Here is a 72,089-nt window from a genome sequence, read left to right on the forward strand (position 1 = left end):
TTATTTTTCCTTTATTACTTTGAATACATGGAATTTTCTCTAGGGTTGTTACAATCAGAGCCACAAACCAATTCCAAACCTGCTGAAATCCGAACAACAACCTTAATGTTGCATAACCCATTTAAATAACCACCTTAATACAGGTGCCATGGATCCCTGTAATCCTTCTCGTGTAGGCGAGGAATGAAAGTTCACACGAGCATAAGCAAAAGCATTAAGCATTGTGTTATGGGAAGGCAACATGCATGCTCTCCACCACCATTGGCTTATGCCAGGAATCATACGTCAACTGCTAGTGAGTGACAATTGTTCACCACCCCCATCGGGGAGATAAATCTCAACCTTTGATTTGTGCATACTACTAAAAATATTCTAGAACATTCCATATAAGTTAAATCCCTACCATACACCTAATAATTATTGATAATTAAATTAAAATTTTAAAAGTCATATTCCAACATAAACATGTCTATCAACATAACAATTAATATTATATTTTTAATATAACCAATTATACATAATTAACTTTACAAAATTTATATAATTATTAAATTAAATATATAAATAATATTATTCTTTCTTTCTTTTTTAAACATTAATACATAAGACATAGAATTGTAATTATATATTCATACCTCAAAAAGGTATAAATAGCATATAAAAAAAAAGGTTATTTAAGTTATTAAATCATTGTAATAGTAAACTTGATTTGTTCTTCACTTTTACATGAGGTAATTCTCTTATTTTGATAGATTATTAAATTTGGTATGGTTATGGCACTGGTGGGTTAACATAGGTAAGTGTATGTAGTATAATTTATGACTCAATAAGGATATTGGCAATACAAATATGCAATAGAAAATTTAGGCAAACACATGGGTTAAGACTATTAGTAGCTAACAATTAATTTAACCATAATCAAGTTAGTAGTTGAATATCAAAATGTCAGCAAGGAGGGAACGATGATCAAACTGACTCAAATCTCAACTAAGCTAAGGTAACGATGATAACCAAGCGATTAACACATTGTCATGATTTATATTGAAGCCTTCACTGGCCCATCCTTCTCCCGTAATCCCAAGTGTCACTCTCACTAAGGGCCTTAGAACTGCCCTACCATGGAGCACCAATTAATGATATTTCATTTGAGTTCTAATGTGTAATACTCACCCATTTAATTGGATTCATCTAATGAAGAATACCTTCCCTTGTTTTAGCCTCTGTATTTATTAATGAGCCTACTGCTTGGTGGGGCCAGAGTGCCCTTGCATTTTGTTTTAATGGTCAAACCCTTCTCCTTTTCCCTTCAATTTCAGGTCTTTTTCGTTTTTGGGTTTTCTTTCCATTTGCTTCCTTTGAGTTTCAAAGTTGTAGATCATTCTACATTGTTATTCTTAGCCATGAGTTTATGTTTTGTTCTTTCACAATAGTTTGTTAGTTTCTTATGGAAAAGATAGGTTATTTTTGTTTATTTTCTACATAATAGATAATGTCTTTTGCTAAAAACATTCACATTCATCCATTGGCTCATTTTTCTTTCCTTTTTGTAGTAATTTTAGCATGTTTATCTTAGTTTAGGGTTGATCTATTTCTTTGTCATGACCCTTCAAATCCTTTTGGGAGCTGATAGTCCCGCTCGTGGACAGTTTTATCCACTTCTCATTAGATTTTCTACTCTCTTTAAGGTTGTAATCCTCTTGTTTTTTAGATATTTTTGACTTATTTGGACATCTACAACCTTTTTCACACCTTAGATTTAATTTGTATGTATATTAGTGAAGTGGTGGCTTGGGGAATTCATGGATACCCTCATAACACTAGAACACCTCCATTCAATGAGATCTTTGCATAAGTGTCTACATTCACTACCATTTTCTTAGTCCATATACATGATTTGTTGCCATAATAAGAATACCATTTCTTCATGGGGGTTCAATTAGGGTATCATGCCCCATTTGTGGCTTGAAATGTAGCATCCATGCACCATGTCAATGCTCTTTCTTTGGGCTACATCACCTCTTGTTTGCAACTCCACTTCAATATCTTTTTTTTTTTAATTCTTCCTAATCTTTGTCTCATTCTCCATAGCTTAGAGTAACACACGAGGAGAAAACTACATTTGCACCAAGAACCTAGAAAGGAGGACGTACACCGTTGAAGCAGAGAAGTTAGACTCTCGTAGGCCAAACATAAATGGAGCACACCAAAAGGTTGGGATGACATTTTCTAGGAGATGTTATATTGCGAAATATGGAAAAACACAAATAATGTAAAATGAAAAAAAGTCTAATAGATATATTTAAGAGTACATATAGTTATTATGTGTGTGTGTGTGTGTGAATTGTAAATTAATTAAAATTATATAATTAGGAAAATATCTTAAGAAATTTTAGTTAAGAATGTTTACACAATGTCGTGGATGTAATTATATTTAGATAAGGAAGAATAAATACAGTAAATAGTTTTCAACTATGAGATGTAGATGTCATCATGATTGGGCTAATTTTTATCTCTTATAGTTGGCTCCCACCCTAAACCCTTCTCCATGAGATTTGACCATAAAATATGATAAACCCCACACAAATCAATTGATTTATACCTAATAAATATATGTGTGTGTGTTAGTTAATGTTAAATATGTTAATTGAGATTATGAATAATGTATAAAATGTGGATTGAGATTTGAACCTAAAATATAATAAGCCTTAGACAAACCAACTAATTTATACCTAATAAATATATATATGTTAGTTAAGATTATGAATGTTGTATAAAATGTTGATTTTTTTAGTTGTCATTGTATTTAAAATACACAAATGATAGAATAAGCTTTTTATATGAAAATTATTTACTAAATTACATCGAAGTTTATAATTATGTTCTTTAGGTATGAGTTTCCTATTCGTGTTCATAATAGATAAACATAGACACTCTAGTAAGTGTATCTCATGTGAAAGTTGTAACCTTCAAAGGACTTAGAGGTGAATTACTCATCAGTGTTAAAACTTCAAGTTGCACTAGAACACACCAGTAGATTGATGATTCCTTGATTAAAGTCCTAGAGTGCCATGAATGGAGAGTCAACAAAAATAGTGGATAAATAAGGAAAGGGGTAGATATAAAATTTGATTACAAATAGTGACATATAATACTAGACGATTCTTGTTTTATCGAGGAGCTTCCAATCCTTGGCCTCCTTTCCAAGTGTTTCTATTATGTCAATCAAAGGGATGGTTAAGGATGATAAGACAATTGAACACACTCTAGGAGAAAATGTATTTGAAAATTCAAATTTGGATCCTAGTCTTTAAATGGAGGTCAAAGCGGAGAACCCTTAATAGGCATGTTTTCTTCTACCTTTCCACATTTTTCATACAATAAAATGTAGCTACTAGACTACTACATTAAGATATATAGTGGTAACTTATTTAGTTTTGTTGAAAGCTTTATAATAATAACCCAACAAATATGTAATATTTTTGAACTTTTTAGTAGTCTTTGAAACTCTTGAGTCCCAAACTTTCTAAATTTTGATAAATTTGGTTATAACTTTCTTTTAATACAAACATCTTCTTGAGTGTTAAATATCTTACATGAATATATTGTTTTTTTAATTTTATAAAAGATAATTTTTTGAAGATTATATTTATAGTTATAGGTAGCAATATCATATATACACTTACAAAGAGGATAATATCATGTAAACATAAAAATATTAGAATATAAACTTAAAAGATGAACTAAGCATTTTGTTATAGATTTTTTTTACTACATCATTTATATATAAATATATATAGATAATTTATTTATTTTTTAACTGAAACGGTTGTGTTTTATTGATAAATTCGGGTTGGGCGAAGCCTAATCAACCATTACAATTCGTAGATTTTACATGAGCTCCTATCCCGGTTAGGGAATAATTGTCGTTTTCAAAGCACCTGCATTTATGCTTATCATTTCATTCTGTAGAGTGCATCCTATGTTTGCCAATCTGTCCGCTTCCTTGTTTAGATCTCTGAGTATGTGGAATGTTTGCACCGAGGAGAAGTCCTTCAGGATTCTGCTCACTCTTGAGAGTTGTTTGTTTAACGTTGGATCCTTGAGTCGTTTCTTTCTTATTAATGACTTTATCAACAATTCTGAATCTCCAAAAATAAGGATTTCGCTTGGGCTTTCTTTTCTGGCTAATTGGAAAGCTTTTAAAAGACTGAGTGCTTCAGCCTGATTGTTGGTTTTCATTTCGAGTCCCCAACTGAAATCATCTTTTTCCTCGTTCGGATAGAAGATTACCCCTCTTACTTCTGATCTACCTGGATTGCCTTTTGAGGCACCATCGAAGAATATAGTGCACTTGCCCTAGGATTTCCACCACTGCTGAAATCTGTCCACGGATTCTCGAATCTGCCATCTTTCCTTATGGGTTGGCCGAGTGATTGCTGAAGGTCTGGTCTTGCAAGAGAAGTCATCCAGCCATGCCCTTTCCTCTGTTTGAAGGGAGTTATCATCTTTGACTGAAGAGTAGTTCAGAGTTTCTAAAAGGAGTTTCTTTGCCTGTTCTGCCACTTTTTCTGCAGGTATTTCATTTTGGTTGAAGATGATTTCGTTCTGGGCTAGCCATAGCTTCCAGCATACATATTTTGGGGCAGCAATCCATACCTTATACCATAGAGATTTGCCAGCGATATTGTGAGAATAACTGGCTTTCCAAGTGGAGAACATATCTGCAATCGAACAATGAGCTGTGGGTCTCACATTCAGTCCGGTCAAAAAGATAGACCAGGCCTTCTTCGCATACTCACAATCGATAAACATATGATCTGAGGTTTCCAATGTGTTTTTGCATAGAGCATGTTAGCGCTTGAAATTTCACCTCAGGCTGAAAAAGGTAAACCTCAAGGCAACATCAAACCACTTAGCCTCGTAGCTAGCCCTATGGGGCAGGAGAGGGCTCTCTCCGGTCTATCTCGATAAAGATCTTCAATGGGCGAGATAACCAATAGGGTAACACTTATTTTAGGCTAGTAAACTGATCAAAAGGGTTGATTTGGGATTTTTAGGGTTTTTGGTGGCAAATTGAGGAAATGGCAATTTTAGGTGCGGGGATTGGACACAGTTTTCGCAGGGGGTTTTTTGGGGCGAGATAGGAGACAGTATTGATGCCTTAGATTGAGGTGAATGGATGAGAAAGACAGGTGAAGAGCTAAAGAGAGCAAACAATAAATTTGAATTCTCTTTAGACAGTAGAAAACATTGAAATTAAACAAACTTAAAAGCAGAGCATGGCAGGCATGAATTCTTACTTTAACAGTTCATTTGTTTAATGTGCAGAAGTAAAAGAAAGGAAATGAGTCACATAACACACTTACAAGTACATTGAGAAACACACCATCAACACATGAGTCCACAAGAATCCCAAAGAGGATTGCAAAACCCTGGTCTTCCTTAGCCAAAAATTGCAGAGATACAGTGAATAATACAATGATAGCTTCTCCCTCAAGAGTCCAACCATGAAAATGAGCAAGAAAGTACATAATATAGATGATCTAACCTCTTTCCCTGCCTCCATGGGTCGAGCTCACTATCCTAGGAGCTATTTCAACCACTTCTAAACTAAGCACTACAAACTAGGCAGTCAAAACAACTTGCCTCTATAAGCTAGGAAACCAATTCATTCATTTAATTTTCACATTTTTCATGAATGAATCTTCTAGAAGAGGTACATAAGAGTAAAAGTGTCATAAAAGTACATTAATTACATCAAATAGCCTAATAATCCACCCCAAAAAGTCAAACAGGGTCAAACTGCGTTTTTCTGAGCTGTACAGTGAAATTTGGAAAAGTTTGCCTGACGGGTCGCGCACCTCTGCCTGACGGGTCGCGCGCCTTTGGGACCACATTTGGGGCACTTCCAGGTGGCCAAATTGAGCAAGAGTAGGCTTGTTGGAAAGGTATATGAGTCTACTTTCCAACCCAACTGGAATTTCTGAATTTGGTGGTCATTTGCCCCTCCAAAATTGCAATCTCCCAAGACTGCTTTTTGTGTCTCAAAAATGTGGCAGAAAGTCATTTTTTGCTCCTTTTTTGACTTTTTGGAGGCCCAAAACTTCATAAAATCTCAAGTCCATTGATGAGCATATGTAACTTCTCATGAAAAATCTGGAAATGCTGAGTTTTTGCAAAATGGAGTTGCCAGGATGAAGGGTCGCGCGGGGGGTGAGACCCGTTAATGGAGAAAACCTGTAAATGGCACAAAAAATTCACAATTGACAAAATTTTCTCCAAATTTCTTGAAATTTGAGCTGAGAGTCCCCAATAAAGTACCATGCTCATTCAAAGAGGCTTTGGCCAAAATTTGGAGTGGATCGGGCCTTTTCCGTCGTTTTAGTGCCTTGGCCAACCTCCTTGGATCCAGCGATTGTAATTTTGACATTTCTCTAAAACCATGACACCTGTGCAAAAGTGAAGGAGGTTTTTCTTCTTTGGCATATTGTGGAAAAAAACCTCTCTCAATTTTCCAAAATTCATCTTTGATTGCTCTAGAACATCATTTGAGTGCGACTTGTCCTGATGTGTGAAACAAGGAATTTTGTCGAAATGGAGCGAAATGAAGGGGATAAGAGGCTTCTAAATTCTTGGAGAAATTTTTGGGAGTGGGGAGGGATGTTAGGAAGCAGGGGAGAGTGGAATCTCAGAGATTGAGCGAGGGGAAGGGGTCCAAAAGGGAAAAACACAGGCCCAACCTAGAAAATTGCCAGGTTGTAGCTAGAAACTAGGGTTTGTGCAAAAATGAGGAATTTGGGGGATCTAATGGATGGGAAGCATTTGATAGGGTATTTTAAGGATAGGGGAAGGTGTATGAACATCTGGATACAAGTTTTTCCGATGACTTAACCGTCCAAGAGAAATTGGCTTTCAAAACCCTAGGAGAGGGAAATGACCTTGCCAAGGCACAACTGAAGCATGAACAAGGTGTACAATGACTCATTAGACACTGAGATGATAATGACAACCCTATGAATGATGATAGACTCAGCTGAATAATGACACGGACCGACATTTTGACAACTTTAGAAGGAGTTAAAGCAAACCCTAGACCTAATGCCTAGTGACCAAATTTTGCTTGAAAACTCTTTGAAATGACAAAATTTGACCTTGACATTCTGAGATCACTTTGTAAGAGCATATTTGATCACTGGAGGAAGGCTGGAAAGACAGACACTAACAGAGCACATCGATGGGGACCTGCTATCTTCCTTCTACACAGGTTTTCTCCAGTCAAGATTTTGTTATGGAACAGTGTCCAAAAGAAGAAATTGATCTTGGGGATGCTAAAGCTGTCCCAGACCTGCTTCCACACTGATTTCGGATGTGGCGAATCCTTTTTACTTTGCATCTGTAAATATCCTTGTCTTACTGTGTACACCCCCGTCTTTCCCCATCCCCAGGTATCTTCTTCATCTTTATGTACTGGAGCAAAGTCTGAAATTGCCTCTTTAAGGGCATTTAGCTGGGGGATTAGATGCGCTGGTGCTTTAGGGAAATTCCAGCGCTGCCAATCTCCTTTGCTGTCCCAGCCAGAGATGTCTTCAATTTTCCGAATTCCTTTTGATTGTAACCAATTTCTTATCTCTGATATTTCATTGTTTTCTGTCAGAGGGGGATGACCCATGACTCTGTCTTTCCATAGCAGAGTGTTTTTGCCGTTCCTAGGAATTCTATACAGGTGAGATCTGAAAAATTCAATGCCTTTGCTGCATAGCTTCCAAGCCTGCATTTATTTTGGGGCTTTCTCCGGGATGAAGGATTTGATTGATTGGTGTTTGAAGTATTTAAACTTTAAAATCTGGCTAACTGGGTGATTGGGCTCAACAAGAAATTGCCACAGTAATTTACAACCCAACGCTAAGTTTGCTTGCAGGGGATCTCGGATTTGAAGGCCGCCTTCCTCTAATGGTCTTTTCACTGTTTCCCATTTTATTAAATGAAATCTGTTACCATTTCCTCGCCCTCCATTCCACAGGAAATTACGCATGAGACTGGAGATTTGGTCTGAGATTTGCTTTGGGGCCATCATTAAGGAGGCCTGAAATGTTGGCAGTGCCGAGAGAACCGATCTAATGAGCGTGAGTTTACCTCCTGTGGTAAGCCAATAGCCCCCCCACACTGCGATTTTTTTTTTTAATTTCGATATGACCTCCTCCCATAGTTGATTTCTGTTGGATCCCATTGTTATTGGAAGACCCAAATATTTGAATTTGTCCCAATCTGCATATCCATTAAAGCCCAGATCCCTAGCAATTCTGTCAATAGCGTGCTGCTCTGTATTCCATCCGTAGACAACGCTTTTCCTTTCACTGATTAACGCTCCAAAGATACTGCAATATTTTTTAAGGATGGTTCTGAAGGAGTTTGCAATTCTTGGAGATGCACCCCCAAGCAACAATGAATCGTCAGCGAACAACGCGTGATTCACCGGGGCAATTTCTTTCACAATTCTGATCCCAGGTATGTTGCCATTTTATTTTTCCAAGATCAATTTTCTACTCAGGGAATCTGCCATCAGGATGTAAAGAAATGGTGAAAGGGGGTAGCCCTGCCTCAATCCCCTGGTGGCTAAAAAGAAATCTGTTGGTCTCCCATTTACCATTGGAGCTATCCAGATATTCTCTAGGCAAGCTTTGATTAAATTTATAAAGTCCTGGTTAAATCCAAAGGACGTGTTAGAGTCGGTCTAGTAGCCCTCCATCAGCGATCAAAGCTCTTTGCATTTGCATAGGTAGGTGTCTCATCAACGTCATTCTCTACATTCCGTTAGGCATGCCATAACCCTGATGGAGGAGCTGGTGTCTTTGTCCCCCTCTTGGCACTGCTGGATCACCTTGTTTCAGTCATTAAACTTTGTCATGGTTACTTGTTTATTGTCTTGAGATCAAATTTTTAGGTCTAGGGTTTTGGTCAAGTTTGTCTTCAAGGTCATGTTTCTGAAAGTCAATAGGTGTCCAGCAAGCCAGAGGGATGATTTTTAAAGTATTTTTTCCAAAGATTCTATCTTGTACAGTTAATTTTCACTTTGGATTTAAAAACTCTGTTTTTAAAGCCAAAGTCATTTCTCAAAAATTTTGTAAATTTTGTAAAAATTCAAAATGATTCAAAGGACAGCATGTAACCCTGGCTCCCTTGCCAAGATCCCTCAGATGCTACCCCTGCAAAAAACTTATCAAAGAAAAGCATCAAATCAGTCAATTTCAGGACAAAAGGAAACCAAAAAGTCAAGTTTATAAAGTGTCAAGGAAAAACATTATAAAGTGGGTTTGGGCATGAAATTAATTCAAATAAGGTTATAAAAGTCCCAATCTCCCTCCATCGAGCCTCATTGTGCATCTAAGTCATAGAGCAAGTGATTGCAAGAGAGATTGGGCGAAATTTGTGAGCTGGACAGGCGCGCGACCCGTTGAACCAGGTGCGCGACCCGTCAGTGGCGCGCGACCCGTTGAGCGCCCTCCGCCAGTGCAAAACTATAACGGGCGCGACCCGTCAGAGGCGCGCGACCCGTTGGGTGAGGCACGCGACCCGTCAGCGCCCTCTTTGTAAAACCGCCTGCAAATTCATCAAGGAGCAACAAATCGCCAAACTTCGTAAGGTAGGCCCTCAATCTTAAACAATTCTTGCTTGCCATGGTTAAAGGAAATCATGATTGCATTCTCAAAGGCCTTCATTTGCAAATGAAAAGCTCCACTTTGCTTTGGTTTAAAGTTGTAAAATGGCTTGGGTTTATATGCTGTTTTAAGGTATCCCCTTGTTATCATTTTCTCCCCATTTCCCATTTCTTATTCCTTGTCATTCCATGTAAATTTCCTTTCCAAATTTGTGAAAGAAACCTAAACTCTACCCCTTTTCCCTAAGAAATAAAAATCAAACCCTAACCCTACCTCTCATAATATCCATGTAAATAAATTTGTATAATGATGTATATGCAATGATTTTGAAATGATTTTCCCCTAAATCCCTGTTTCATTATTATTCCCAATTTCCCTTTAAAACATCCCTTCCCTAACATTTCCCTGGTGCTCCTTGTCCCCTTGAAAACAACATTTTAATCAGTAGTTTATAAAGCAGAAACAACAGTACATTTCAGCCATTTTGCTCCTAAAACAATGTCAGAAACCGAAACCAGTTATGAGCAAAGTGATGACCATGCATCAGCTTCAGAGTTTGAGGAACAGAGGAGGCCTCACAAGGGTGGAAAGGGCGGTCATCATAGGAGAGAGGAGCCCACCTCTTTGACCAATTTGCAGGCTTGTCCAATGGCAGTATCATGTTTCCGTTATATGTCTTGTTATGAGTTTTGCGAGAGGATCTCTCAGATTCAACATCACAGGGAGTTGGCTCGCTTATTTGTGTTGCATTTGCATGATGGACATGTGAACCTTGCTGGGGTGGATTTTACATTGACACCCGAGATAATTGCTCAAGCCATAGGGATCCTGAATGTTGGAGAGGTGTGGAACAAGAGCAGGATGTTGGACAGTGTTCAGTTTGAGCCTTTCATTAGACCTGCATTCATGAGACATTTGATGGGTGTATTTCCCTTCAGATTTTTGAGGAGTGAGTTTGCTCCCATGATGAGGCTTATCATGCTCTTTTTCACTTGTGAGGGCAAATTTTCACAGATATATTCGTACCATATTCGCCTATTGATGCATTTCACACGGGTACGGATGATGAACATCCCTGTTTTCATGTGCCAGAACATTGAGAGGATGGTGCCCTTGATGCAGAGGAAGAGCCCAACTCAGCAGTATAGGAGCCTCTATCATTACGGTTTGATTCAGCTTGTGGTCAGACATCAATTGGCTCAACAGGGCATCACATGGGAGGAGTTCATCTCTCGTGAGTTCTTTACAGCACCACCACCACATCCAGAGATTGTTTATGAGGAGGGAGGACCATCACAGCAGCATGATATCCCTGGGACTAGCCATGTCAGCTCTCCTCCGCTTGTCACTTATCAGAGAGGCCAAAGGGCCTTATTTGCAGCAGCTCGGTGAGTATTTTCTCCACATCAGGTGGAAGGGGTCTCGCCCTCTTCATCAGCTCAGCGAGTGTTATCTCCACAACAGGTGGAATGGGCCTCGCTTTCTTCAGCAGCACAGGCAACACAGAGGGGCAAGCAACCCAAGATTGATGAGGGGCCATCAGGTGTTCCAGATATAGAGCTTATTGATCTTGATGTCAGTTCTCCTAGCCTAGAGTCGAAGGAGATCATTCAGCACCTTAGAGCTGAAAATGATGCATTGCAGAAGAGATTAGAAGGGGCACAATGGACAATCTCATATCTAGAACAACGCAACAAGCAGTTGGAGGATGAGCAAACTCTTGATGAGTTGTGGAGGATTCGTAGTGACCACAACTTGAATCGAAGAAGACCCGGTGATCTATTGCCCGCTGAGCGAGAGTCTATGCTTATCCAACTCAATGCTCATTTGGAGAGGCTGTTGGCCAAGGCCAACCAAGATAAGGAATTGCTTAGAAACATGAAGAATCATTATTGGGCACGGATGCACGTGTACAAGGCAAAGATGAAGGTGCTCCAAAGGCGGTTGGTCCAAGCACAAAAACAGAGAAAAAGGCCCGATCCCCTCCACATCTTGGCCGAGGCTTCCTTGAAGGAGCAAGGCACTAAATAGTTCAGCCCCAGCACAAATTCCAAGAAATTTTGAGCATTTTGGGTGATTTTGGGTTTTTAAAGCAAAAAACAGGTTTTTCCGCTTGATGGGTCTCACCCCCCACGCGACCCTTTCACTTGGCAACTCTATTTTCAAAAAACTCAGCATTTCTGGATTTGGCATGAAAAGTTACACATGCTCACCCATTTCCAAGAGATTTTATGAAGTTTTGGGCCTCCTGAAAGTCAAAAAACAAGCAAAAAATGACTTTCTGCCACATTTTTGACACACAGAAAGCAGTCTTGGGAGATTGCAATTTTGGAGGGGAAAATGACAACCAAATTCAGAAATTCCAGTTGGGTTGGAAAGTAGACTCATAGACCTTTCCAACAAGCCTACTCTTGCCTCATTTGGACACCTGGAAGTGCCCCAAAAGTGCTCTCAAAGGCGCGCGACCCATCAGGATTTGACGCACGACCCATCAGACAAATTTCATAATTTTTCACTTACAGCTCATGGATTCGCCCAGCTATTACTAGTTTTGACTTTTGATGGGGTTTTTCACCCTCTTTGATGTAATTTATGTATTTTCATGTTGATGTGACACTTATTTACCTATTCTAGAAGATTCATTCATGAAATAGCTTGTATTTAATGAATGAATTGGTTTCCTAGCTTATAGAGGCAAGTTGTTTTGATTGCCTAGTTTTCATTGCTTAGTTTAGAAGTGGTTGAAACAGCTCCTAGGATAGTGAGCTCGACCCCTAGAGGCAGGGAAATATGTTAGATGATCTATATTATGTACTCTCTTGCTCATTTTCATGGTTGGACTCTTGAGGGAGAAGCTCTTATTGTATTATTCACTGTATCTTTGTAATTTTTGGCAAAGGAAGACCAGGGTTTTGCAGTCCTTTTTGGGATTCTTGTGGTCACATGTATTGATGGTGTGTTTCTCTTTGTACTTGTAAGTGTGTTATGTGAATCATTTCCTTAATTTTCCTTCTGCAAATTAGGCAAATGAAGTGTTAAAGTAGAATTCATGACTGTCATGCTCTGCTTTTAAGTTTGCTTAATATCAATGTTTTCAACTGTTTAAGGAGAATTCAAAGTTATTGTTTGCTCTCCTTAGCTCCTCACCTGTCTTTCTCATCCATTCACCTCTATCAAAGGCATCAATATTGTCTCCTACCTCGCCCCAAAGAACCCCCTGCAGAAACTGTGTCCAATCCCCGCACCCAAAATTGCCATTTCCTCAATTTTTCACCAAAAACCCTAAAAATCCCAAATCAACCCTTTTGATCATTTTACTAGCCTAAAATCAGTGTTACCCTATTGGTTATCTCGCCCATTGAAGGTTTTGACCGAGATAGACCGGAGAGAGCCCTCTCCTGCCCCGTAGGGCTAGCTACGAGGCTAAGTGGTTCGATGTTGCCTTGAGGTTTACCTTTCTCAGCCTGAGGTGAAATTTCAAGCGCTAACAGGATGAAAGGACCATGTACAGAAAAGAGCGGTTAACTCTATCAAAAGCATTACACATATCCAGTTTTATAAGCATACCTTGTTCTTTGCGTGAGTGGCTCGAGTGCAGGGCTTCTTGGACTTGGATGACGTTGTCCAGGATATGTCTTCCTTTCACAAATCCCCCTTGGGCTGGAGAAATGAGCTTTTGCAGGAGAGGCTTGATTCTGTTCGCCAGAAGTTTGGCCACTATCTTGTAGGACGAATTGCACAGTGAGATCGGCCTGTATCTGTCCAATGATCCTGGGTTTGTTTCCTTGGGTATTAAAGCGAGGAAGGTTGAGTTTATTCCGCCCCCAATCTTTGCCTTCCTCATAAATCCACGTATCATTATGAGGAGATCAGGTTTGATTAGCTCCCAACAGATTCTGTAAAAGTGGATTGAAAATCCATCAGGTCCTGGCGCTTTGTCTGGCTCCATGGACCAGACAATATTAGAAATCTCTTCTTCCGTGACTGAGCTCATAAGATTTTCATTATCCTCCGTGCTGACTAGCTTTGGTATGTTTGCGAGGAACTCTGATATATCTTCCTCGCTCCCATCCTTTTCTGCAGTAAGGAGAGTCTGGAAATGTTTCACTGCAGCTTCCTTGATTTGGGCAAATCCTTTGCATACCTGTCCATTAGATGTGGTGATTTCTGCTATATGATTTCGGGAAAGTCGAGCCCTGTACTGTCTATGGAAATATGTGGTGTTTCTATCCCCAGCTTTAAGCCACAAACTGTGGGACTTTAAGCGCCAATACTCTTCCTCGCTTCTGAAGGAGCAATATGTTTTTCTTTGTGCATATTTTTCTTTGTCTAAATCCATGGGGTAAATATCTTTCTCTTCCAATTCAAATTGCATTTCTTCCAGCTGAATGACAGCCTCTTTCCTCTGGCTGGTGGGGGTATTCATAGGTTTCTTTATCCATTCTTTTAGGGCCTTCTTTGCATTTTTCATTTTTTGCTCCCACACATAGCTTGGGGAGCCTGAAACATCTATTCTCCAAGCTGTTTGAACTGTTTCAAAGAACCCTTCTCTTTCTGCCCAGAGAGGACTGAAGCGAAAGGGGAGGGGACCTAGGTCTTCTTCATCTTTCAGGCAGAGGAGAATTGGTTTGTGATCCGAGGTGAGTTTTGGAAGAATCTTGTTGATGACTATTCTTTTCCCCATCATTATAGAGCTGCTGATGAGGAATCTGTCCAGCCTTGCTGCTATGTGATTTTCTCCTGTTCTGTTGTTGGTCCAGGTGTATTTTCCTTTAACTGGCTTGAAGTCTACTAAGTCCCACTGTAGAATCAGATTCTCCACTGTGGTGAGAAAAGGGTCTCTTGAGTAGATCCCTCCTCTCTTCTCTTTAGAGTCTAGAATTATGTTCAGGTCGCCTCCTATAACTATGTTCCTGGGATTAATATGGTCTAGAAAATCCGAGAGTGTCTTCCAGCACTCTTTCTTTTCCTCATAGTGTACAGGAACATACATATTAAACAAAGCTAGGTTGAGATTGCTTGCTGTGTGGCGCAATTCAGTAAATATCCAATGCTGGGTCTCGAAGGATCTTTCTAAAGAAAAGGAGTTTTTTGACCAGAATGTACCTATTCCTCCAGCCGTGCCTCTGGCGCTGACAACCTTTCCAGAATCGAATTTCCATTTTGTGTTACTGGTATTTAGAAGGATCTCCCCTTCTACCTTTGTCTCTTAGAGCATGAGGATGTCTGTGGGTTCCATTTTCAATAGATCTTTAATGGCCTCTGCCTTAGTGGGATTCCCCAAACCCCTGCAGTTCCAAGAGACCAGCTGCATCATTTACCACTTGTTGGGGTTGGCCCTCCTCCCTTGGGGACCCTAGGTCTGGTATTCCTCCCAAGTGTCATCTCAATGGTAGCTTGACTGCCAAGGGTTTTTTGCCTTTCTGACTCTTCTTCTCTGGTTTCCCTGTTTGTTCTTCTTCCAACTTTTTTTGTTGGCCTTTCAAAGGTTTCATCGTCTGATGAGCCCGTGTTCTCTGTGTTTTTCTTCTTTTGTTTGATTATATCAGCATAAGAAGGAGAGGAAGTATTACTTGGGGTTAGGTTTAAATTATTACCTGGCTCTAAAGTGTCATTATTGTTCAGCTGAGGAAGATCTTCTCGCTCTGTCTCTGGAGGATCTGGAGGTGGCTTGAGAGATTCAAAGGGATTTTTGTCCTCCATGATGCTAATGGTTTCTCTGCTTCCAGTGTTTTGATTGCTTGCACTTTCTTGCCCTGCTTTATTCTCTGTCTCTTTAGCTTTATTTTTGTTATTCTGCCTGTTACTTGTTGTTTTCTTTGCTTGTTTCCATTGTTCGCCCTTTTCTTTCTCTGATACCTCCTCATTTCTCTTTTTGCAGTATCTTGCGAAGTGCCCGTATTCGTGACAGTGTCGACACTTGAAGGGCAGCTGTTCATAGTCGAGCTCTTGGATGTGTGTCCAATCCGCCACCGAGAGTTTGATTGCTTCAGGTAGCCCGATTTCCAGATCGACCTCTACACAGATGCGGGTGCAGGAGTATTGATCCTTCCTCGGTGCCTGATCTATGTATCTTCCTAGGGCATTGCCGATGGATTGTAGTGAGTTCTGACTCCAGCAATGAAGGGGAAGGTGCGGGAGACGCACCCAAACAGGTACAGCCGTGGGCACATCTTGTGCTGGATCAAAGTCTGGGGACCATTTGTTCAAGTAGAGGCCTTGGGGACCCATGAAGTATGGCCCATTTCTGAAGATCAGGCTTCTGTCGTCTACGTTATCAAACACGAAAACGAAGAACCCTTTGCCTACAAAATGACTTTTTATTCCTTCATTAACCAGTGGTATCCAGTTTCATTTAACCCATTCTTCTACTGCTTTCGGGGATGGCCATAGCCCTGTAAACTGGCCAATGAGGCCTCTTTCTGCTAGGTTCAACGCTGTTCTGCAGGTTTCCTCCACAGGCAAGGTCACCGTGGGAATGTTGTCCAGTTTTTTAACAAACTTTTGCTGTGAGCTAGAGGTCTGACGTTTCCCTGCAGCTGCTATTAGGGATCTGAAGGCTTCGAGCTCCGGAGGCGAGGGAGGAGGGGCCGCAGGGCCACCTCCGAGCTCCATAGAGGAGAAGATCGTGCAAAGGAGGGAGGGGTCAGTCGGGCGTGGCTAGGGTTCAATGCGCAGACAATATATATAGATCATTTATATATATAGTGAAGGTATAATTTAATTTATAGACGAAATTATTTTTTTATTAGGATCTCACAATACAATTTCAAGTAAATTTGTGAATTTTTGTTGTTTAAAATACATTTTTAAATGCATAAATAGATTCATCACTCTAAAAATCTGCGAAACACTACAATTCTACATATCAAATAACTTAATCTCAAGTTTTTAAAAATCTTTACAAGTTTTTAGTTAAAATTAACCCAAAAAAATGTCTTTACACTAATATTTTATGAATAATAAATTTAACATATCTTTACATAAATTCAATTTAATTCAAAATTCAAAAATTAAATAGATATTTTATTTATTTATTTTAATATATATGTTATTATTATTTTTAATTTATATACCTTACTTATTTTATATATCCTATTATATTTACCCATAAAATATAATTGTTTGGGGTTTTTTAGTTTTGTTTTACAAATGTTAATATAATTGTTTTGGGGTTTTTAGTTTTGTTTTTAAAATGTTGAAAGGGGTTATCAAAATTTAATCACCATAATTCCATATATAATCGCTATAATCACGGTACAAAATATATTAGATTTAAATATCTTAAATCAATATATATATTAATTTATAAAAGACAAAATATATTAGATTTAAATATCTTAAAAATATATATATATATATATATATTTTAATTTATAAAAAATACATTTTTAAAGATTATATTTATAGATATAAGCAGCAATATCGTATATACACTTACAAAGAAGATAATATCGTATAAACATAAAAATATTAGAATATTAAGTTAAAGGGTGATTTAAGCATCTTGTTAGAGATATCTTTTACAACCACATGACTAAGAACATCAATAAAAATGACTTCCCATTTTAGAATAGCAACGATTCAACTTGAACAAATTAATAAATAATAATTGCTTTGAGGAGTTGTACATGCTAAAGTGATTTATACATTCCTATTTATAATATTGCTATGTTTGTAATTTAACAAATCTCATTATTATTTATAATATTTTTTTTAAAATAAAAAACAATTATGGATTTATATTAAAAATTTTGCGGTTTGAAGTTCAGAATTTTGTACATCATCATTTAGAACTTCTATTATACTATTTAAAAAGATTTAAAATAAATAGATTTTGATTTATACTCATTCTATATTCAGCTATAACAAATAAACTATCCTTATACAACTTCCAAAAAACACCTAGAATTATTATATATCGACAAAACATAGAAACTAAAGAGTGCAGAACTAACCTTCAACATTATTCCCAGTAGCAGCCATCTCCTCAAATCCTGAGAGTTTAGAATTGTGTTGGGGAGATTGTGCTTCTGAGCTGTGTCGCCATTATCCTTTGATTAATTTTGTGGCATGAAGTCGCCTCCTTGTAAGCTTGAAATTCTTCAGATTCATCACTATTAGCCCCAATGCTCCGTTCCGTTGCACCCTGTATTGGATTAGCCCTGTAAAATCTCATAATTTAAACCATTAATTGCAACCATTCCAACTTCATCTCCAACAAATTAAGATTTTGGGACATGAGCCCAAACTGGGTACGAGATTCAGACAATTGCATTTCTCCGAACCGGGATGTTAAGGTGATGAGAAATTCCAAAGACGTCGACATCTGAGCTAGTTGAACACTAGGTTCCTCTGTGTTGACATTGGACTGACTATCCATTGAGAAGTTTAAACTGTGAAAATTTCATCTATCACAACAATTGGAAATTATTTTAACACTTTATTTGCTACAACATATATCAAATAAATCACACTGCAACCTTCACAAATAAAATATTGCGGAAATAATAGCGCTGGAAACTGAGAAAATACTAGCACACACATGCAATAAAAATGACACCGTTATTTTTGAACAAATGTCCCCGGAAAAACCCAACTTGGGAAAACGGTGCAACAACTAAGGGTTTTTATTATGAAGCAGCAGTGAGAAATTCTGAGTACAATAATCTAGATGCCGAAATCTAGCTATCCCGTAGAGAAAATAGTGGCAAAAATCTAGTGACGAATTTTCCTCACTCCACAGGCAAATTCGGCACTGAAGACTCACCTCTGAAACCCTCTACGAATTGCCCTATGTCACCCTCTGCGTGGGCTCTGCGCAGGCTCTAATTCGTACAACCTGTATCTCAATTTGAGCACCTTATTTTGTTTGCTACTAACTCTGGAAACACTTCTCCTGACCTCTGTGAAATTCTTTTGCCACCAGAACATTGAAACGACTTCCCAAATCTGCAAATCGAATTGCCTTTAGAGGCTACTGCGCAGTCCCTACGTCAACCTCACTGTGGCTCTTCTGCCTCTCTGCAAATGAACTCACTGGATCTGGAAATCTTCCTCCAACCTCAATGTCCCTGCCCCTTACTCTCTGCTTTGATCTATGGCTTTCCGGCAACTGCTGCTGCTCTCTGGAAATTGATCTGCCAAGGAAATTGAACTTCTAGTGTATTCTCCATAACCACATCGATCCCTTATTATATCTTCCTATTGGGACTCCAATGAACAAGATTAAATCTTAATTGATTGCTCAGATCATTTCTGTATCAATCCATGTGAGTTTCTAGATTATTCTCACCTTGACTTAATTCATTCTGATTATTTTAACTAGTTTTCCTAAGTTTAGATTTAGGAAACATTAAAAAAATTGGTTAATAATATAATTAAGTCATCTCTAAGTGGAATTTCCATAAACGATTTATGGGTTTTGGAGATCTCAAGTATTCTAGCCTCTCTACCAAATTTTGTGGCTAGAACATATCTGATGCTACATAAACTAACATTCACTCTTAGCGAGGACTGTGTTCTCTCAACTGTTGCACATCCTGCCACAACATCTTGTCTCTGTATCACCTCTTGTCACATTGTTGATGTAAGACTATTGCTGCCCACCAACCAGTGCGCAACTCTGATGCTGCATTTGTGTTGTTGTTGACATTGCCATACTACTACCAACACTGCATCTGCACTGCAACTCCCTCTCATCTGTTGTTGTTGCAATTGAGAAGAATCCAAAATATTAAATCATTTGTGTTTAGTATGATGCATCTGCCTCTCGAGTCCTGAATGCTACTAGCCTCTGCAATATCACTCAAGAATTTGCGTTGCTGCTAACTCTGTACTAAGCCACCTACTCAGCTGTCAACACTTAATTACGCTCCTCAACATCTGACTGCTACTAGTATACAACTGTCACTTTGGTACTGACTGCATCAACTGCCACTGATCCATCCTGTTACTAAATATTGTGAGCCTCCATAGCCAGGTATTGATCCATGAGGTGGAATCTTCAAGGACCCTACCTAGTCTCTGTAGCTCTCTAAGGCTACAACTCCAAGTCACCCCACCTCACTCTTGTATGTATGACTGCCATCATTGTGAATTTCTCCTCCAATTTGGAGGACAAATTATCTATCTTAGCATGTGCTACCACTTGGTCCTGCTTCTCCTACTTTTCCTTCTTTCTGAGAGGGAATTGGGTACTATAGTGGCCAAACTCACCACACCTAAAGCACTTGACCTTAGATAAGTCCTTCTTCTTCTTCTGCTCCCCTTTCCCCTGATTGGGACCCTTTAATGTGAGGGCCACATTCTTCTCCTCCTTCACACCCTTCAATCTGTTACTATTGCTACCATTGATGAAGCTCTTTAGAAGAGCTCGCCTCAACTCCTCCTGCTATAATTCAACCCACATTTTGTCCCATCCTGGTAGTGTGTCTCTTCCCAATATACTTTGGACAAATACTTGCCAATCCTCAGAGACACTGCTAAGTGCCAACGTCACTAGCTTTAATGGTTGAGGCGCCGCCCCAACAACTGCAAGCTGGTCTCAGACCTCCTAAATATTGGTGAGAAAGGGATCTATACCTTCCCCCTTCTGCATCCTGATGCATGCCAACTTTTCTTCTAGGAACATCTGCCACTGCTCAGAAGTACCCTAGCATAACACAGAGAGAGCTACCCACATTTCTCTGGCAATGTTTTTGCTAAAAATATGCGAGACTATGTGATCTCGGACTCCATCCAAAATCATCCTCTTCACTCGCACCATCTCCTTCATGTATTCCTTCAACTGATTCACATCCTGAGGAACACCCACCACATTATCTATGTAGGATTTGAGGCCATATTCATCTAGAAGGAAGGACATCGTAGCCTTCTAGATGACATAATTGGAAGCTCCATCCAACCTATCATGATCTCTAAGCCCTGTTGTGGCCATCTCTGAATCAAGCCGAAAAATCCATCTTTCCCTTCGCTTGATTGCTGCTCTGCTACTCACACTCCTTCCCGGAATGCGCAGATCTGCTAGCTGTTATGCCAATCTACCTGGAAAAAATCAAACTTCTCATACTCGAAGTTCCCTGAGAGAAATTTTCCCTTTGTTGTGTGTGCTTTTCTATTTCCACCTGATGTGGATTCTCCTATTGCAAAACCCTATGCGTCTAACCAAGGAATCTACTCAGTGAAATTATGAGTTGCTATTGCTCCCTCTGACTGCTGGAATCACTAACTTGGACAACTCGACTTTTCTACAACCCTGCAACTGAAAATCGAATTCATACCCCAACAATTCGGTTTGCTTGTCTGAGCATTGCACTGCCTCTAAGAATTTCGGCATGCTGCTCCCTCTAAGCAGTGAAATTATTTTCTTTGCTTCTGAGCTTCTCGGCTGATCACTCACGCTCTGATACTATGTGAAAATTTCGTATATCACAACAACTGGAAATTATTTTTCTAATTGTTAATTATTTTAACAATTTATTTGCTACGACAAATATCAAATAAATCACACTGCAACCTTCACAAATAAAATACCGCATAAATAATAGTGTTGGAAATTGAGAAAATCCTAGCACACGCATAATAAAAATGACACTGTTACTTTTGGACAAATGTCCCCGAAAAAACCCAACTTGGGAAAATTGATGCAACAACTGAGGGTTTTTATTATTAAGCAATACTGAGAAATTATGAGTACAATAATCTGGATGCCGAAATATGGCTACCCTGAAGAGTAAATATTAGCAAAAATCTAGTGAGGAATTTTCCTCAAGCCACAAGAAAATCCAACACTGAAGACTCGCCTTTGAAACCCTCTACGAATTTCCCTGCGTCACGCTCTGCGCAGGCTCTAATTCGTACAACCTGGATCTCAATTTGATCTACTTCTTTTGTTTGCCACTAACTTTGAAAATGCTTCTCCGGACCTCTGCAAAATTCTTCTGCCATCGGAACACTAAAATGACTTCCCGAATATGCAAATTGAATTGCGTATAGAGGCTACTGCGCAGTCCCTACGTCAACCTCATTGTAGCTCTTATGCCTCTCTGCAAATACACTCATTGGATCTGGAAATATTCCTCCAGCCTCACTATCCCTTCCACTCACTCTCTGCTGCGATCTCTGGCTTTCCAACAACTGCTATTGCTGCTCTCTGGAAATCGATCTGCCAAAGAAATCGAACTTCTGGTGTATTCTCCATCACCACATCAATCCCTTCTTATATCTTCATGTTTAGACTCCAATGACCAAGATTAAATCTTAATCGATGACTCATATCATTTCTGGATCGATTCGTGTGAGTTTCAAGATCATTCTCACATTGACTTAATTAATTCTGATTAATTAACCATTTTTCCTAAGTTTTGACTTATGAAACATTAAACAAATTGGTTAATAATCTAATTAGGTAATCTCTAGGTGGAATTTCCAAAAACGATTTTTGGGTTTTGGAGATCTCAAGTATTCTAGCCTCTCCACCAAATTTCATGGCTAGAACACATCTGATGCTACAAAAACTAACATACATAACAAATTTGCTCATCCTGGGCGCTCCAGGGATTGGAATTTCAATTTGACACTAGCATATCGACATCAACTCTCTTTATAACCTTCCTGGGATAATGCCCTCAATTCTTCAAGTCCATTCCTACCTTTAATGCTAATCAGACTCACATGCAAAGGACAGACATAAAGATCTAATTCAAATTAATTCATTATGCAATTGGCAACAATCTTCAAGGAAAACAGAGATAACAAGCATGCGAACTACAGAGCGAATGGAGTGATGAGATTTATACACATTTAGATGTTAATTCTAGTTGTACTACATACCCTCCATTGTCCTCTGGAATTGTAAGCATTACGAGAGCATTCCAGGTATAGGCCTAAACCCACTCTTTAGCCATATATAATCTACAACGAGGTAAGGGAGAATTAAAATAAAAAAAAAGAATGACCATAGTGTGATTTGAAAATGGGTTTGGTGGCGTCCCATGTATTTTTTCGAACTATTAATTCATTAATAATCACCATCAATTGTACCATGTCTTTGGATTTCATGGTAAACATTTTATGCTAAGATCACCTTAGAGTTTAGGTGGTGTTTCAAATGGGAAAATTCATTTTTTTCAAACCTTGATATCTAGAGATTTATTTTATGCAGAATCAGAGCTTGGAATTGATAAGAAGTCTCCTTGAGTTTTTGTACGTGTTGGATAACAATCATTGAGTCTCTAAAGACTATTAAATACGAATATGCCTGGTCAATGCCAAGTCTAGTCCTTGCCATAATGCTAAATATTCTGCCTGGTTATTAGTTGAAGCTCTTAATCCTAAAGCAAAATGAATCTCCTTTTCTTCATCGAGGTGAAAGATAACCCCTTTCACTCCTGCCACCCCATATAATATTATTGATCTTATGAAATTGACTTTAGAACTTTTAAAAGTAAGTTTTAAAAATACTTAAAGTGAAATGAACTACTATAGGTTACACACTTGATCCACATTCATTACAATTACAAGATAAAAAATGAATATTGATGAAGTGTGTAACCTATGGTAATTGACCTTTAAAATTTTTAAAAATACTTAAAGTGAAATGAACTATTATAAGCTACACACTTGATCATTCTTATAGTTGTGATTTAATGGTTGCATATGGTGATTAGGTCCCCATAAGTCCAATTGTCCATTTTTCGGCGTGACTATGTATCTTTGTTGAAGCATCTCTAGGTGCGAAATTTTCAAACCGATCAAAATATCTTCAAACATAAAAAAAAGTACACACTTGATCCACACAGAGGCCAATATCTCTTGGAAAGCCAAAATTCTTATTACTCAATTAAGGACTAATTCTCATCAACTCCGTTGTGAAAGAGGGTGTTGGAAAATGCCAAAGGAAGTGTGGGAGGAAAGAGTATGCATTTTTTTTTTTCTTTCGGAAAAGTGGAAACAGGAAACATTTCATTTTAGAATGTGAGGCCTTCAAAGACAACAGGGAAAGTTATGCATATATGCTGGTAGCTAGCTCTTGGGATAATCTATTTAGCGAGGGGTTTGTCAAGAAGCTAGGCGCATTTATTTTGAAGCTTCACAGAAAAAGGGCCGAATACATCAAGCAGATGAAGAAGCAATCTGTCTCATAGGCTATCTTTAACCTCGTGGACATTAAAATAATTTCTTTCTTTCTTTCATTAAAATTACAAGATAAAAAATGAATGCAGATCCATTATGCAACATATAGCATTTTAATGAATGTGGATAAGTGTGTAACTTATAGTAGTAGACGTGAATGAGGTGATATATGTTACAAGTTATTTTCATCATTGTAGTCTAATAAAGTTCATCATCATAGTCTAATAAGGCGACAATTTTTTGTTTTGTTTTTGTTGTTGTTGTTTTTTGTTTTTTTTTTTCCAAAAATCAATGGAAATTTTGAATGATTTTGATAAAACTTAACCAAAATTTTTGAAAATTTAGATTACAGTGACAAGATTTTTCACTATCAAAAATACAATTCAAGCACTCTTACTATTATTTTTTGAAATAAAAACAACACCATTTTTAATAAAAACCAAATTAATACCGCTATAGACAAGGTCATTTTCATCCAAACATTTCAAAGTCTTTCTTTCACAATGAGATGCCAGTTAGCAGTACCAATATTCCATTTCAATCTAAGAAAAGCTAAAAAGCACCCCATTACACTTCCACAAAAACAGAAAAAATATCAACCGTTAGATGATGGACGTGGGCGGTTGGTGAATGAAAATATGAGCATCCTATGTAATGATATCATTCAACATCTTCTAAACGGGCACTGGGTTTTGCCCTTCCTCTTCTTCACCTGTTCGGACGACTGATTAATGATTGTTACTTGGGTTTTCTGGAGGAAGATAGGGCAATCAAACATTAGAGAGTTCCACCGCGCTCTGAATGTATCTTCTCTGATACTCTCGTCATGGAATTTGAAACACACTTTTTAATTCACTCCTTGTCCCAGTAGCAGGACATGTCATTTGAGGGCATATTTGATTTCATCTATCATTTGATTCTAATGATTTTCAATTTTTACAGGTGGTCCAGCTAAATCAAACAAATGGAGATGGTATTGCAGCAGGGAAAGGACTGGTTTGTCCAGATCATTGAATGGGATGGACGGAAGGGAATTTCAGAGTAATAATTGGGAACTGCCTCAGATACCTACCAGCCAGGTAAATTGTTTGTTCAATATTCTGCTTCTTTTTAATGTGTGTGTATTTTTAGGTGGTGTGATGTATGGTACTCTGGCCACAGCCAGGTATAGCCTTCACACCTCTTTGTCACCTCTATGCTTTCTCTTCATTGTGAGAGATTGAAAGTTTTTTTCAGTATTGGAATGGAAACCATTCTGTATGTTTTTTAATTAATATAATATTAAAAATTGCCTTCCTAAATTTACACAGGAACGGAACAAAATGGAAGGGTAAGGGTGCACCCCATGGGTCTTTGTTTTTAAGTGTTGTGATGTGAGGTAATCATGGTCAGACTTATTCAGCTTGTTGCGTAGCCATTAATGCGCAGGGTTGCAGGGGTTGTATACTAAGTATATATAAGGATTGCCCATTAACTGCCGCAGAACAAGTTGAATAACTCTTGCCATCTGGCCATGGCCAGTTAGTTTTCACAGCTCTTGTCTAAATCTTTTGGAAATAAATTGTATAAGTGTTTACCCTGTTCTACGTTGCTGGTGGACACTCTGTTTTCTCTTTAATGAGTGATTGGAAGTTTGTTGGTATGGAAGTTATTCCGTCTTTTATTTAACATTATACTAAAATTCGCCTTCCTTCATCTGCACAGGAACAGAACAAAACAGAAGGGAAAGGCGCATCAAGTGGGTCTGTGTTTTTGGGTGGTTGGCGGTGTGGTACTTCAGCCATGGCTCAGGTCAGCTAGCATTCACGGTTCCTTATTACCTCTCTGATTTCTTTTAATGTGAGCGATTGAAGGATTTTTTGGTATTTGTATGAAAGTCATTTTATATGTTTCTTCTTTGATATAATGTTAAAATTCGGCTGCCTTCATTTACACAGTAACGGAAGAAAAAGGGTGCATCATATGATTTGAAGGCCAATATTAAGGTCTAATGAAGTTCTATTTTGATTTATTTTCTCTAAGTACACTATGCAATTTTTTGTAATGGATTATTTTATATATACGTACAGGGAAGCTTTTATTTGGCTTCACCGCAGATGTTATCCTCCGCACCAGCCTCTGTGTGAGGTAAGTACACATTCTCCATTTTCCTCTTTTTTAAAGACGAATACAGAAAAGCGTTTGGGCTCTGTAAAATTAAATGATATTAATTAAATCTTATTAAATGGCTTTTTTTTTGGAAGTTTAAAATATGTATTTACCATTTCTACTAATGAGTTATATATAATTAAATCTATATAATTTTGTTCCTCTCTTTTAAAAGCGAATACATAAAAGGATTTGGGGTTTGGACTTTATAAAATAAAATGAGACTAATTAAATATAATTAAATGTTTTTTTGGGAAGTTTAAAATATATAATTATTATTTATATTAAATGAATTATATATGGTTAATTTAACTAATTTTATATAATTTTTAAATTAAATATGTAAATAATGTTATTCATTTTTTGTCTTTTTAGTATCAATACAAGGTATTCCGAATTGTAATTATTTTTTTGTATTTCAAAAAAAGATATAAATAATATATAAAAAGGTTATTTAGTTGATTAAGTGATTGTATTGGTTGAATTTGGTTTGTTTTTTTACTTTTTATTTTGATAGATTGTTATCTTGTAATATGATTTAATAAGTTTTCATCATTATCATAATATTATGGGGTGGTTTTATTTTGAGGGATTAGCTAGGAAAGAATATGGTTATGGCATTCGTGGGCTATCATAGGTAAGTGTATGGGATGCAACCCTTGACTAAGCAAGGATATTGGCAAAACCAATAAGCATTAGAAAACTGGGCAAACACATGGGTTAAGACTATTAGTAGCTAACAATTAATTTAACCATAATCAAGTTGGTAGTTTAATATCAAAATGCCAACAAGGAGGAAATAGTAATCTAACTAAGGAATCAAATTTCAAATATGCTTAGGTAGAGATGTTAGCTAAGGAATCGACATATTGTCATAATTTATGCTTAGGCCCTCACTAGCCCATCCTTCTCCCACGATCCAAAATGTCACTCTCACTAAGGACTTTAGGCCTACCCTGCCATGTAGTACCAATTGATAGTTGTGCATTTGATTGCTTGGTGTAATGTGAAATACCCACCAAATTAATTAAATTCATCTAATGAAGGATACATTCCCTTATTTTAGCATTGGCACTTTATTGATGGGCCCACTACTTGGTGGGGCTTGAGTGCCATTTCATTTTGTTTAAAGGGTTAAACTCTCATCCTTTGTCTTTCAATTTAAGGTCTTTTTCCTTTCTGGCTTTTCTTGCCCTTTGTTTCCTTTGAGATTCAAATTTGTAGATCATTCTAAATTGTTATTCTCAATCATGAGTTTATGTTTCATCATTTCACAATAGTTTGTTAGTTTCTTATGGGAAAGAGAGTTTATTTTTGTCTATTTTCCACATAATAGATAGCACTTTTTACTAAAAACTTACACATTCACCTATCGGCTCATTTTTCTTTCCCCTTTCAATAATTTCGGCATACTTATGTTAGTTTAGGGTTCTTTTTCCTCGTCTTGAACCTTCAACTCCTCTTGGGAGCCCCTGCGCACCCTTAGGGACACATTTATCCACTTCCCTTTAGATTTTCTACTCCCCTCTTTGAGGCCGTACTCCATTTTGTGTTATAGGTTTTTGCACTTGGTTGGAAATTTACAACTTTTGTCGCACTTCAGATTTAATTTGTATGTCCAGTAGTGAAGTGGTGGCTTGGGGACTTCATGGATACCCTCATAACAATTGAACACCTCCATTCAATGAGATTTTTGCACAAGAGTCTACATTGATGATCATTTTCTTTGTGCATCTACATGATTTATTTCCATAATATAAACACCATTTCATCATGGAGCTCAATTAGGGTATCATCCTCATCCCCTTGTTCATGGTTTGAAATATACATTCTTGCACCATCACCTTACGTTTACTTTGGGTTACATCACCTATTGTTTGCACCTTCACTTTAATCAACTTCTCCAAATTCTTCCTCCTCTTAGTCTCATTCTCCATAGCTTGGAATGACACGCAGGGAGAAAGGAGGACTAGAAAATTATATGTTGTAGCCCCCATGCATTCCATTCTAAGGGCACCTTTTCCCATTTTTTGTTTTGCATGATCTTAAATCTAAATTCTTATACTCCTATCCTACACAACATATCATTTGTTAAAATTGGCAACTAGGGCCAAACTCCATTGGGTCATCTTATTTATGGCAACTTATATTTTTCTTGGACTCCTCTCATCGAGAGGTGTAGGATTGATCTAAAGATCATCCGCTTGCGATTAGTATTCATGGAGTTATGAATTTATTTGTGCTATAAGACAATTCGTCAAGGTCGGCCAACAACCAAATAAACCCCACATGTGCTCAACGTTTTAGTATAAAAGGAGATGACTTAAGAGTCATTTCACACACACTTCTCTCTTGATTTCTATCCACTTGCTTTGGGTTTAAGTGGAAGAGATATCTGGGAGAGGAAGCCCTAATGGAGATTAGATCTCAACCATGGAAGGAACCTCTACGTTGCCCTAACGCTGTCCTAAAGAAGCCCTAGACATTGTCCTAAAGAAGCCCTAGACGCAGTCCTAAGGAAGCCCTAATTCTGTCCTAAAGAAGCCCTAGACGCAGTCCTAAGGAAGCCCTAGCCGCAGTCCTAAGGAAGCCCTAGCCGTAGTCCATTGTGCAACACACAATACATCAGAAAGGAGCTTGTTGAAGGAGGATAATTCTCTGTGGTAGCCGCAGCAAGAAGAGGCCAAGGCAGCGAGGAGATCAGGGACTGTTTTGTGGGCTAAAACAAGGCACCGAGCTGCTGAAAGGAGGCCGAGGTTACTTGCTGGGTAGGCCGAGTTGGAGACCTCTATTATGAATCTATTTGGGCACTGTTTTGTGGACAAGATACTTGTATGGTGCAGGTCGTAAGCCACAGAAGTACTGTGTGTTAGGCCGCAGGCCATAACATCACAGTTAGGGCTTGCGTAGGGTGAATTGAGGGCTCAAATATGCCCTGAACAACAACATGCTAAGGGGGGTGTCTCATGAAGGTTTGTTGCAGTCTCTGAGGACTATTAGATGGGTTTGTAAGGGATGTTGCAACATGACTAGATGCCCTAACCAGTCACAATGGACAACAATGCTAGAAATGGGACAACTAGGCAAGCGTGCTTAGTACAACATGGTAAATAGGACAACTAGGCAATGGTGCTTGGTGCAACAAGCAAATGGAACAACAAGGCTATGATGTTTGATGGAACTTAGCAAATGGGACAGCAAGGACATGGTGCTTAGTGGAGCATGGTACATGGGACAACAAGCAATCATGGTGCAACAATGAGATGCAGCATGATGGGCATGGTGAGGTATAGGATGAGGCAGCATTGGTGAGTGCAACAAGATGATAAGGTACAACAAGATGTTGCAGTACCGAAAGGTGCAACAGTATGATGTGTGCAACAATATGATAATGAGGTCCAACATAGTGATGATGTGTGCAACATGGTGCAACACAGTGAGGTGCAGCATGATGACGAGGTGTAGCACTATGATGGGTGATGAAGTCACCTGGGAGAATCAATTGAAGCAACATGGCTTCAACTGAGTTCAGCTACCTCATGTATCATCTTCTTAGAGATGATCTATGTTCTTATTTAGATAAGTCAAAGTGTTGACTTTTGTTGTAAATGTACTATCTCTCTATCTCTCTCTGTGTTGAACTATTGAAGAACATATAAGAAGAATTGATCAAGGGTTTCCCCACATTGGGGTTTGTCCCTGGCTAGCGCCACATCTTGTGTTCTCTTGTCTTGGCTTGTCTTCTGCGATCTATGTTTATGTTCTATTTGCAATTTATTTTAATGCTAATGTGATTGCTAATTTGGAAAGGATATTGAGCTAATTGTGAAAATTGAAATAAATTGCTCTAAGCATAGAACATACCTAAAATTAACATGGTATCAGAGCTGAGGTGAATACAAAGCCCAAGCAAGAGTGAAAGAGCAATCACCAAAGATAGTTGGGAAAGGACAAAAGGATCAATAGATTCCTCATTCCTTTTCTAATTCACCAAGGGTGAAGTCCAAGCAGATAATATTATCAGAATGGCGCAGCGAAAGCTTCTGATGGCCTACCTAAAGATCACTTCAATAAGAAGTCCGGATCTAAGGGTGGAAGAAAAGGCAGATGCCTTACTTACAATAAGTTCAACCATTATGCGAAGGAGTGTCCAAATAGCAGGGACACATCAATTGATGAAGATGACAATCATTCTAGGGACATCTTCAATGATTGAAGGAATGACAGGTAATGTAGGTCATCAAGGAAATAGCCGACTCTTCAAAGAAAGAAAGGAACCCCAGGTATGAAGAATCAAATGTTGTTTTTAATAAGATAAAGAAACATTATCTTATATTGGCCCTCTCCTTCAGACTCTTTGGGAATCTTGCTTATTGATTGTAGTGCCTCAAGGCACTTCATTAGATAGAAGGGTGCTCTCTCCAATTTGGTAGAGATGGAAACAATCGTGGGATTATACTTGGAGCCGCCTATCCCGAAAAGGGTGTAGGGAATATTACCCCTCAATTGGATGAGGGTAACTCAATTCATTTACAAGAATCTCTTTATGTACCTGATTGCAAGAAGAACCTAGAAGTCAAAGGTTTCAGGGTGGCATTCATCGATGGAAAGGTACGTGTTTGGAAATGAAATTTTCAAAGATGCTTTTACTCATGGGTTCAGGGTTGGCAATTTGTATCAAGTTACAGGATGGTTCATTGGGGATCATGTCAATTGACATATCTCATCTATAGCACCGGAGGTCTACTTATTATAGGACCCTACCCGATGTGAGTCAGATGGTGACTGGGATGCTTGAATTCAAGAAGAGCATAAAGGTACATGTCTGAGATGTACCAAAGGAAAATCTTACAAGGGGACCATTCCCCTCATGGAGCAGGTCCACATGTTTGGAACAACCTGAGGGGTTTGAGATTCATGATCAGGAATCTCATGTACGCAGGTGGAAGTCTATGGCTTGAAGCAAAACACCCCGGGCGTAGTATGAGAGGATTGATAGTTGTTTGATGAAGCTGAGATTCACTAGGAGTGAAGCCGATCCATTGCTTGAAGGTTGTGGATGATATACCTCTCATGCCAACACCTTTTGAGGATGACCTCTTTCTGACAGGTGCAGACCCTCTCATTTGCAAAAGTAAGAGGGAGTTGGATTCTGGATTTGGAATGGTAAGCTGCTGCAAGCCCGTGACTACCTCGATGGAGGTTAACTTTTAGAAGTTATGTGGTAGTGATGCCGAACCAGATTTGGGAAATGCCTCTGAGTTTCATAAACTCATTTCCATTGATGTTCTCGGTGACCTTTCGTCTGGATATATGTTTTGCAGTTAGCATGTTGGGCTCATATTTGGTTGAGCCTCACTGGATTGGTACCAAGAATCTTTTGAGGTATCTTTGGGGCACAATCTCTCACGAATTGAGATACACTGCTGGAAACGTGAAGCTGCATGATTATTCGAATGCTGACTGGGCAGGCAGTGTGGAGGATCGCAAGAGCACTTTTGAGTGTTGGTTCTCTTTGGGTTCTGCTTCGATATCCTGGATGAGCAGGAAGCATAAGTTGGTTGCTATAAGCACCGTTGAGACCGAATACATAGCTACGAGTATGACCTCGTGTGAAGCTGCCTGTTTGTGGAAGCTCTTCAGTGATCTGTTTGTACACATGGTGGATACCACCGTGATCTCCTGTGTCAACCAGAGGCGGATTCGATTATTGAGGAATCCCGTATTCTATGATTGCTCCAACATATAGACATCAGATACTACCTTATCTGGGATATGGTACATCGATGAGCGAGAAGGGTCCATCGCATTGAGACTAATGTACAGGTCGTAGACATATTGTCGAAGCCCTGGGAAAGGTCAAATTTGTGATTTTCCCGAACGACTTGGAGTCGTTGAGAGACCCTCTTATGAGGGTCTTGCATGATGCATGCATTGAGCTCTGGGAGCTCCGGGGGGCTTGGGGTACTTATTGGAGCAACAAGCGACCATAGGGCGACTCACCCTCCCCTAATGTTGCGTTGTGTATAGGGTGAATGGTTTAGCCTTCCCCTCATGCATTGAGCTCTGGGAGCTCCGGGGGGCTTGGGGTACTTATTGGAGCAACAAGCGACCATAGGGTGACTCACCCTCCCCTAATGTTGCGCTGTGTACAGGGTGAATGGTTTAGCCTTCCCCTGTGATACCTCGTGGCGACTTATGGATAGGATGAGTGGTTCTCCTGTCGAGGCATCCTACCCATGCAATCTGGGACTCATGGGAAGTACCTCTCATCTGGCCAATGAGCAGGGAAATGGGGTTAGGGACCATAGTAGTACTATGGATGGACGCATCGTTGTATCTACCATACTCCCTTTGCTAGGATGACCTCCATTGATCTGGGATCAATTGGAACTGACTTCGGGTCAGTAAGAGTGATATGACTCACTCTCTTGGAACTGATCTAGGATCAGTAAGAGTGGTATGACACACTCTCTTCAAATGGAATTGACTTCGGGTCAATAGAGAATGGTATGAGACATTCTCGATCAATTCTTCTTCTTCATGGTTCAGCAGAGCAGAGTAGTACAAGGCACTGATGGCAGAGATAGTACAGTCTGGCAGATGGATCAGTGGATGGAGTTCTCCCTAGTTGAGAGGGAGTGTTAAAATTGGCAACTAGGGCCAAACTCCATTTGGGTCATCTTATTTATGACAACTAATATTTTTCTTGGACTGCTCTCATCGAGAGGTGTGGGATTGATCTAAAGATCATTTGATTCTGATTAGTATTCATGGAGTTATGAATTTATTTGTGTTATAAGACAATTCGTCAAGTTTGGCCAACAACCAAATAAACCCCACATGTGCTCAACGTTTTAGTATAAAAGGAGATGACTTGAGAGTCGTTTCACACACACTTCTCTCTTGATTTCTCTCCACTCCCTTTAGGTTTTAGTGGAAGAGAAATCTAGGAGAGGAAGCTCTAATGGAGATCAGATCTCAGCCATGGAAGGAACCTCTACGCTGCCCTGATGTTGTCCTAAAGAAGCCCTAGACGCTGTCCTAAAGAAGCTAAAGAAGCCCTAGACGCTGTCCTAAGGAAGCCCTAACACTATCCTAAAGAAGCCCTAGATGCAGTCCTAAGGAAGCCCTAGCCGCAGTCCTAAGGATGCCCTAGTTGCAGTCCATTGTGCAACACACAATACATCAGAAAGGAGCTTGTTGAAGAAGGATAATTCTCTGTGGTAGCCGCAACAAGAAGAGGCCAAGGCAACGAGGAGATCAAGGACTATTTTGTGGGCTAAAACAAGGCATCGAGCTGCTAGAAGGAGGCCGAGGTTACTTGCTGGGTAGGCCGAGTTGGAGATCTCTATTACGAATCTGTTTGGGCATTGTTTTGTGGACAGGATACTTGTATGGTGCAGGCTGTAAGCTATAGAAGTATTGTGTGCTAGGCCGCAGGCCATAGCATCATAGTTAGGGCTTGCGTAGGGTGAATTGAGGGCTCAAATATGCCCTCAACAACAGCGTGCTAAGGGATGTGTCTCATGAAGGTCTGTCGCAGTCTTTGAGGACTGTTAGATGGGTTTGTAAGGGATGTTGCAGCATGACCAGATGCCCTAACCAGTCACAGTGGGACAACAATGCTAGAAATGGGACAGCTAGGCAAGCGTGCTTAGTACATCATGGTAAATGGGACAACTAGGCAATGGTGCTTGGTGCAACAAGCAAATGGAACAACAAGGCTATGGTGTTTGATGGAGCATAGCATATGGGATAGCAAGGACATGGTGCTTAGTGGAGCATGGTACATGGGACAATAAGCAATCATGGTGCAACAATGAGATGCAACATGATGGGCATGGTGAGGTACAGGATGAGGCAACACTGGTGAGTGCAACAAGATGCTAAGGTACAACAAGATGTTGCAGTACCGGAAGGTGCAGCAGTGTGATAATGAGGTCCAACATAGTGATGATGGGTGCAACATGGTGCAACGTAGTGAGGTGCAACATGATGACAAGGTGCAACACTATTATGGGTGATGAAGTCACCTGGGAGAATCAGTTGAAGCAACATGTCTTCAACTGAGTTCAACTACCTCATGTATCATCTTCTTAGAGATGATCTATGCTCTTATTTAGATAAGTCAAAGTGTTGATTTCTGTTGTAAATGTACTATCTCTCTCTCTCTCTCTCCCTTTGTTGAACTATTGAAGAACATATAAGAAGAATTGATCAAGGGTTTCCCCACATTGGGGTTTGTCCCTGGCTAGCGCCACATCTTGTGTTCTCTTGTCTTGCTTGTCTTTTGCGATCTATGTTTATGTTCTATCTGCAATTTACTTAATGCTAATGTGATTGCTAATCTGGAAAAGGTATTGAGCTAACTGTGAAAATTGAAATAAATTTCTCTAAGCATAAAACATACCTAAAATTAACATCATTTCACTTTGGCATTATTTTATAGGGTTTGGGAGGCTCGCCCTTGTTTTGCATCTCTCCATCACAAACACAAGTACAATAGGTCATTACCACATTGTTTATTTTATTTTATGTGCCCCTATTGGTTGGATCATTTGCCACTTGTTGTGAGTTTGTTCCCCATGCAACTTGCAACCATCTCTCTTTTCCTTACTCCTATTTTAGTCATTATCATTTTGAAAAGGGAAAACAATGAACTTGTCAAAAACAATATATTTGCTAATGTCACTAAGACAATGGGCTGAGGAGCCAATTTGGTTTAGATTTTTAATGGAATGTGAAGAAATATATATACCTTCCTTCACTCTTACTTTCATGCACTAGTGTAAGCAAAGTAAGTAAGATTACACAAAAGGAATTGGATAAATGAACCATTTTATTTTCTTTCATATAATATAGCATATGAAAAACACGAATTCAAATCCATTGAACTAAAGAAACCTAGATTAAGAAACCTTCTCTTCTTGGCATGTTTTTTTCCTTTCCCATGCTTGGCTTTGCACCTTGTTTGGCTTAAGCTAGCTCTTGAGTCATCCCATTCATTTAAGGTGTGATGCATAGTTTTTCTCTTAAACTGTTTGTTACATTTTTGGTGACTCAACCATTGCCCAATGTTGAGTCCCAAGCTAGTTCATACATTTGGTGGTTTCTCGTTGTTTGGGCCCACTATCTATGGGTTATAAGGTCCCTTGTTCTACCCTTCTTATTTTCTTTTGGTACAATTTCCCAACCCAACTCTCTTCTCCTTTTCCCTTCTTGGTTTCTTTTCCCGCTCTTTAGTTAATGGGTCCCCCTTGTGCCTTATCTCCCAATTAGATTTGTGCTATTATTGAGCACTCTCATATGTCCTTGAGCCTTCAAGATTTTCTCTAGAGTATGTGTTGGATTGTCTTGGGAAAGGATTCCTCTTGTTCCTTTTCTTTTGGGTGCCTTACCCACCTTCACCTCCCTTGGGTGGAATTTTTTGTGGTATCCCTCTTATTCTAGTTGGCACTGTTGTTGCCTAAATGGTTTCTGTGCTTGCTCCCATTTGGATTGTGGGAGCATTTTTTCCTTTGTCATGATATCTTATCCATACAATGTAGATTTCATTGCAAGCCATTATTTCTCTTGGCCTTTCGCTTTTCAGTGTTGTTGTTTCTTGTTTTAGCCATTTTCCTTCTACAAATGAACCCCTTGTTGTATCCTATTACTCCCTCTTTCTTCTCTTTAATTTACAAATATTTTGGGTGATGGAGCAACTTGGTAACCTTCTTTTAATTGTAGTTATGCACCCTTTGCTCATGAAGCTTATATAGGTTAGATTCTCTTATCACTATCAATTACCTAGAACCTTGTAAAACTTCACACTACCATGTTGCGTCCATTTGGTCTCTCATTTCTACCTTGATTGTTTTTGGCTAGTTTGCTTTTTCTTTATTTTTTTAGTGGTTTCATTGAGTAATGGATCATCTTGGCATTCTTCTTCAATCCTACTCAATGATTTCTTATTCCCTTTACAGAGGTGTAGTGGAAAAACCCTTATTTCTTTATAGTTACTTGAGGGCCTCTCTCAACTCGTCACTATTGCAATGGTGTGCCCTTCATCATGAAGGTTTTATAGGAGGATTTCATTGCCCCATCATTTATATTAAGATTTAAATCCTATACAACTTTTATTTGCCAAGTTTCCTCCATCCACTCATTCTCTCTTATGGTTTTCTCTTTCTTGCAATAGAGTACTCAACCTACATACTATCTAGTGGCCCACACTCCAATGAGCCTTTGCTCAAAATTCATTTTTTTTCCCTACGTATTGGTCCTTCGCATGCTTAGGTCTCTTTTAATAGACTTGTCATGCTCATCCCTTACATCTGTTTTAGCCTTTCCTACAACCTATTTAATTCCATAGTGTTACACTGTTACCACCAAATCTTTCACTCGAAAATGTAAAGTATGAACACCTAGGTACAAACTTGTGGAACTAAGAGGTTGGTCACTATCACCTCACCAACACTGTTTTACACTCTAGACAAAGGATGTGAAAATTCCTTAAAACACAACAACTGGAAATATTTCTTCTAACTGATAAGTTATTTTTGTAGTTTATTTTGTTTACGACAAAACAACAAATATTCACACTGCTATTTCTTCACCAAATAAAATACTGCAGAAACAAAAATAGGAACTGGGAAATATGCTAGCACACACATATAAAATTGACACAATGTTTTTTGGACAAATGTCCCTGGAAAAACCCAACTTGGGAAAACCAGTGCAACAGCTGAGGATTTTTATTATTATGCAGCAACATAATTTCCGAGTACAATAAGATGACGCCAAACTGGCGTTTCTATATGAGGGTATTTACCCTCCTCCTCAAGCACTCCCACAACAATCTGAGGCTTAGGACTGGCTCTAGAACACTTTTGTGGCAACCTTCTACGTTGCCTTTGCGCAGGCCCCACTTGTGCTACCCAAAAATTACCTTTGATGAGATGTCTAGCCTGTTACTACCACCAGAAGTGATCCTTCCGGCCTCCTGGAAATTTCCTTGGCCACCGGAAGCTAAAACCACCCCTACTTTGGTTGAATCGAACTGCTTAATTGACGGTTTGCGCAACCTCCTGGATAAATAATATGACCTCCTCTCAATGCTTCTCCGGAACTAGAAACTCCTTCGGAAAACCTTTATGCTGACCCTTTGTCACTTGCTACTTGATTTACTGGCTCTATTTTTCTTGCTGAATTAATTGCACTGGAAAATCAAACTGCCCAGATCACTGAGTATCTGCAACTGATGTGTCCTCCGTATACCCATCGACCTCCTCGTAGTTGGGACTCCAACGACCAAGATTAAAACATAATCGATGGTTGAGATCATATCTGGATTGATTTGTGAGAGTTTCTAGATAATTCTCACCTTTCTCAATTAATAATGATTAATTAAACCCTTTCCTTAAGTTTAGACTTAGGAAATATTTAAAAATAGGCTAATAGTCTAACTGAGACACTTCTATGGGTTATGGAGAACTCTTGTGTTTTAACCTCTCCACAAAGTTTCAAGACTAGAACACCTCCGATGCTACAAAAACTAACACTCTCTCTTAGTGAGGAAGGTGTTCTAGTGTTGCACTACTACTACAACACCATGTCTCCGTATCACCCTCTGTCACGGTGCTGATGTCTGGCCACTGTGACTGCTTGCCACTGCCCACCAACCACTGCACAACTCTGATGCTGCATCTGTGTTGCTGCTGTCACTGCTATACTGCTGTGAACTCTACATTTGTACTGCAACTCCCTCTCATCTATTGCTGCTACAACTGCAACTACTGCAGTTGAGAAGCATCCGAAATACTCTGTCCTTGCTACTGAAATGGGTTCTCCACCATACCCGTATGTTCTGTGAAATAGACGAACTTAGCTCTCCCTAGAGCTTTCGTGAGTATATTTGCAACCTGCTCATCTGTGGAAACATACTGTTGCTAGAATGCTCCACGTTGCACACAACCTCTGATGAAATGACATCGAATATCTATGTGTTTTGACCTGTCTTGAAACACTGGATTCTCAGAGAGCTTGGTGCGAATATGATTATCACAGTAGGCATTGGTCGCTTCCATCCTTGAACAATCTTACCAACAACTTCCGAAGCCATATAGCTTCGCACATAGCTGTTCTTGCTTCCATATACTCTGCTTCTGCAAAGCTCAGTGCTACTAACTTGCTTCTTGCTGCTCCAAGAGACCATCCCTGATCCAGCGCTGAAGCAATACCCATAGGTACTTTTCTTGTCCACTGAACTGCCTGCCCAATCTACATCTATGAACCCACATAGTCTGACATTATCCCATCGGGTATATCTCAACCCATACTCGATTATGCCGCGCACATACTTCAAAATGTGCCTCACTGCTATCCAATGTACCCTCTTCGGTTCCACCATAAATTGACTGAGGGTATGGACCGCAAAGCAAATATTTGGCCTAGTAATAACCAGATACATGAGAGAACCGATGAGCTGTCTATATAAGGTGGGGTCAACATCCTTGTCATTTGCTGCATCTATTTTCTTCCAGTTGGTTATCATGGGCGTAGACATGGGTTTACAATCCTGCATTCTAAATCTCTTCAGAATGTCTATAGTATATCTTCCTTGCCCAAGGAAGGCCTTTTCGTCCTTCTGCCACACTTCCAATCCTAGAAAATAGTGCATCAACCCCAAATCCTTCATATCAAACTTTGCTGCCAAGTTTGTCTTGCAGTCCTTTATGAGCCCCAATGACCGTGTTAGGAAGAGATCATCCACATACAATACTAGGATGAGTGGATCATCCTCTACCATCAAATAGTAAAGCTTGGGATCTGTGTTACTCTTGACGAATCTCATCTGTTGCAAGTAGCTGTCAATTTGACCATACTATGCCTTGGGAGCCTACTTGAGCCCATATAGAGCTTTATTGAATTTGCACACATGTGTGCGCCTCTCATGAGTTTCGAAGCTCTTTGGCTGTTTATGTACACCTCTTCCTCTATCACCCCGTTCAAGAATGTTGTCTTGATGTCCATCTGGTGAATCTACCACCCCATTTGAGCTGCTAGGGATATAATTGACTGAATAGAAGTGTATTTGGAAACTGGGGCGAAGGTCTCCTCATAGTTTATCCCTTCTTTTCGCACATACCCCTTTGCCACGAATCTAGCCTTGTACTTCTCCACACTGCCTTTTGCAACGTACTTGATCTTGTAGATCCACCAAGAACCTACAACTGACCTGTCCTCAGGTCTCGATACCACCTCCCAAGCATCATTTGTCATGATAGAGCTGTACTCCTCTACCATGGCATCTACCCACACTTGATGCTATGCAACTTCCTGCTTCCTGAAAGCTGGAAGGTTCTGTAACCTGACCCACCAGTGCTTGGTACCTGTCAAGCTGTTTGCACTCTCTCTTGTTCATTCTAGGAGCTCCAACGAACTCCTCCACATCTCTCAATGTTTGGCGAACTTCTCTGTTGGTTTGGCCACCGATGGTGGGAGGGTCAACCATCTCCTCCTCATCCCGCCTCTGCTACTCCGTCTCCTATGAACTCACTGGATCCCCTGCACCTGAGGAGATGCTAGTACTGGTCACTGCACTGGATCCCTAGGACTGTCCCATTGGCAGTCCCACTAGCTGCCCCTGATGCTAGACTAATGGAGCTTCAAGTCGCTGATTTCGATCACCTGCAGGCATCTCATGAGATCTCTTGAAAGTTCTGTCCTCCATGAAATTTACTTCCTGCCTTACTGCACCCTTCCTATTGCTAGGAATTTAGATCCTGTATGTCTTTGAAGTTTCTCTATATCCAATGAGGAACCCCGTCTTTGCAGTCTGATCTAATTTGGTTCGCTTCTCATTTGGCACATGACAATAAGAAATGCTATCGAAGATTCTGAAGTGACTAACTTCTGACTTCTTTCTTGTGAAAACTCCTTTTGGCGTTTTCTTCCCCAATGCTCTATGGAGAGTCCTGTTCTGAATATATACTGCTGTGTTACATGCCTCTGCCCATAGAAACTTGGGAAAATCCTGGTCATATAACATTGCTTTTGCAGCCCCAACTATAGTTCTGTTTTTCCGCTCCGCTACCTGATTCTACTATGGATTGTATAGAGTTGTCCACTCTCTTCTGATTCCTTCCTTTGCAAAAAAATATGTGAAGTATTTATCAATATGCTCTTCAACATTATTTGAGCGAAGCACCTTGACCTTCTTCCCCGTCGCATTTTCCATGAAAGCTTTAAACTCTATGAAATAATCAAAGATCTCATCCTTGGTCTTCAAGAAGTAGATCCAGGTTTTCCTAGAATGGTCATCAATAAAGGTGATAAAATATTCAGCCCCACTAAGAGCTATAGTGGACATCAGACTACGAATATCTGAGTGTATAACTCCTAACATCCCATCTGCCCCATTGTCACTTCTTGTGAATGCTGCCTTAGCATATTTCCCAAGCACACAGCGTATGCACACATCATTGTGTTCCGAGCCAAGTTCAGGAACCCCTGTTATAGTCTCTCTGAGCATCTTGAGTGCTCCATGATGTAAATGTCCCATTCTCCTATGCCATAGTTCATTCATCAAGGGAATGAACTGAATGAGCTATGGCATTCATCAAGGGGAGGAACTTGATGAATCCATATCTTAAGCGTAATTAATTGAGTCAAGCCCACAAATAACTCAGTTTTTTGAAAGTTGTCGGAATGCGTCGGAACGAAAGGCAAACTGTGCGGATGATGGAATATACCAAGCGAATGCCGTTGGACCTCATCAAAACTCCTCAAAACTCCATTGGGACCCTTGATGACATAACTTGCTCCACGAACTTGGCCATCCCCTACCCTGGAAATCCACCCTGGTTGTACTATGAAGAAGAATAAAAGGGGGGACATGACAGTCCTCCTGCCCCAAGATTTCTTGCCCTCAAGCAATCCAAACTTGTGAACCAATCTTGTGGCCCAACGCAACAGAGACCCAATGCCTAGATCCCATACGAACCACTGGTCCATGTCACACCTCCAAGCTATCGAAACATGACTGGATCCTCCAATACCTAGATCCCATGTCCGTCTCTGAGTCAACCTGCTACTAGTAGATCCACCTGGATCCCAATGCCACCAAGAAGGAGCATTAATGCTCCATGGCTCCAGCTGTGCTATAGCTCCGATTGTGAATGTTGCCCCACCAACTACGTACCATCTCATCACTTCTCTCCACTCCAACTCCTGGCATAAAGTAAGGTCAATCTCATCATGCTGATGTTGTGCTGAGATACTGATGAGTGGTCAGCCTACATCTTGCTGCCAACTGAATCATGTAACCTCCGTCACCTCTAAGGGCTCTGGCAATATAATGCCTCTGACAAAAAGATACCCCATCAGTAGGGTACCAGCTCATGATCTCTTGCCAATCCAATGCATGGATTCCTGTGCAACGAATACATCTTCTATGCTGATACTGATCCATGCTCAACTCCTGATGCTCCATCTGGACAATCAAAACATGTCCAAGAAATCCTGTCTCTCTCCCTCTAATGGGAAAAAGTGGACAAAATATGTTGCAAGCCCTGTCTATGAACTCCTGGAGAGGGTTGCTGCCTGAATATGTTGCAGCTTTGCAAGCTGCCACCATATCTGTTTGCACCTCATCAATGGGTAGACCCAAAGATGGATGCACCACCATCTCCAACAACTCTTGCCGCCTACTAGCCTCCTGCAAAACCACCCTGTCAACCTCCAACACCTCCTGAGGACAGATGTCTGTAAATACTACATGCCTGGAGGCTGCCTACACATCTATCTGCTCAACTCTAATGACTGGCCCCATGGGTGTCTGCTCATCCTCCACCACGGGCTCAACGTGAGCCACTAGCTGACTATGCAAAAATGGCCCATCATGCAACTGTGCGCCTCATTCTCCTCAACTAACTCACTCTTCGTCATATGCTGCTCATGCTGACTCATCACTGGTGACACTCTATCCTGAATGTCTCTCCTAGGACCCATGGACTGCTCATCATATGAATCTGTCCTGATGTTAATGACTCGCCATGACTCATGCTCTTCTATGTGCTCTCTAATCATCAGCCGCTCATCTGCTCCCTGGTCTCTTTCCTGCAGGGGAACAATCAACTGCCCCTTGAACTCCTCTACCACACATGGACACATATCTGGGCTACTGTCATCAACTCCATATGACTGCTCGTGCTCCTCTAAGGTATCGTCGTATGAATCCATGGACTCTTCCAACAAAGAGTCCTCATCCTGACAGACATAAAGAATATGTCCCTGCTCTACCACTGTCATCTCCTCAGTGTCACTCAAGCATGAGTGGTCAAGTCCCCAAGGTCCTTTGCAGATGAAGCAAAGTCCTTTCCTCCTCATCTCATTCTTGCTGCATGAGCCCCCAAACCTAAGGGTCATCTGGTGTATTTGCTAGGGGGACATGCCACTAGATCTCCACGATTTTGTTCAATCTTCATAAAATCTTAGCAAAGAGCCATACACTGTGGTATTAAAGGGAGTCGTATTTCATGCCTTAACTCAAGCCGCAGGTTATCATTCATTTGTTGGATGTGTGAACGTGTTTCTCCGAGGTCGTTGAAATCCAGCCGTCTTCATCGCTTGAGCGTGGAGCGTGTACATTTTTAGAGGCTGCAAGCAAAATTGAATTGTTTTCTTGTCGCATAGAGGATCCTCAGTGGCAGCCATGTGCAATAACAAACACTTACTGTAGCAGATCGAAAAGGGAACAATTCCGATCATAGGTAAACGATTTTCCATGAGCCATTGGACAAATTTCTGGAAAGTGTAAAGGGGCCGAGTCCCATCCTCCTCTTGCTGGACGAGATTCCTTGGTTTCTGCTACTAGACAGGTTCCCTCATCACTGAGACGAATATTTGTTACCAAAGGACAAGTCGAGTCGGTGTGTATGGGTGGCTTACAATATTGTGCGAAGGATTGCTCATATTTTCCAAAAATCTGATTCCCGTAGTCATTCCTGGTTTTGTGGGGGTCATGTACACAGTGTTGGTGATTACCAACAATTATGAGCTTGTCGTGGTTACTATTTTGCTAGCTGCAGTTACAGCTACCTCTGTTCCTTTATACAGAGCAGACTTCAAAGAATTCTTCTTTGGTCCACGGGAAGGGGAGCATTGGGTAAGCAAGCAAGATATCAGAGGTACATTGAGTTTTTGGAGGAACGATTTCAAGTGCCGAGTCATTTCCAGCTTGCCTCATTTATTTTCACTTGCATAATCTTGTCCATCAAGGAAAAATTTCAGACCTCAATACTCAGTGTAATGACCCATCATTAATATAGAGAGCACGAGAATATTAGCATGCATACGATGCATGCATATGATAGCTACATATGCATGTATCGCATGCACTGCACTAGTAGCTATATTTTAAAAATTGCTTAAAATATTAAATATCCTGACACTCCTTCATATAGAAAAGTCGCATTCGGCCATTAGCTCATATTACTTAATACCTCATGATTAATGAGCGATTACCAATGATATTAAGTTTAAAAGTGTAAAGTAAATGGGTTATAAAGAAAATAAATGTAAAGAATTATTTAAATTCTTAAAAATCTGGTTATATAATTATCTATTTTGAACAATTTTTAAATAAAGTATGTGAATGATTTAATAAAGAGATAAATTAAATCAAATAAAGCCCCTATGTATGAACTTAGGACTTTTAATTTAAACATATAAAAATCTTAATAAAAGTGAAATGGCACATATCAAATATCCTTAAGAAAAGATACGAATTTGCATGTTGAGAGGTGTCGTTGAGGAGGGAAGCGGTGGGCTCATAGGTGGAGAGAGCAACCACCGCTAATAATCGGTACATAAGAAGAGGCCGAGAGGGAAGAAGGAGGTCCGTGTTCTTGGCCTGAGAGGCTATTTGCTGTGAGTAGGAAAACTGATTCGGGTGCTGTTGAGAGGAGGAAGGAGAAATTTATACATACTGGTTATGAATTAGAACTATTGAGCCTTGTTTGTTCTGGAAGTTTCTGGGCACGGGGGAACGGTATGCATCGGTTGAGAAGCATACTGGATCGAGTATCTAGGTATATTCGGTTTGGCTGGGTGGTTTTTGGTCATTCGGTAATGAGAGCGCTGGAGCAGTTCTGAAGCACCCTCACCGCAACAGCCGTAGCAGGCCAGGTAAGTACTTCATCAAATCAATAATACCATTTCAAACAGTTCAGTAATTTTTACAGTTTCACAGTTCAGTAATTTTTACAGTTTCACAGTTCAGTAATCTTTACAGGTTTACAGTTTAGTTAATGACTCTTTAATTTAGCACAGTCATTACATATGGTATCAGAGGTTCATTCAAACCCTGCGACCTCACAGTCCCTACGCTTGTGTAAATTTTGTGGTTAAAATCTGCTGGGTAAAATTGGCCGTTGTGAAGCTTGATTTTGTGAAATTTCTAACCTATTTGGTACTGGTATTGCTCCCGTGATGCAATTTCAAACCCCTGCCCTTGTGACCAGGGAAATTTTATTAAATAAGCATAAAGGTTTAGTAATCGAAGCCTCTCGAAGGTTAAACATGCTGTAAAATGCAGAGCTTTGAGGAATTTATGAAACGCAGGCAGAAGGAATTGCAGTGTAGTGTGGTTCTTTGACAGATACTGTGCTTTATTTGAAGAAAATTAGTATTATTTTGAAGTTTTATAAACCTAGGGTCCGGAAAATGGCCGCAGAGGAAGTTTGCTGCAACGCAGAGTTCTGGATTTATATTCTCATAATTCTGCTGCTGGTTCTTTTCGCGGGTATGATGTCCGGCTTGACTCTCGGTCTCATGTCGCTCAGCTGGATGGATTTGGAGGTTCTGTCCAAATCGGGAACACCGGAGGATCGCAAGCACGCCGGTGTGTATTCGATTGCCTGTTCTTGGATTAAGACGGATTTGGGTGATTTTTCCCGTTTTTTTTTATGGTGGTTTAACTGTTTGTTATTGTGTGGGAATCATCAAAACCTAGAAATAGCCATATCCGTATTCCCGTGGCAGCTCTCTCTATCATCTGCGGAGGTTGTGCACAATCTTTTGCCCACACCATTCGAACGACTTCCCTCTTATAATCGTAATACCAAATACGCAGATTCCATTTCGGCCCCGGATTCGAATCTTACCCGAAACACACAGGCTGTGTAAATTAGTTAGTTACTCAGCTTTAACGACGAGTCCAGACGTTTGGCCCCTGGCCGACACATTCCGAGGTTTCCAAGGCATTTTCGTCACAACATTGGAGTTGTTCGAATTCTTCTATCACAATTAAAAACTATCGAATTTAGTCAACAATTCAGCGGGCATTTCAGTTTGATATTCGGCGAACATCAAGATAGCAAGATCGATGAATTATTTTTATTCAGATGCATTTTTAAGAAAACGATGCCCGTTTGTACGAGAAAAGCCGACAGGGCTGCAGAAGGTGTCATTGTCTCAGCAGAGATCGGGGTAGTGAAATCGTATTGAAAAGTATGATATTCATAGTTCAATGCCATTATTGAAATTATTACAGGAAACATCCTTAAATCAAGCCAGGGCCACAAGTCCTCAGTTAGGGTTTCAAGTCACAATCTGAAATTTGCCACCGGCCAAATTGGAGAAGCAACTGTAAGAGATTGTGTAGCATGCGGTTTGCCAATGCTCCGGTGGAACCATTTAAACTCGAGGATTGTACCAAGGCGCACAATTTTCATATTGCAGACGGTTGAATGTGGAAACACAGTGTCCGTAATTTTAAATAGAGTCAAAATTTGACGACGTAGTTGTTATATTGATTATTTGGTCTTTCCGGGGTGCGTATATCACAGTTTGGACTAACATTTCGAAGGGACAGTGTGAAAGAACCGTTATCAGATTGCCCTATTTCTAGGGTTTTAAGGTTTACACAGGTTATTTATATTCCTTGATGAATTATGCGGCTTGAAGACAGAGTCATCTTTGTATAATTATTGATTCTGGTCTTAACTCTCAATATATGCATTTTAAACTAAGCAGCCGATGTCAGAAAGTCTCAGCCAACGCGAGGAAGAGAGTCACCTTTCCATGAGTGTTACTAAAAGTATGCTGCCCGGAAGTTCTCTACAGGGTGTGAAGTCCTTTGTCTGGCTTCAAGCCGTCGATGGGTCTATTCAAGAGGTGGAACAAGAAGTTGCAATGTTATGCCCTTGGATTTGCCGTGAAATATTACAAAAGGGATTAGGTTCTTCAAAATTTTTTTTCGCAATCGTTCTTCCGCCACAACTTAACTCAAGTATTTTGAAGTTGATCTTAGAATACTGTCGTTTTCATCAAGTTCCAGGTCGCTCTAACAAGGAACGAAAAATATTTGATGAAAGGTTTATTCGTCTAGATACAAAGAGGTTATGCGAGCTGACTTCAGCCGCTGATAGCCTTCAGATGAAACCTTTAGTTGATTTGACAAGTCGGGCTCTTGCTAGGATGATTGAAGGGAAAACACTTGAGGAGATTCGAGAAACATTTCATCTGCCAGATGATCTCACAGAGGAGGAGAAGCTGGAACCTTTGAAAAATACCACAGATGATCCTCGAATTAGACTCTTAAATCGACTATATGCAAGAAAACGGAAAGAGCTGAAAGAAAGAGCAAAATTGAAGAATGTTGAAGCAGAGGTAGGGCATGCTGATGACCGATCAGTCGAAGACTTGCTGACTTTCATAAATGGAGGTGATGGAGATTTGAAAGGAAGCAGAGGAGGGAAATGCAAGAAGAAAAAGAACAGAAAGAAGAGAGAGCATGCAAAAGAAAACACATTAGGAAGTTCAAATGGGAACCATGTGGAGTCCATTTCCGAAGCCAATGATTCTCATGAGAATGGGGAGATACAGGGCAATATCTGCACACCTAATATTAACAAGATTTCTAGAGTTCAAGAAGTTGCTGATGACAAATTTTTAGGCGACTTCGATGATGATGAAATGGACCCAATAATGAGGGAAAAACTTGATAGGGAGGTTGAGGATTTTGCGAGGAGGTTGAATTCAGATTGGCCTGACAGAATGCAGGAGATTCTTGCTTCTGGTCAGGAGCCGAAGACAATTGGTCCAGTTTCTCTTGTGTATGATTCTTCCTTGAAGAGATTTACAAAGCAGGTTTGAGGAAGTCAAATTCGTTTTTGCTCTGAAATTCTGAAGCCTTTCAGGGTAAGTTTCAGAAAGATTGTGACACTCGTTATTTCTAATCAAATAGTCTTTAAGTAGTTATGATTTAAATGAGCTACCATATAATTTTGTTTTCTGTTAGTATATGGTTTCTCTGTATTGGGGCTAAATGAAATACTGTAAAGGCAATTTTTTCTGTTGTAACTTTGTAGTGATGCTTCATCATTTGCTTAAGTTTGTTTTTTCATGTTGCTGTATAAAGCTTTAGTTTTCATTCGAGGTTTGCTTATCTAGTCAGGTTTTGGTAGCATAAGTTACGTCTTTTGACTTCTTGCCAAACATCATAATGGTTACTTTTTGAGTTGCTTTGTGAGTATAACTCTATAAATTTCTTGGGCTGTTCTCCAGCATTTAGGGCTGCTATTGCAGTTAGAATATTATTTTGATATACAGATTTTAGTTTGTTTCTGCATTTGTTATTAACATTACTGGTATTGTTTAGGAAGGTGAGAATGTTGTGCTTTTATCAAAACATGTTCTGCTTGTGTGGATATTGTCTTTTCAGTATAAATGTGCTGTATAATTTGTTTTTCCACTGCATTGGTTTACTTCTTCATGTATAGATTTTCCATTTCATAATTTAAACAGTATTCTTCTATGTGTGCCATTTTATACAAATATGTGATACTTGGTTGGCTTTTGGCTGTTGTCTGAAATTTTGAACTTTGAATGGTGTTCCTGTTCCAGTAGGGTAAGACCAATCTTTCCTGGTTTTGATAGAATAATTAGGATCAAGGCTCAACATTTGCTTGCATTGTAACCTTAGTATATGATACTCTGCTTGAAGCAGAAACTTAATCTTGTAGTTGAAATAGTACCATCTAGGGCTCTGGCTTTGTTGTCTTCAGCATGTGAGGCTTAAAGTTGCTGTTTGGATGTTCATATTCCGACCATTGTTAATAAATGATAAGATGAAGTACTATGTGTCTAGTCACAGTAATTATTTTGCTAAATGAGCAGATTTTCTCCTGATCTAAATGATCCTTCCAATCAACTTGTTCAAATCTTATCCTCATTTGGAGTTCCTGTTCTCATCATACATGAAGCAAGGAATGATAATAAGAATCATAGCATGCATTTAAAATTGTCAGCAATCCATGCAAAATAATTAACATGTCCCCGATTCTATGAAAATGGGTCCTCTGGAGTCTGAATAATTAACGTCTATGACAGAACTAAAATGAATCTTCTATGTGTGAGGCTTCTGTCAGGAATGCTGTTCAATATACTCTGTGTCCAAAGCATTTAGTTTCATATCTAAATATGGAAACTGTACCATACAAGAGCACTTGTTTGAGAGAATGTGAAACCTTCATTTGAGTGACAAAAATGATTTGTACTTTGTATATGACATCTGAATTGGCTGTCATTTGTTGTGATTTGGTAGGTCGTCTGTTGAAGTTTTATGCTGCCTCTTGTTGCATTTCTGGTTTTCTTTCATGGCTTGTGCCTTTCGTGTTTGTCTAGGAAGATTTCTCATCTTACTGTCACTATTATTATTGTTTGCATTCCTACAGTCAAACTGTTACAGGTAAGTTACCAGGATACATCATACAGATATGGAGCCTGATATAGTTTCATATTCAGATACAACAACTTTCTTAAAAAAGAATTTTTTTTTTTTTTAGATACAATACATTTGAATGTGAGATATATAATGTTAAAACACATAACAGAGATATATGGAAAACAAATAACATGAAGCAAATCCAAGATTTTGTAGATACTGCTACAAGGCTAGAACTTTAGCGTAAGGAAATGCTATTAAAGATCTTTTCTACCCTTCGGAGATTTAATGTGCTTACTCGTAGTTGTGTTTGAAAGGATAATGTCCTCTTCCTATAAATTCTAGACTTGCTTCACATCAGTTTGAAAGTGTCATCGGTATATTTAAGGCAGCAAATATTCTGACTATTTGACTTCCATGAAACATTTATTTCAGGGATACTTATCCCCTAAATGGTTTAGACTTTAGAGTACCATAGCAAGCTCTTTTATTTTTTTTTTTTTTTTTTTGTCAAAAAGCAAATTCCTCTGAAAGCATTTTAGTTTGAAGCTTACAGACATCTTTATATAAATTATATAAGATCTGGATTGCATTGGATAACTATTTAGTAAGATGGTATGCCCCTCATGGTTTTGAACCATTATCTGTTGTTGTTTATAGTCTAATCTAGCCTTTCTCTGGTCTTCTAACCTTAATGTTTGGGTCTATCAGCTACCTTAGTGTGTATCTCTAAATTGATAAGGTGACTATTACTCTGTCCCTTCCGGTTCCTAGGGATAATTGTAGTTTTGATTTCTACCAGAATTCTGCAGTTACCTCTGTGAATTGCTTATACCTGGAACCCTTTTGCTTTTAAATATATGGTTATGCCGCTTAGCTTTTATCTAAAAATCTGTTGAAAATTAGATTCATCCTCTATCAAGCGGAAATGTCCTTGAAAATTAGACATGTTCTTTACCTATTTTATTTTGGATCATTTTGAAAACATTTAGGGTGAATGTAACTTTGATTTAAGTTTGTCAACATTTTCATTTCCCTGATATTTATACGAGTTTCCTAAGTCCTTACAGTCCCTGGGTGATGTAAGCACCTACATGATATTTGCAACATTGTATGATATACTTAAAATTATTCAAAAAGACATAGATTTAAAGCAGATGCTACTTGAAGCTGTGAATTCCTTCATGATATGATATGGACTCCTTGATGCTGTGATTTCCTTGAGGATATGGACTTCCTGATGATGATAATATGGATGAGATTAACTCCTTGAAGAGTTGAACAAAAGGAGTTGACATATTCTCTAGAGATAAGTACTTTCTTGAATATTTTGATGTTATTCTCTTGTATTTGTATACTTTGCTTGGATGGATTCGTTTTTATTATTATTTATGCTCCTATAACAAACAATGGGTAATGATGTTTATATTCTTACAATCTTCTAGATGTTCATTTTAAATGTTTAGTCATCCTCCTTTATAATTACTAGGGGACTCACTCCTCTGTACCTGTCATCAGCGTAGATATTTCTCTTTGACTTCTCGACATAGGAGATATATTTGAGTTTGTATAAATTATTCTATGAGACCTTTCTTCAAGTTTGTATGAAAACTTCTGTAGGTGTTTTCTTAATAGTTTTTACTTCAGAAAATATATATATAGTGGACAAATAACATTCAAATGAGACCTCTAAAGAGTCACATATAATATCTTCCTTACTCAAAAATTACCCCAAGTGACTGTGTACCTGTTAATTGGTTTCTGAACTAATCAAATTCTTTTTGCATTTTAGCCCTTATTTCTTGCTCCTTATTGATGATCGCATTTTTATCTACTAATTCATCCTTGAAATCCCTTATCTCATTATCCGTTATAGAAAGCATTTTTTTGAGATTTTCAATTTCTTGATATTAAATGCTTAGACGTGACAAAGTCTCTGCTAACTTCTCTGATGGATCCCCCTCTGTAGTCGTTGCTTCAGTAGTGATTGCTGCACATATATGCTCACTCTTCTCTTTTACTTAACTTTGGATCCTGTTTTCATATCTGGTTATTTTGGTCGATAATCAGGGATAGCAATTGTTGTTTCTCTTTCTGTACTGTCTCTGGTGTTTGAACATGTTCTAGAGCTGATATTTTGAGTTTTCTCCTGAGCACTTGAATATCTGTAACTCTTGGTCTAATCAAGGCTTGTATTGAAGAGGAATCATTTGGATTTGCACCCAATTTGATTACAATCTGCTCCAAATTATCTATTCTCATCTGTTTTGTTTTTCGTGGAAATTTTCTTCTTGTTTCAGCTAGTTGGTCCTTTGGTTAACATATTTTCTAATTTTAAAGCATTAGTAGCTGTATTAGCTAAGCTTTTGCGTAACATTCAGACCTAATTTAGCAAATAGATAAGTGATGAATACAACCTGAGCAAAGGTTCCATGAGCATAAATTCAACCCATAGGGCCAAGGTATTGAAAGAGTACTACTATTTAAACATAGAGCAATGTTCGGTGTATTATTGTTAAAGGAAATGTTCAGTTCAAAATATGTTCCCCAAACGTGTTGCATACCATACTTGAGCTAGGTATTTCAATCAATTTATATATAAAAGAACACAACAAGTAACAGTATTGTTAAAAAGAAGGAATTGAGATTTGTCTTTGCTAATGACTATCCATATGATGCATTTTGTTACCAAGTAAGACAATAACCCAGTTAGTTGTTACTGGAGCAAACACATTTCAGATCAATGAAAGTTTGGAACATAACGATATGTGCTCGTAAGATCAAATATCAAGTGTCAGTTAGCAATTTAAAGTCATGAGTCTTATGCACAAACAATACACGAAAGAATGATTATATTGTGAAATATGAAAGCTAATGACATGAATAGATTATGGCAAGGTATGTTATACTTTAGATAACATGTATGAAATATACATAAGCTATGTGTTTTGAAAATATTAATGCACATGTTATAAATGCATGGACAAGTGTTTATGATTGCAGATAAAATCTCATTACCGAAATGACCACGTGATGACAGAAACTTCAGAACAATTAAGGCTCAAAGAGATTCCATGATAGGGTATTAACCCGGATTCTACTGGGAGGGGTGGAGGTGTTGCCCACCGTCTATCCTTCGAACCCTGGAGTCATGGGAGGACTGTGCGAGTCACGCTCCCCTAGACGTGTGATGATGACTGCCAGATGCCTATTAGGGATCAGGTCGGTATAGCCAACGCTGTCACCCTTGGAGTTTATGAATGGTAAGGTCAGTATAACTGACACCATAGTATACTCCAGTAGAGGACGGATAGGATGGGAGCAGAAGAGATTAGGAAGGATAGGATGATGTAGTGATAGCCTGGGGGGGGGCCTGATGAAGTAAAACATGATCATTAAAGTTATAGACCTAAAAGTATTCAAAACGCCAATTTTATAGCGGCCTCACATTAAGTAAGAGTTTAACCTCAATACACAATCCGATCAAGAATGTACTAATCACTATTATAAGTATTGAACTCTAACTTCGGGACGAAGTTTTCTGAAGGAGGGGTGTATGTAATGACCCATCATTAATATAGAGAGCACGAGAATATTAGCATGCATACGATGCATGCATATGATAGCTACATATGCATGTATCGCATGCACTGCACTAGTAGCTATATTTTAAAAATTGCTTAAAATATTAAATATCCTGACACTCCTTCATATAGAAAAGTCGCATTCGGCCATTAGCTCATATTACTTAATACCTCATGATTAATGAGCGATTACCAATGATATTAAGTTTAAAAGTGTAAAGTAAATGGGTTATAAAGAAAATAAATGTAAAGAATTATTTAAATTCTTAAAAATCTGGTTATATAATTATCTATTTTGAGCAATTTTTAAATAAAGTATGTGAATGATTTAATAAAGAGATAAATTAAATCAAATAAAGCCCCTATGTATGAACTTAGGACTTTTAATTTAAACATATAAAAATCTTAATAAAAGTGAAATGACACATATCAAATATCCTTAAGAAAAGATACGAATCTGCATGTTGAGAGGTGTCGTTGAGGAGGGAAGCGGTGGGCTCATAGGTGGAGAGAGCAACCACCGCTAATAATCGGTACATAAGAAGAGGCCGAGAGGGAAGAAGGGGGTCCGTGTTCTTGGCCTGAGAGGCTATTTGCTATGAGTAGGAAAACTGATTCGGGTGCTGTTGAGAGGAGGAAGGAGAAATTTATACATACTGGTTATGAATTGGAACTATTGAGCCTTGTTTGTTCTGGAAGTTTCTGGGCACGGGGGAACGGTATGCATCGGTTGAGAAGCATACTGGATCGAGTATCTAGGTATATTCGGTTTGGCTGGGTGGTTTTTGGTCATTCAGTAATGAGAGCGCTGGAGCAGTTCTGAAGCATCCTCACCGCAACAGCCGTAGCAGGCCAGGTAAGTACTTCATCAAATCAATAATACCATTTCAAACAGTTCAGTAATTTTTACAGTTTCACAGTTCAGTAATTTTTACAGTTTCACAGTTCAGTAATCTTTACAGGTTTACAGTTTAGTTAATGACTCTTTAATTTAGCACAGTCATTACACTCAGTCAAAGAGCAAGAGCAAAACTTGCCCTGCAGCTGGTTGCTAAAGCCATTAATATATTCAGTGCAAGAGGAGCAGCGATTATTTTCACCTGTGTATGCAGAGCTACAGAAAGCAGACGTTGAGGAGGTACTAGTGCTGGACTGAAATCCTGTGCATTGAGCTGCAATGATGCTGGTGTTCATATGTCCATGCATGCAAATTTTCTGTCCTGATAGAGTCTAATTTCCAAGCTTATTAATTTAAGCGATATACCAGGTAAACTATATTGGCAAACTGAATTTAAAGGGGCTGTTTGTTTCCAGTTTCATGTTATGATCTTTGTATCAGTACTGTGTATATTGCATGCACTCTTTGAGCATCTTGTGTGAAGAAGATTTGTCACTATTTGCCAGAATTCAAACATATATCTTCCTGATGTCTGTTAACCAAAAATTGCACCTAGAGCAGAAGGGAAATAAATTGTTGAATGACAAAATTATATCAGCTCTACACTAGTAATTCTCTAGTTTGGAATTTGTGTATTTAGAATATTTCAAAAGGAGAATTTTACTTTCATGTCACATTCATTATTGCTATTGGCTGAGTATGTTTTGAGACAGTTGGTCATATCACTGTAAAATCATTTGTGTTGTCAAGATCATGTAGAAGTCAACTTGATATCTTTGTCATCATTGAGCCAAAACATGGATCAAACCTTTATAAATTCCTGTAATAAACCAACAGCAGAAATCAGCAAACCCTTCTCAAAGGGACTCTATGCCAGCCTTCAGAAAGAACCAAGAGATGTGCGGGAGGGGCAGGAAGTAGGACACAAGATTTATGCTATTGGGACAGATTTGAAGCGCATGAAAGTCACATGGAAAGTCCTTTTCAAACTGGATGAAATGGATGCACTCATTTCCAAAGTGATCCAATTAGAAGGGAAGAATCTAATTTGGGCTCTAAAACCAGTGATGCTTGCTCTCATACAACACAAGTTCTTGGAGGAACCTTGTGAAGGGGTTAAACTTCCAATTGCATCTTGTCTCAGTCACATCATGAGACTAACTGCCCCTAGAGCTCCTTACAATGATGATGTTATGAGGAGAGTTTTCAAGTTGATAGTGGATACTTTTCAGGACTTAGACAATAGTGCAGGTCCTACCTTTGGGAAGAAGCTTGAGGTTTTAGGATTTATGGCCATGACTAGGACTTATGAAATCATGTTTGATCTTAAGTGCGATGGTTTGATCCTGTAGATGTTCCAATGCTTCTTTAGCATTAAGAAACATCATTCTGACATAGTCATAGCGCACATGCAGTCCATCTTATCATCATGTATGAGAGGCCATGATGCCATCTGTCGGGAGTTTCTGTCTCGATTGTTGTCTGCTTGGAGGAGAGAGTAGTTGGTCTCACCTATTGCTTATGGTCTAGCTGAGAGGTTGGTTGAGCAGAACATTGGGTTGTTCAGGAAACAGTGGACCAGGGAGGAGCAACTTAGGTTTGGGGGCTCATGCAGCAAGAATGAGATGAGGAGGAAAGGACTTTGCTTCATCTGCAAAGGACCTTGGGGACTTGACCACTCATGCTTGAGTGACACTGAGGAGATGACAGTGGTAGAGCAGGGACATATTATTTATGTCTGTTAGGATGAGGACTCTTTGTTGGAAGAGTCCATGGATTCATACGACGGTACCTTAGAGGAGCACGAGCAGTCATATGGAGTTGATGACAGTAGCCCAGATATGCGTCCATGTGTGGTAGAGGAGTTCGAGGGGCAGTTGATTGTTCCCATGTGGGAAAGAGACCAGGGAGCAGATGAGCGGCTGATGATTCAGCATAGAGAGCACATAGAGGAGCATGAGTCATGGTGAGTCATTGACATTAGGACAGATTCATATGATGAGCAGTCCATGGGTCCTAGGAGAGACATTCAGGATAGTGTGTCACGACTCACCAGTGATGAGTCAGCATGAGCAGCATATGACGAAGCGTGAGTCAGTTGAGGAGAATGAGGTGCACAGTTGCATGATGGGCCATTTTTGGATAGTCAGCTAGTGGCTCACATTGAGCCCGTGGTGGAGGATGAGCAGACACCCGTGGGGCCAGTCATTGGAGTTGAGCAGATAGATGTGTAGGCAGCCTCCAGGGAGGTAGTATTTGCAGACATTTGTCCTCAGGAGGTGTTGGAGGTTGACAGGGTAGTTTTGCAGGAGGCTAGTAGGCGGCAAGAGTTGTTGGAGATGGTGGTGCATCCATCTTTGGGTCTACCCATTGATGAGGTGCAAACAAATATGGTGGAAACGTTCCTGCAAAGCTGCAACATATTTAGGCAACAACCCTCTCCAAGAGTTCATAGACAGGGCTTGCAGCACAGTTTGCCCACTTTTTCCCATTAGAGGGAGAGAGGTAGGATTTCTTGGACATGTTTTGATTGTCCAGATGGAGCATCAGGAGTTGAGCATGGATCAGTATCAACATAGAAGATGTATTCCTTGCACAGGAATCCATGCATTGGATTGGCAAGAGATCATGAGCTGGTACCCTACTGATGGGGTATCTTTTTGTCAGAGGCATTATATTGTCAGAGCCCTTAGAGGTGACGGAGGTTACATGCTTCAGTTGGCAGCAAGATGTAGGTTGACCACTCATCAGTATCTCAGCACAACATAAGCATGGTGAGATTGACCTTAGTTTATGCCGGGAGTTGGATTGGAGAGAAGTGATGAGATGGTATGCAGTTGGTGGGGTAGCATTCACAGTCGGAGCTATAGCACAGTAGGAGCCATGGAGCATTAATGCTCCTTCTTGGTGGCATTGGGATCCAGGTGGATCTACTAGTAGCAGGTTGAGTCAGAGATGGACATGGGATCTAGGTATTGGAGGATCCAGTCATGTTTCAAAAGCTTGGAGGTGTGACATGGACCAGTGGTTCGTATGGGATCCAGGCATTGGGTCTCTGTTGCGTACGGCCACAAGATTGGTTCACAGGTTTGGATTGCTTGAGGGCAAGCAATCTTGGGGCAGGAGGACTGTCATGTCCCCATTTTTATTCTTCTTCATAGTACAACTAGGGTGGATTTCTAGGGTAGGGGATGGCCAAGTCCGTGGATCAGGTTATGTCATTAGGGGTCCCAATGGAGTTTTGAGGAGTTTCAATGAGGTCCAACGACATTCGCGGAGTTTTGAGGAGTTTCAATGAGGTCCAACGACATTCGCTTGGTATATTCCATCATCCGCACAGTTTGCCTTTCGTTCCGGCGCATTCCGACAACTTTCAGAAAACTGAGTTATTAGTGGGCTCGACTCAATTAATTACGCTTAAGGAATGGATTCATCAAGTTCCTTCCCTTGATGAATGCCATAGCTCATTCAGTTCCTTCCCTTGATGAATGAGCTATGGCATAGGAGATATATGTTTGAATTCTGGCAAATAGTGACAAATCTTCTTCACACAAGATGCTCAAAGAGTGCATGCAATATACACAGTACTGATACGAAGATCATAACATGAAACTGGAAACAAACAGCCCCTTTAAATTTAATTTGCCAATATAGTTTACCTGGTATATCGCCTAAATTAATAAGCTTGGAAATTAGACTCTATCACGACAGAACATTTGCATGCATGGACATATGAACACCAGCATCATTGCAGCTCAATGCACATGATTTCAGTCCAGCACTAGTACCTCCTCAACGTTCGCTTTCTATAGCTCTGCATACACAGGTGAAAATAATCGCTGCTCCTCTTGCATTGAGTATATTAATGGCCTTAGCAACCAGTTGCAGGGCAAGTTTTGCTCTTGCTCTTTGATTGAGTATTGAGGTCTGAAATTTTTCCTTGATGGACAAGATTATGCAAGGGAAAATAAATGAGGCAAGCTGGAAATGACTCGACACTTGAAATCGTTCCTTCAAATACTCAATGTACCTCTGATATCTTGCTTGCTTACCCAATGCTCCCCTTCCCGTGGATCGAAGAAGAATTCTTTGAAGTTTGCTCTGTATAAAGGAACAGAAGTAGCTGTAACTGCAGCTAGCAAAATAGGAACCACGACAAGCTCATAATTGTTGGTAATCACCAACACGTGTACACGACCCCCACCAAACTAGGAGTGACTACAGGAATCAGATTTTTGGAAAATATGAGCAATCCTTCGCACAATATTGTAAGCCACCCATACACACCGACTCGACTTGCCCTTTGGTAACAAATATTCGTCTCATTGATGAGGGAACCTATCTAGTAGCAGAAACCAAGGAATCTTGTCCAACAAGAGGAGGATGGGAGTCGGCCCCTTTACACTTTCCAAAAATTTGTCCAATGGCTCATGGAAAATCGTTTACCTATGATCAGAACTTGTTCCCTTTTCGATCTGCTATAATAAGTGTTTGTTATTGCACATGGCTGCGACTGAGGATCCTCTGTGCGACAAGAAAACAATTCAATTTTGCTTGCGCCCTCTAAAAATGTACACGCTCCACGCTCAAGTGATGAAGACGGTCGTATTTCAACGACCTCGGAGAAACACGTTCACACATCCAACAAATGAATGATAACTTGCGGCTTGAGTTAAGGCATGAAATACGACTCCCTTTAATACCACAGTGTATGGCTCTTTGCTCGGATTTTATGAAGATTGAACAAAATCGTGGAGATCTAAGGGCACGTCCCCCCTAGCAAATACACCAGATGACCCCTCGGCTCGTGATAGATCAGGATCACTCTTGGACTTCACAATAAAATTTGGTCTTGACCGAGGCCCCCATGTTTCATGCATTTGACCCCATGCACAGGGGATTTTGATAGGCCTTTAGTCTGTCACGAACAACATTCAATATTCACAATCGATGCACAACAAGCACCACCACGTATGGAGACAATTGCATCAGATTCTGGGCACGACAATCTGGACTTTGTACCGGTGGCTTTCAAGGTGGCTTCAGGGAAATTTCGGGCTCTACAAGAATGGACAATTGTTCCTTCTTTAAAATTTCAGCTCGGCTCTTGATTTCCAAAACTGGGTAATCGCACCTTCCAAAGCATTTTCACGGCTCCAAATAAAATTTCACTGCGCAACAATAATAATCGGCCTTTCAAATATAATACTTAACGACCCCCACTTTCAATTTAATCAGCCACGGATTTTTGGATTTGAAAGGAAAAAATGTAATTCGTGCCCCCTCTGGAAACATTAAAATTTTCGCCAAAGGAATAAAATATTTGGCCGCCTCATACGAAATTAGATCTTTGCCCCATCTTTATAAAAGAAATTTCTTCTACAACAATAATGGCTCCGACAAAAAGAAATCTTGAAACCCTTGAATTAATCTGCAATTGGAAACTGAAAACCCGCAGGCTGAGCCAAGCTTGAGGCTCTGGTACCACTTTAATGTCCCAAACGCAGGAAATTTGGAACAAGCTCTTCACATAAAATTTATCATACATTTAACAGAAGATTTCCATGTAAAAATAAGAAAATAATGCATTGCAATCTCATAACACAATGAACAGGAAATTCTCAGCTTTATTATATTAGAAGAACTGGGGTTTACATGCAAATACAACCCATATAGCTGAGATAAATGGCCTTAGACAGATCTACAATAATGCTGCATCGGCTCCACAACAAACTGAAAAAAACCAATACACTGCAACCTGTGAACCCTGAATGGATTCACCAAGGGAAGAGATGGGTGCTTGTCCACTCTCACTCAATCACCCGAGGGTTTCCGTCTTGGGGCTACTGCCGGAGTAGAGAGTCGGGTTCTCAACCTCACATACAAGAAATAATATCAAAACCAATATGTCCTCCAATGGTCTCCTCCTCTTTTATAGATTTGATGGACTCTTCCAGAACCTTCTATTTTATTATTATTTTAATCATGGAGCACTTTTCCCTCTTTTATTTCAATTAAAATATTCTTTTTAATGTGGGAAAAATGTAAATTGGCCATCATGTCTCCCCAGGTCACTAAAATTCCCATCTAACCATCCCATCATGTAGATATTCTCGTTCCGGTTCCAACGAGCTATTATGCTAAGGTGTTCTGTCACGTATTCCTCCCGGAATGCCACCTTAAGCGTAATTAATTGAGTCAAGCCCATGAATAACTCAGTTTTCTGAAAGTTGTCGGAATGTGCCAGAATGAAAGGCAAACTGTGTGGATGATGGAATATACCAAGCGAATGCCGTTGGACCTCATTGAAACTCCTCAAAACTCCATTGGGATCCCTGATGACATAACCTGCTCCCAATGTTTTAGAACTCCGACTCCGGTTCGGAAACATTCGAGGGTCGGCTCCAACTCCGACTCTGACTCGGTATCGACTCGGCCAGTTTGATTTCAATGACTCGGTCGTTGTAAAAAATACATTAAATATATTTTTTATGATTAAAAACATAATTTTAAAGATTTTCATTCATGTTTCCAAACAGAAAGCTTTAGAATATAGAGAGAAGACAACATATGATCAAAGTAGGCTCTTGAATATATCCATTATATCAAAATGGCACCCAATGCACTGTCCAATACAAAGTTCATACTTAGCCACCAATGCCAGGGTTCTTTTCTGCCTCAGCCTAAGGACAATCACTAGACTACAACAACAGTAATACCAATTCTTTGCCCCTAATGAAATCTCAAAACCCTTGATTTAATTTTGGTCAAGCTCTGGAACAATCAGAGGTAAATATGTATTTATTAGTCCATTGCCAGAACGTTTGCCTTTTTAAAAACATTGTATGGCTCAATGCATTGTTTCAGTTTTCTACTTCATGCCACTAGGATAACCATACTTCGGCCTTGTAATTTTCAAAACTTTCTCACAGTGATAGATTACTTTAGGGCTATAAATATGCAATAAACAACAACCCAACCATTGATATGTAGGTGGCAGAACAACTTTTGACAAATGTGTTTCAGGATTTTTGTCAAAGAGTCGAGCTGACCGAGTTGTTACCGAGCTGGCCGAGTTGTTACCGAGTCGGCTGAGTTGTTACCGAGTCAACCGAGTCAATGACTGGATTGGTAACAACCCGGCCAACCGTTCTGTTTCAGCCACTGAGTCGACCCGGCCAGGCATTGGCTCGGCCTAACTCGGTCGAGTCGGAGTCGACTTGGCCGCTTTTTAAACAATGCCTGCTCCACGGACTTGGCCATTCCCTGCCCTGGAAATCCACCCTAGCTGTAATATGAAGAAGAATAAAAATGGGGACATGACAATTATTAAGCAGATTGTGAATACAACTAGGGTGCCATAAATGGCTCACCCTTAGAGAATATCCTTGGCAACAATACATCTATCCGGAGATAGATATTCCGACTGATCAGCAACCGGATGAACAATCCCACAGTGACTCCGACTGTTCCATGTGTTGGACAACGAAAGCTACTCCACGCACTCTTTTGGAACTGTGTCACCCTCTTCGGAACTGTGTCACCCTCTCAGCTCTCAGTTTGTCCCACAGAATCACCTTAGCGCAACCCCTGAAGTTCTATGTGTCCTCTGCATCAGCCGGTACGACCTTTGCGTCAGCTTCTTTGGCCCTCTGCATCCTCTGCGCTGGCCTCCTTAGCCTCTGCGTCAACCCTTGCTGCCTCTGTGTTAGCCTTCCTAGGCTCTGCGCTGCCTCTTCTAGCACTCTGTTGCCTCTTTGATATGTATCCTTCAGCCTTGGATTGAAATCCTCTTGCTGAATTGCCCCTCGCTGCAACTGATCACTCACTCGATTTCCTCAGCAAACCCTGGCCCAAAAAATCAAATTCTTGATCTCTCTTGATGTGTCTCCAACTAACCCTCAAGCCTCCTCTTATACTTTTCTTGTTGACGATTCAACGACCGAGATTAAATCCCTAATCAACGGATAAGATTAGATCCGACTTGATCCTCGTTATTTAGAACTTCCTCACCCATTTTATATTAATACACATTAATATTTTTATTTTCCTAAGTTTAGACATAGGAACTCGTTAGAAATATTAATTATTTTAATATCTCTTCATCCGGGTGGAATTTCTCCAAATGATTTCTGGGTCTTGGAGATCTCATGTGCCTTTGCCTTTCCACCAATTTTCATGGTTAGAGCACATCCCATGGTACCAAAAATCAACACTCCCTCTTAGCGAGGAATGTGCTTTGGTAATGCTTCATCATAGAACATCACACTAATCCTACGCATCGATACTTGTGTTGATGTTGGCCTGCTGCCTCACATCCATTGCACTGCTGCTTCCTGTATTGCTGCCCATGACATTGCCACTGCCACTGCTAACTGCTGCATTGCAACTCAGTTACTGAGAAGTTAGTTACTGACTTCACCCAAACACTGACATCCTGGTCAGTCTGGAAGCCTCATGATGCTGAAGCTACCTCTGTTGCTATCCCGTGCTCCCTCTGTTGCCATCCCGTGCTCCCTCTGTTGCCATTGCGCTGCTGCAACCTCTTTTGTGCCTCGCGCACTACTGTAACCTCTAGTGCATTGCTACAGACTCTACACTCTAGCACTGCCTTGTCGCTCCATCACACCTTGCTCCACCTGACACCTGTCATCATGCTACTATCGTTAAGGGCTCCCGTAGCCGGATGTGATCCAAGAGTTTGGGTACCTCAAGGATCCTGCCCCTGCATGTAGTCCTCCTGACTACAACTCGATGTCACCCCACCTCTTCTCTAGAGGTGCATGAGCACTCATGGCACAATCGTCATCAGTCTCGACATCCTTCTCTGCCTTTGCTGGAGCTGCCTTTGAGTCAAAAGCTTCTCCCTTGCCTTTCTTCCTGGGGCACTGAGATGCATAATGTCCCAACTCCCCACAATTGAAGCACTTGACCTTGGAGATGTCCTTCTTCTTCCTCTTCCCTTGTTGTCTTGCAGATGCTAGAGCCGCATCCTCCTCCTCCTCTTTCTTGACTCGAACTCCCTTACCACTACTCCCTGCCTTGGTCAACCTCCTAATCTCTTCCTATCGAAGAGCTGCCCACGTCTCTTCACAACTGGGGAGAGTCGCTCTGCCCAAAATGCTTTGGACAAATGTCTTCTAGTCCTTGGAGACTGCATTCAGAGCAGTCCTGACCATAAATTCTAGATTCGGTGTAGACTCCACGGAAGTAAGCTGGTCGCGAATTCCTTGCAACCTGAGGAGGTAGTGATCTATATCCTCTCCTTTTTGCATCTGATATAACCTCAGCTGATTCTCCAATAACATCTTCCGCTGCACAAAGAGCCTTGGTATAAGGTGGTCAACGTCTGCCACATCTCATTTGTTGTGTTCTTCTCAGCAATATGTGGTATGGCATGATCCTTGACCTCGTCTAGGATCATGCATTTTGCCTTTGCCATGGCCTCCTCATGCTTCTCATTTGCATTCGGGTCAACTGGGACAACTATGGTTTTCAAGGCATAGTCCTTGATGCGATGTTTATAGGATCATGGCCTTCCAAATGATAAAATTGGAAGCCCTGTCCAATCTGTCTTGATCCCTCTGTTAGCGCTCGAATTTGGCCTCAGGCTGAAGAAGACAAAATCCAAGGCAACATCAAACCACTTAGCCTCGTAGCTAGCCCTACGAGGACAGGAGAGGGCTCTCTCCGGGTCTATCTCGGCAAAAGGTCTTCAAAGGGCTGAGATGACCAATAAAGAACACTGATTTTAGGCTAGTAAACTGATAGGGAAAGTTTGATTTCAAATTTTTAGGGTTTTGTTGGAAAACTGAGCACGACAATTTTGGGTGCGGGGATGAGACACAGTTTTTGCAGAAGTCTTTTTGGGGCAAGGTAGGAGATTGTCTTGATGCCTTTGAAGGAAGTGAATGGATAGGTATGACTGGTGAGGAGCTAAGGAGAGCAAGAAACCATCAGGAGTTCTCCTTAAACAGATGAAAACATAGATATTAAGCAAACTTAAAGGCAGAGCATAGAAACCATGAATTCTACCTTAACACTTCATTTACTTAATTTGCAGAAGAGAAGAGTAGGAAAATGATACACATAACAAACTTACAAGTACATGAGAGAAACACACCATCAACACAAATCACCACAGGAATCCCAAATAGTGCTGCAAAACCCTGGTCTTTCCTTTGCCAAAATTGCAGAGATACAAAGAGTAATACAGTCTAAGCTTATCCCTCAAGAGTCCAACCATGAAAATGACTAAGAAAGTACATAATATAGGCAAGCTAACACATTTCCTTGCCTCTAGGGGTCGAGCTCATCATCCTAGGAGCTGTTTCAACCAATTCTAAGCTGAGCACTACAATCTAGGCAATCAAAACAACTTGCCTCTATAAGTTTGGAAACCAATTCATTCATTAATTTTTTGCTATTTTATGAATGAATCTTCTAGAATAGGTAAAAAAGAGTCATGTCATCATGAAAAAACATTAGTTACATCAAAGAGGCTGAAAAATCCCACGAAAAGTCAAAACTGGTCAAATAGCTGCGTTGTCCTGAGCTGTAGATGAAAAACTGGCAAATTTCCCTGATGCGTAGCGCGCCGTTTTTCAACGCGTAACGCACCTTTGAGCCCACTTTTGGGGCACTTCCCAGCATCCAAATGAGGCTCAAGTGGGCTTGTTGGAAAGGTCTGGATGTCTACTCTCCAGCCCAAGTGGAATTTCTCAATTTGGTGCCCATTTGCCCCTCCAAAAATGCAATCTCCCAAGACTGCTTCCTGTGTGTCCAAAAAGTGGCAGAAGGTCATTTTTTGCTTGTTTTTTGACCTTTTGGGGGCCCAAACCTCAATGAAATGTCTTGGCAGTGGCTGAGCAAGTGTAATTTGTCATGACAAATCCAAAAATGCAGAGTTTTTGTGAAATGGACCTCCCCATCTTCAGGGTAGCGCGCGGCGCGCTACGCGTTGAGGACAAAAACCTGTTTTTAGCAAAAAAGATTCAAAATTGACCAAAATTGCTCCAAATTTTCTGAATTTTGAGCTGGGGGTGTATCATTGAGCACCATGCTCCTTCAAGGAGGCTTCAACCAAAATCTGAAGTGGATCGGGCCTTTTCCTCCGTTTTAGTGCCTTGGCCAATCGTCCTTTGAGTACCTTCATTTTCGCCTTGCACACATGCATGCGGGCCCAATAATGATTCTTCATGTGGCGGAGCATATCTTTGTCCCTATTTGCCTTGGCTAACAACTTCTCTAAATGAGTGTTCACCTGAATGAGCATAGAACCTTGCTCAATAGGTGTCAAATCACCGGGTCTCTTGCGAGCCAAGTTTCGGTCTTCTCGGATCCTCCGCAACTCATCAAGAGTGTGTTCATCCTCTAACTGTTTGTTGCGCTGCTCTAAGTATTTGATTGTCCAATTTGCCATTTCCAACTTCTGCTGCAACAAGTGATTTTCAGCCTTTTGTTGCTGAATGATCTCCTTTAGCTCCGAGCTAGGAGAACTGATGTCAAGGTCAAAAATGTCTATGTTCGGATCACCTGATGGTCCCTCATCAATCATGGGCTGCTTACCTCTCTCCTATGCCTGTGCTGCTGTCGAAAGCGAGGTCCCTTCCACCTGATGTGGAGATAACACTCGCTGTGCTGATGAAGAAGGCGAGACCCCTTCCACCTGGTGTGGAGATAATACTTGCCGTGCAGATGCAAATAAGGCCCTGTGGCCTCTCTGATATGTAACACATGCTGGAGTGCTGACATGCTCGGGCTCTGGAATGTGAAACTGATGTGAAGGCCCTCCCTCATCATGGACAATCTCAGGAGGTGGCTGTGGCACCATGAAGAAGTCGTGAGAAATGAAATCCTCCCAAGCAATACCCTGCTGTGCCAACTGATGCATCACTATGATCTCGATTAGTGCATAATGATATATACTTTTGTGTTGCTGTGCGGGGTTCTTCCTTTGCACTAAGGGCACCATCCTCTCTATATTTCGGCACATGAAAAATGGAATGTTCATCATTCGTACCCGGGTGAAATGCATCAACAAACGGATATGGTACGAATATAAACGTGAAAATCTGCCTTCATAAGTGAAATAGCGCATAATGAGCCTCATCAAGGGTGCATACTCATCCCTTAGGAATCTGAAAGGAAAAACAACAGTTAGGTGTCTCATACACCCGGGTTTGATATATGGTTGATAATGAAATCTGTCTAGTTGCTGGCGCTTGTTCCACTCCTCCCCAACATTTGGTATCCCGGTGGCTTGAGCAACAATTTCGGGTGGTAGGGTGAAATCCACTCCTGCAAGGTTCACATGACCATTGTGCAAATGTAGGACAAACAAGCGGACTAGTTCTCTGTGATGTTGAATTTGTGAGATCCGCTCACAATATCCAAAGCATGATTGATACTGAAAACATGTCATTGCAAGTGGACAAGCTTGCAAATGAGCCAAAGAAGTGGGCTCCTCCCTGACATGCCGACCACCTTTACCACCCTTGTGATGCCTCCTTGGCACTTCTACCTCTGGTGTTGAATCACTGTCATAACTCTGCTCATAATCTGATTCGGTTTCTGACATGGTTTTGAAGGCAAGATGGCTGAAATGTATTGCTGACTTTGCACCCAATTAACTGTTGTTTGACTTTTTCAAATGCTGTCACCAAGGGGACATAAATACAAGGGGATTGTTAGGGATAGGGGAACATGAGGGAATTAGGGACAATAAACATAAATAAGGAATTTAGGGAAGGCAACATGGGAAATCATAAAATTGTGGGATTTTAAGGTGAAGTAGGGTTTGGGAATTTAGTAGGTTTTAGGGATTTTAGAGAGGAAGATTATAAAATTTTATGGGAAAATTTGAAGGAGAATGTTGATGAAGATGAGGGAAAAGAGGGATAAAAAATGGGCAACCTTGGACAGCAAAATATTTTGAAACCCTAGCACCACTAAGTCTTTAAATCTTCCACAGTAATATAGGGTTTTAACTTCTCATTTTCATGGCATTTTAACATATTAATTTCTCATTTATCTTGCAAAACCAAAACTAGCCATGGAGGAGAGGCCTACCTGAAATTTGCTTGAGAGAAAAGAGGATTTGGTAGCTTGCTGGCAGTTTATTGGGCGAAAAACCCAACGCGTAGCGCCCCTCTGACGCGTAGCGCCTGAACAAAATTACACTGAGAAAATCGCGTTGATGCGTAGCGCGCCCCTGACGCATAGCGCGCCCTCCCTGATGCGTAGCGCGCCCTTGAAACTGCCCAATTTGCTCAATGACTCTTGAAATCGCCTTTGCAAGGATTCACTTAGCTTGTGAGAGGCAAATGAGTTGCTAACGAAGAGTGATGTGCTTTTATAGGCTTCCTTTAGATTTTTATTTGCCCAAAACCCACTTTATAATGTTTGAGTGTTGACACTTTTTGAATTAATTGGCTTTGACTTCTGGTTTCCTTTCTTTGAAAAAAATTGGTTGAAATGATGATTTCTTTTGAAATTTTTTGCAGGGATAGCTTCTAAGATGCTTTGGCAAAGGAGACCAAGGCTGCGCTTCAACATTTGGAGAATTTGAAATTTTGACAATTTTTACAAAAACGAGATAATGACCTTTATTTTTCAAAAACAGAGTTTTGAAAACAAGGTGAAAATTTAGCTGTACAATAGTGAGAATTATTGAAATGATGTTTTATGAAGGACATCCCTCTGGCCTGCTGGTCCTTTATGACCTCTCAAGACAAAAATTGACTCAACCCTAGACCTAAGACCTCGAAATTTAAAACAAGATGAATGACCCTTTGAAGATTTTATTTACTTAAACAAACCTGAACCAGCAGTGCCAAACAGGAGGGGAATAAAAAACACAAACTCCCTCCACCAGGGTTATGGCATGCCTAACAGAATGCAACATGATCACACTGATGGGACACCTAATCATGAAATGCAAAGAGCTTTGATCTCTGGTGGAGGGCTACTAGACCGACTCTAACATCCTCAATCCGTTCACTGCCATCTCTGCTCCTCTTCTAGACTCCCTCTGAGTCTCGACTTCCCTCCTGGAAATCTGCCAACTGTCGAATCACTCCTCTTCAATCCCCCTTTGCTGCTGCAACTTGGATCTGGATTTCTTGGCTAGAAATCCGTCGAGGTAGTGCTTCCCTCTACCTTGGTTCCATCTCCTTAGACATTGTTTTGCACATATAGAAACAACATCCCACTAGCTCCTTAAATCACAATTTGCACAACTCCCTTACTCCCGACAACTGAAGAATCTGAGCCCTTCTAGCTTTGCGCAATCACAGTGAGAGCTGGATCAGCTCTTCCTAGCCACATCATCGATCCTTCTTGGCTGAGAAAGATGATTGGGCACTGCGTAGGCCTGATCTGCCCCCCATTCTGCCTTTGCACTATTCTGGACTGTTGATGTAGCCACTGCGTGAGCTCCTCTCAGCTATTGCGTCTTCCCATCCTGGCTTAGAATGCTGACATAGGCTCTACGTGAGCCTCTGTGTTACCCTCTTAGCATTGCGTCACTCCTCCTCTTGCCTCTTCAACTCTGGAACAACGCTATCTCTCAGGACAACTGCTTCTCTGCTACAAATCCTCAGATTTCTTTTGCTGGTGTCTTTAGTCCTCCTTGATCTGCAATTGCTGTGATACCATGTGAAAATTTCTGAATCTAACACATTAGAAACCCCTACTGCATTTTCTGGTTTACTATTTCCTAAGTTCTTTGCATTAACAAGTTGTTTAAATGCATAAATATCGAAGTAAACACAAATGTAGCCTTCACAAATATACAAATCAACAACTAAAATAAACTGAGACAACACAAGGGACACCGTTATTTTTGGACAATCGTCCCTAGAAAATCCCAATGCGGGAAAACCGGTGCAGCATATAGAGGGTTTTATTATTAAGCAGATTTTGAATACAACTAGGGTACCAGAAATGGCTCACCCTTCAGAGAGTATTCTTGGCAGCAATACCTCTATCCAGAGAGAGATATTTCCGCTAATCAGCAATCAGATGAACAATCCCACAGTGACTCCGGCTGTTTTGTGTGCTGGACATTGAAAGCTGCTCCAGGCACTCTTCTGGAACTACATCACCCTCTTCGGAACTGCATCACCCTCTCAGCTCTCAGTTTTTCCCACAGAATCACCTCAGCGCAGCCCCTGAAACCCTCTGAGTCCTATGTGTCAGCTTGTACGGCCTCTGTGTCAGCTTCTTTGGTCCTCTGTGTCCTCTGCGTTGGCCTCCGTAGCCTATGTGTCAACCCTTGTTGCCTCTGCGTCAACCTTCCTAGGCTCTACACTGCCTCTTCTGGCACTCTCTTGCCTCTCTGATATGTATCCTTCAACCTTGGATCAAAATCCTCTTGTTGAACTGCCCCTTGCTGCAACTGATCACTCACTCGATTTCCTCAACAAACCCTATCCCAGAAAATCGAATTCTTGATCTCTCTTGGTGTGTCTTCAACTGATCCTCAAGCCTCTTATACTTTTCCTGTTGACGATTCAACGACCAAGATTAAGTCCCTAATCAATGGCTAAGATTAGATCTGGCTTGATCCTCGTTATTTAGAACTTTCTCACCCATTTTATATTAATACACATTAATATTTTTATTTTCTTAAGTTTAGACTTACAAACTCATTAAAAATATTAATTATTTTAATATCTCTTCATCCGGGTGGAACTTCTCCAAACGATTTCTGGGTCTCGGAGGTTTAATATCCTTGGCCTCTCCACCACTTTCCATGGTTAGAGCACATCTGATGCTACCAAAAATCAACTGTTATGAAACCAGCTCACAAATAGATAGAAAAGAGAGATCCAAGCCTTAGAATTCAGCCTCTTCGAGGGGGCAACCTCCTTTACATTACATAAATGAACAATTCTTGGATGATACAAATGAAAAAACCTCCTTTCTATATATAGGAGTCTAAGGAGTCACAATATAATCCAGCGGACCTAACAATAATAATATAAAGCCACAAAAATAACAATAGAGGGATTCTATGGGGCACAGAAATAACAATATGGGGGTAATAGGGGCACAACAATATAAATAAGGGGTATAACTACAATAGTAATGGGGTAATCACTAGTATTATAGGGACCCAACATGCCCCTCTCCTTCAAAAAAGTGTTGTCCTCAACGCTTGAGCAGTTCTGGATACTTCTGCATAAAATTCTCATCCTCCCATGTGGAATCTTCAGCGGATAAGTTCTTCCACTTGATAAGATACTCTGAAATTGATCGATTTCGTAGCTGTCGAGTTCTTGTTTCTGTGACTGCTTCCGGTTCCAATATAATTTTTCCTTCCTCGTCAAGTTCTGGCAATATTGTTTGAACTGGGAGCTTGTTGCCTATAACCTTCTTTAAACATGAAACATGGAAAACTGGGTGCAATCGAGAAGCTGCAGGAAGCTCCAATTTGTATGCCATAGTACCAATCTTTTCCAACACCTTGTACGGACCATAATACTTTGGTGATAATTTATTATCCTTCTTAGCTTGCTTTAGGGACATTTGCTTATATGGTTGTAGCCGTAGGAATACCCAATCACCTACATCAAAACTTCTTTCACTGCGATGTTGATCTGCCTGTTGTTTCATTCTATTTTGTGCCAACACGAGGTTATCCTTTAAGAGTTGGAGGACTTGTTGTTGATGTTCGATGTGATGTTCCACTGCCTGAACCTTAGAATTTTCTCTTAAATATGATGTGATTGATGGTGGTTGATACCCATAAAGTGCCATAAATGGGGTCATTTTTGTTGCTGTATGGAAGGAAGTGTTATACCACCATTCAGCCAGAGGCAACCATTTGACCCATTGTGTCTGTTTATCAGATACAAAGCAACGAAGATATCCTTCCAAACATTTGTTTACTATCTCAGTTTGCCCATCAGATTGAGGATGATAAGATGAGCTATGAGCTAACTGAGTACCAAGACAAGAAAATAATTCTGTCCAAAAATTTCCAGTGAAAATGGGATCTCTGTCACTTACAATAATCTTTGGGTTTCCATGTAGCTTTTGAACTGTTTCCATAAATGCAGTAGAAACTGTACTGGCTTTAAATGGATGTGATAATGCACAAAAGTGTGCATACTTGGTAAGTCTGTCAACTACCACCATGATGACACTCTTTCCCTCAGACTTGGGTAAACCTGTGATAAAATCCATTGAAACCTCCTCCCAACGTTGGCTTGGAATGGATAAAGGTTGTAATAGACCTGGTGTCTTAATTGTTTCAACTTTATTTTGTTGGCAAACCAAACATTCCGCCACAAACTTTTGAATATCTGATTTAAGGCCATCCCAAAAAAATTCCTTCTTAACCCTGTGGTAAGTTTTTAAAAATCCTGAGTGCCCTCCTAAGGGAGAAGTGTGCAATTCCATAAGAATCTTTTGTTTTAGCTGGGAATTCTTACAGAGGTATAAGCGATCTTTGTACCATAACGAATCATTTTGCCAGCTAAATGTATCAGAAGTACTGGAATCTTGTTGTAGCTTTCGAATAAGTGCCCACACTTCTTCGTCATTCTTCCATTCCTCCTTTGCTTCGTTTATCCAATCTGGTTGGATAATAGAAATGGCACACAACAATGCTTCCACATCCTCATCCTTTCTTGAGAGTGCATCTGCCACCACATTTTGCTTCCCTTTTTTGTAGATGATTTCAAAGTCATAACCCAACATCTTTGTGACCCACTTTTGTTGCTCTTCAGAGGATAATCTTTGTTCTAAAAAGTATTTAAGGCTATCATGATCCGTTTTTACCTTGAAGTGTCTTCCCATTAGGTAGGGTCGCCATTTCTTAAGTGCATGGAGTATTGCCAACATTTCCTTCTCATAAATAGCTTTGCTTAAAAACTTTCCCTTGATTGGACGACTTTCAAAAGCAATGGGTCTTTCATCTTGCATTAGAACAGCACCAATTCCATTTCCTGAAGCATCACATTCCACAATAAAGGTTTTTGTGAAGTCCGGTGTAGCTAAGACCGGTGCTTGGCACATTGCCTCTTTAAGATGTTTAAAGGCCTTTGTTGCTTCCGGAGTCCATGAAAATGAATCTTTCTTCAATAATGTTGTTAGAGGTGCTGCTATTCTCCCATAATTCTTAACAAACTTGCGATAATACCCTGTCAACCCAAGAAATCCTCGCAGATGCTTTATGGATGTGGGGATTTTCCATTCCTTAATGGCTTTAATTTTGCTAGGGTCTACCTTAACTCCTTCATGAGATACAATATGACCCAAATATTCCACCTCCTGGACTCCAAAGAAACATTTGGATCTTTTTGCATATAATTGTTTCTCCTCCAATAGTTGTAGCACCTTGTCAACATGTTCAACATGATCCTTCCAAGACTTGCTGTAGATTAGTATATCATCAAAAAATACTAACACAAATTTTCTAAGGAATGGTTTGAAAATTGAATTCATCAAACCTTGAAATGTTGAAGGTGCATTGGTAAGGCCAAAAGGCATGACCAAAAATTCATAATGACCCTCATGAGTTCTAAATGCCGTTTTCGGAATGTCTTCAATCTTCATTCTGATTTGATGATATCCCGAACGAAGATCCAACTTGGTGAAGTAAATTGATCCATGCAATTCATCCAGTAATTCATCAATGACAGGAATGGGGAACTTATCTTTAATAGTGAGCTTGTTGAGCTCCCTATAATCTGGACACATGCGCCATGATCCATCCTTCTTGTGCACCAATACTACTGGAGCTGAGAAAGAACTTTGACTCGGTTGAATTATACCAGCCTCTAGCATTTCTGCAACCATACGTTCAATTTCACTTTTTTGGACATATGGATATCTGTACGGCCTGATGTTTGGAGGAACACTTCCTGGAATCAGATGAATAGCATGATCATGATCACGCATAGGTGGGAGACCTTTGGGAGTCTCAAATACCTTGGAATGAT

General features: G+C 40.0%; 1 long non-coding RNA gene and 1 pseudogene across 1 annotated transcript; both read left to right on the forward strand.

Annotated features, from left to right (window-relative positions):
- Nucleotides 1–24,477: 24,477 nt before the first annotated feature.
- On the forward strand, nt 24,478–25,918 carry LOC149254512 (uncharacterized). Its single transcript, XR_016266301.1, has 4 exons — nt 24,478–24,595; nt 24,735–24,871; nt 25,497–25,583; nt 25,862–25,918. It is a non-coding gene; the product is annotated as an uncharacterized LOC149254512 (long non-coding RNA).
- A 19,023-nt stretch (nt 25,919–44,941) lies between these two features.
- Nucleotides 44,942–47,228, forward strand: LOC149254513 (SKP1-like protein 21 pseudogene; annotated as a pseudogene).
- The last annotated feature ends 24,861 nt before the right edge of the window (nt 47,229–72,089 follow it).

This window comes from Pinus tabuliformis, chromosome 7, assembly GCF_031772625.1.
Source record: "Pinus tabuliformis cultivar Carrire ecotype Pingquan chromosome 7, CPIR1, whole genome shotgun sequence".
NCBI classification, from domain to species: domain Eukaryota; kingdom Viridiplantae; phylum Streptophyta; class Pinopsida; order Pinales; family Pinaceae; genus Pinus; species Pinus tabuliformis.